The sequence below is a fragment of the Vicugna pacos genome, chromosome 5, assembly GCF_048564905.1.
Source record: "Vicugna pacos chromosome 5, VicPac4, whole genome shotgun sequence".
Lineage (NCBI taxonomy): Eukaryota > Metazoa > Chordata > Mammalia > Artiodactyla > Camelidae > Vicugna > Vicugna pacos.
This window is the reverse complement of record NC_132991.1, coordinates 10,926,657-10,998,745: the sequence shown is the minus strand read 5'-3', so window position 1 is coordinate 10,998,745 and position 72,089 is coordinate 10,926,657. Positions and strand designations below refer to the sequence as shown.

The window sequence follows — 72,089 nt, the reverse complement described above, 5'->3', positions numbered from 1 at the left end:
TCAAGACTCGTATAGTAGATAAATTCCCAAACTTATAAAACATGTATAATTAATTCTTTAGGCAACGGAGGATGCTACTGCTGATGGCAAATATGATGGCAGAAATAATAATAGTGACTGTCACCATTTCATTAATGCTTAGCAACAACTTGATGAAGGGCATTATTATTCCCATTTTACAGATAACAGTTTTAGAGAAGTCAACCATATAAGGTACTTAAAGGGGAGTGAGAGGATAAATGTGCTCCAGGAAGAGCCTTTTCACAGCTATGCAGAGGAGGGCTAGGAGTAAAGAGACCCATCAGAGGATGAGAGGCAAACAGAGGAGGAGAGGAAGGATTGGAGCGGTTGCCTTGGAACTTCAGCGCAGCGCACGTCAGAGTCACCAGGAAGGCGTGTGAAACCACAGGTTACTCGGCTCTAATCCCAGAGCTTCTTGATTCAGCAGGTCTGGCTGGGGCGCAAGAATTTGCAACTCCAACAAGCTCTGAGTTGATGATGCTGCTACTGGTGCAGGGATCACATTTTAAATGGAATGGATTAAATGGATTTCAATTAAATAGATTAAAGAACTGTTTCTCAAACCTCAGTGATATATGGACCACTTTTAGTGAAATACATTATTGAGACCACCAACACCTCCCCTCCATTTTTATTACAATATTACTTAAAATATACAGATGTGAAATTAACTACAAACTCCTTATGCATATAGCTCATATACAGCAAAAAACCATAAACCATGTTTAAATTAAATACAAACAAAAGCATGAAATTAATAAAATTTAAATTAAAACATTAACTTTAATGTGACATATTGTTCTCTTGAAATTAAAGCACCACTGTTGCATTTAAGAAAAAAAAGCATATAACCTCAAAACCAATTTTATTTTTAATCTCTTTTTGTAATGCTCGTGTAAGGAATGACTATTTGCATAAGCGTATTCTACAAAATGGTATTAATAACTTCCAGGCTCTGTTTGCAACCTTATACTTATTCAAAGCTCTGCCAGCGATCTCTACTATAGTGGCAGCTTCAATAAGATGTTTCCTAGTAGCTCTGTGAAGCGAGTTTCCTGCGCATTCTGAGAGAATTGTGGCATTATTGGAATCCGGATTAAACAGTCACTTACTGCGTTATTGCTGAGCTTGGGAACATAAAAATTTCTCAGTACATATTTACCGCTATACTTGCTGCTCATGATCTGTTACAAGGTGATGTGTGTTGTGGCCTGATCCATCCAAATCTTTAATTCACACACAGATGTGCCACAAATGGCGAGACACATGTGTCTTTAGCCCTTTTAGTTCAGCATTTCTTACTACCATATGCTGCGTGATGATTTGATTCTGCTTTTGCAATTCTCTTCTCAAACGAATGCAAAACTTTTATCGTGTATTGTATAGCATCTGACTCCATTGGGATTCTCCAGGAGTAGTCCCTAATACAAGGATTCTAATGATTGGAATTTATTAGGAAGCACCGTCAGGAAAGACCAGTAGGGGAAATGAGAGCAGCACAGAAGGAAGACAAGTGAGGGCCTGATGCCAAGGGCAGTCCTTGCAGGGGATAACTTTGACTTAGTCCTGAAGGGGAGCTCTGCAAACAGGCCAGGTCACACCCAGAGTTCTCCTGACCAGGGACAAGGGAGCCTAAGTATTTATGCTTATGCACCCATCGCACCCATCACTCACTGGGTAAAGAGTATCCCAGGGGAGACCCAAACTACCAAGCACTTCTGCAGGTTCTGGAAACCTGAGGGCAACCCTCTACAGATAGACAGGTGCTGACCGTTGAGTTTAAAAGCAGTGCATGAAAACCCTAAAGGGATTGAAAGGATGTGGATGGAGCACTGAGAGACTGTTCCTTGAGCCTGGAAGTGGCACGGCTTGCTCATTCGTTTTCTTCATGTCCTTGCTCAAATGTCACCTTCCCAGTGAGATCTTCCCTGTCAACTCTATTGAAATAACACCTTCTCCATAATTCTCTGTCCCCTTACGTTAATACATGTTGCATTTTCCCACATAGCAGCAATAATACACATACTGTTTATACATGTGTATGCTTTGTGTATGTAGCCAATATAAATAAAAGCTCCATCAAAACAAGGAGTTTTGTTTGCTATTACATGCCCAGCAGTAAGAATAGTTTCCTGATATGTAGTAGACACTCAATAAATACTGATTGGATGAGTGCATGGATGAGTTAATTAAGTTGGAGAATTAGGCAAGGACCAGATCAGAGAAGGCCTTGTAGTCCAAGATAACGATTATCCTATAAGTAACTCGTTTTTAAGCAGGCAAGCTGACACAACAGACTCATCTGTTACGAGGTCATTCTGGTCAGAGGAGGAACTATGGGACATAGAGCAATAAGCTAAAAGGTGATGATGAAAATCATGGTGAGAGATGATCCTGGTTTGGACTTGGATCATGACAGTGAAGATAAAGATGTGGATACTCCTGAGAGATACTTAAGAGATGAAATCAATTGTGGAATGTTAGATAGTGATGCATCCATCAGTATGAGGGAAAGGAGCATGTCAGATACAACCACAAAACAGGATAGATAAGAAACGTTGGAAGTAATCATATGTTGCATGGAAAGTCATGAGATCATTCCAGACATGTAGAGTTTTAAACTGAGATGTCAAGAAGGCAGATGGGCATTAATGTCTGGAGCTCAGAGAAGAAACCTGAGCTGATGATATGTTTATAAGTCCCCTACCTATAGATTATTATTAAAACCTTGGGCATAGATGAAATTGTTTGGGGAGAGAATAGAGGATAAAGAGAAAGGATGTCTGGTACTGACTGAGCCTCAAAGAATGAAAATAGTAATACTTAGACAAAGGATTGGGGTTCCCTCCAAAGAGACAGGGAGAGGAGTCATTACAGAAGCAGGGTAAAACTAAGAGATTCCTGTATCACAAAAATCAAGGAGGAGAGATTGTTTCAAGAATGAGAATACCAAATTCTACACTGAATAAAACCCACTGGACTGAACAATACAGAAGTCTCAAGAGACCTGGGGGAAAGATTTGTTAGGTCAATGAGGCTGAACATTGCTTGGAGGGAGTCAAGGAGTGAGAAGAAAGGAAACAAAATCAGCAACTAGAGTGAACCTTTTCAAGAGGTTTGTCTTTTATCTATTTTTGTATGTAGTGATTACCATTTGCAAATCTCAAACTCCCAAATTTATCCCTTCCCACCCTCTTCCCCCAGTTAACCATATCCCACTCCTGGGCATATAGCCGGAGGGAAATCTAATTCAGAAAGATGCATGCACCCCAATGTTCATAGCAGCACTGTTTACAATAGCCAGGACATGGAAGCAACCTAAATGTCCACTGACAGATGACTGGATAAAGAAATTGTGGTATATTCATACAATGGAATACTACTCAGCCATAAAAAAGAGTGAAATAATGCCATTTGCAGCAACAAGGATGGACCTGGAGATCATCATTCTAAGTGAAGTAAGGCAGAAAGAGAAAGAAAAATACCATATGATATCACTCATATGTGGAATCTTAAAAAAGAAAAAAGAAAAAAAAAGATGTTAATGAGCTCATATACAAAACAGAAACAGACTTGTAGACATAGTAAACAATCTGACCGTTAACTCTAATCAAGGCCATTTCTTACACTCCCAAAAGGCATAGACTTTTCCTAGAGACCCAAAGCACCTGGGAGACCATATCTCATAGTCATGGAATGGCACACACTGGAGTCAGACTGCTTAGATTACAATCCTGACTCAAACTTTTAGCAGCTACCCATCAGCCCAGGGAACATGACTTAATGATTTTGACCTTCAGTTTGCACAGTTTATTACAGTGTGTATAATATTTACCTGTTGGGTGGGTTGTCGTGAAGATAAAATTGGAAAATTCATGCATTCAGCAGACATTTAATGATGGTCAACTATGTTCTTAATGCTCTTTTGATCTCTGGATAGTGATTCACAAAGAAGATAGAGCCTATTTTCCCCTGGGTCTGCTACACAGTAAGCACCCACTCATTCTGAAGCCAAAAGAGACTTCCTCTAGCAATTTATCACTCCCTTCTCTTACTATCCCATTTTAAGATACTTCCAGGAAGCAGCATGGAACAGAGTGGTGAGGAGAATCAGCATGTTCCTGGGTGGGAGCAGAAGGTGTCCTCCACACCTGCACCCCAATGTTCATAGTGGCACTATTTACAATAGCCAGGACATAGAAACAGCCTAAATGTCCACCAACAGATGATTGGATAAAGAAGAAGTGGTATATTTATACAATGGAATACTACTCAGCCATAAGAACAGACAACATAACGCCATTTGCAGCAACGTGGATGCTCCTGGAGAATGTCATTCTAAGTGAAGTAAGCTAGAAAGAGAAAGAAAAATACCATATGATATCGCTCATATGTGGAATCTAAAAAAAAAAAACACAAACAAAGCATGAATACAAGACAGAAATACACTCATAGACATAGAATACAAACCTGTGGTTGCCAAGGGGGCGGAAGGTACACTGGAATTTGACACAACATTGTAAAATGATTATAAATCAAGAAAAAATGTTAAAAAAAAAAAAGGGTGTCCTCCAGAGCCGCCCAAGGCAACATAACCTTGAAGAAGAGCCAGAATCACTATTAAGGGAGACTCAAAGCCTCAGTCATACAACAGGCTGGCATCAGGTCTAAGGAAATGGTGAGGATGGGAATGAGGGTAACTAGGTTGGTAACTGGTAAAGCAAAGAAAGGCTAGTGACTGGGAACCAAGGCAACTGATGCTTTTCAGATTATGCTCAGCAGTGAGTATAGTAGATTAAAGGAAAACCTACAGAAAAATTTAAACACCTTGCAGTCAGGGACTTTGTTTCATTTACTTTTGTAAAACTACCAAGTACAAAAAAAAAAGCATCATTAAAGCAACAAATAGTAATACTCATAATGTCAGCTGCCTTTCATTGGGAGTCTATAGTGTTCTAAGCCCTGTAAGAAACACCTCACTAGTCTCAATTGATCTTTACCATGACCTATTATTTTCACACTCATTTGTTTCATTAAGAAAAGGAGATACAGACGCTTACACATTTGAAATCACTCACACAAAGTCGCTGAGCTAATTAATAGTGAAGGTCAGATTCAAACTCAGGTCCATGATCCTGCACAGAACTGCCTCTCTAAGGAGTGTAGGTGAGCCTGCTTTGGTTACTAACCATCTGAACCTCTCTAGATCTTAGTTTACTCATGTATAAAATGGATCTAAATTGAATCTACCTCATGAGACCACTCTGAATATTCAATGAGCTAATTCATACATAGCACTTACTACGGTGACACATAATATGTATAACAAGCAATACCTAGTACTACCATTAGGCATATAATTCTGGCTTCCAGAAGTCTGCTGTTTAGATGACATACACATCTTTGTCATACAGTGTTGATACTCGCTTGATTCGGACAATAAAAACACAGCAAAAAAGAATTACAGCTGGATCGTGATGGTAGAAACTCTCAGAGTGTGTTTTTACCTTGAAGAGAATTAATCAAGTTAAATTTAGTTGTATAAGAAACCACTGATCAAAACTACGAACAGATTTAAACGAATCAATTGTATACCTCTATGTATGAATTAGCTTCTTGATCAACATAAAAACCCACTCAGACCTGTCTACTGCCTTACACTTTTAGAAAGTGCTTCACGGGCATCTTCTTATTTGATCCCGACCACCATCCTAGGAGTCAGTACTGTCTCATTTTTCGCAAAGGAACCTGAGCCCCCAGAAAGAGAATAAGCTTGCTGCATGTGGTATGTCAAACTCAGAGATGATCTGAGGTTAACTCCAGATATACTAGCTCCCCATCTACTCTTTAAAGCAGATCACAGCTCTGAAATTGAAAAGGACAACGCTGTCCTAGTTTCAACCAATAAAAGCAAGGAGATGGCAAAATGAAACTCTTGTTATATGAGGAAAATTAAAGGTGGTTAAAGTTATCCAGGTCAACTGAGTTACAAATGTTTAAATGTGCTAGCAATACCCTTGCCCCTGACTTGTGTCTTGTACTCCCCCTGGAGGTGGTTGTCCAGACCACCCACGGCAGAGTCAAGAAGAATGAATGGAAAGCAAGAGATATAATGATTCTGGACCCAATACTACATGCCACAACCAAGGAGAGTTTCCTGCTCTGCAAAAGACAAGGTAACTCTTGCCTTTTAAAATAATAATGACATCCCCTTCCAGTTCCCATCTATTTTTGCATAGCACTTATCAATTGTCAACACAAAGGCGCTCAGTTTGGTTAAGCTAAAATTAAACCTTGCATGGATGAAAGCACCCTCAAGGCACTCAGTAAGATGAGGGTGATGAAATGATGACAAAGCAGATGATTAGTAAGAGTTCATGCTTTTCACATTTGGAGAAAAGTTCTACTTATATTCAGAAAAATGATTATTTGCTAAAGAATATGTTAACCTCAAGTATTATAATCAGATTATAATTGGGTTAGTGTGGCTATTCATAAGAGCACAATGACCAAAAGAGAGAAAAGATCAATTGAAAAATTACTCTTCTTAAGAATTCAATTTAAATGAATGTTTTCATTTATTTTAGCTCCCACTTCAACTCCTGCCCCCAGATGTTCCAAAACAACGTATAAGCATATATGTCAGTGCATTAGTATGTTTCCTTGAAAAATGCAAAATGCTGTCTTTTATGCAATGGATTTCATTCGGTTTCCTATTTTTGTTGTTCAATATTGCTTTTCAGTGTATTTATGTTATCATCTGAGTGTCTAGTTCACAAAATATTCTTGCAAAAGTAATCTATCATTTGTATTTCATCGTATTTTACCGAACCATGCCCCCAGTAATGGACACCTGGGGTGCCTCCAACACCCTGCTGCCAACAGGAGTGCTGTCATCAACACCTTCAAACATATCCCTCCAGGGACCTGTGCGGGTTTCTCTGAAGTGGGATTTCTGGGTCATAGACTATTATCTACTTACATCCCCTTCTTGCTGTCATTTTGGACTCTGTGGTTACTATATCATTACACCCTCTCGCTAGCTGTGTGTGAGGGATCCTGCTGCTTCCTCACATTCTCACAGTATTTGGAATTAGCCACATTGCTGACGTTTACCAATCTGATGAAGGTAAAGTGGTATTTTGTTTTTTATTTTGATTGCATTTCTTTAATCACCACTGTGCCTGAGCATCCATTTGTTTTCATGAGTATCATTTCAGTGTTCTCCCTCATTCATTCACTGACTCATATCCTATGCTTATTTTTTTCTAGTGCATTTTCCATCTTTTTCTTGTTAATTTTCAGCCATTCTTTGTAATTTCTGGGTTTCGCTATGTATTGTTTTCAGATCATGCAAATGTCTTCTCCCAGTCTGTCACCCTTCTGTTAAGTGTCTGGAGTGCCTTTTATTAAACAGAAGTGCTTAAGATTGATATTGACAAATCTATAAATCTTTCACTTTGTGGTTTGTGTGCTTTGGGGATCACTCCAATATCATGGGGAAAAAAGTTTAAAAAGCCTTACTCTTTTTTTTCAGTTTTATAGTCTTACATTTCAAAAGTGGGCTTTAATCTCTGTGTAGTTCATCTTTGTATATGCGGTGAATATTTTTCTATGTAGTGTGAGCCTTTTTTTTTTTCCAGCCCAACTGTTTATTTTTGATGTTCTGATCAGCAATTTCAATGTGCGGAGGAGGGAATTCCCCACACCAACAAGCAATCATTTGGACACCAGTAGAATATCCAGGAGCTCAATCAATTCTGATTCTACTACCTGAAGGTAGTGTCAGATTTCACAGGTTAAGAGTTGGGTCCTACAGGACTGCCCCCCAACAACTTCAGATGCCAGTTCACAAGCCCAGTGGTTAACCTGGGCATCTGACCTGGCTACAGCACGACCTGCTCCTTGCAGTTCAAACACCAGTTCCAAGTCCAGGTTGTTACCTCTACTTCTCTGACCAACTAGATAGAAACCAGAACTTCCCACAACCTCCTCTTCTGGTTGGAATAATTTGCTAGAGTGGCTCACAGAACTCAGAGAAACATCTCACTTCCTAGGTCAAAAGTTTATTAAAAAAGGCTACAGCTCAGGTGGAAGAGATGCATGGGGCAAGGTGTGGGGAAGGGTACAGAGATCCCATGCTCTCTCTAAGCACACCGCTGTCCCCACTCCCCACGTCCACCAACCTGGAAGCTCTCTGAATCCAGTCCTTTTCGGTTTTTATGAAGGTTTCATTGGCATAGTTGATTAAAACATTGACCTTTGATTTTTTTTCTCTAATTCTTGTTTTTTTATTGATGTGTAGTCAATTTACAATGTTAGTTTCAGGTGTACAGCAAAGTGATTCAGTTATATATATATATACATTTTTTTTCAGATTCTTTTCCATTGCAGCTCTTTAAAAGAAATGGAATATAGTTACCTGTGCTGCAGAGTAGGTCCTTCTTGTTTATCTATTTTATATATAGTAATGTGTATCTGTTAATCCTAAACTCTTAATCCATCCCTCCCGCCTCTCTTTCCCTCTTGGTAACCACAGTTTTTTTGCTATGTCCGTGAGTCTATTTCTGGTTTTTAAATAAAATTTGTACTTTTTTGTGTGTATATATATATATATATATATATATTAATATTCCATTGTATATATATATACATATACATATACATTGTATATATATATATACATATACACTGTATGACAAAGATGTATATATATATATATACAATGGAATATTAATCAACCATAGAAAAGAATGAAATAATGCCTTTTGCAGCAACATGGATGGACCTAGAGATTATCATATTAAGTGAAGTAAGTCAGACAGAGAAAGATAAATAAGACAGACATTATATGATGTCGCTTATATGTGGAATCTTAAAAGAAAAGGCCATTAGTGATTGATGCAAACTCCAGCTCTTCTTCCCCTCTCAGAGGTCAGGAGGTGAGGCTCAGAGTTCCAACCTCTAATTTCCTGGTTGGTTCTCTTGGCAACCAGCCCCAGGCTCAGGCACATTCTTAAAGTCACCTCATTAACATAACAAAAGACACTTTCATCACTCTCAATACTTAGGAAATTCTAAGGGTTTGCGGAGCAGTGAGCCAGGAACCATAGTTGAAGACCCAAGGTACTTGAGACACACATAAATCACAATATCATACCAGCCTACTCCTGATTTTTGATGCCACATTTATCACACATGAAGCTCCCCATGTACATGTGAGTCTTGTTCTCTCTGTTTTCCCTGTTGATGCATTTTTCTGCCTCTGCACTAGTACCATACTGTTTTGAATCGTAATAACTTATAGTTTGCCCTCATACCTGGAATAGCAAGATCGATTTTTCACTCTTCTCTTCCAAAATTGACCTTAGCTATTTGTGAACACTTATCCTCACCTAGATATAAGTTGAGCATATTTGTTGTTACTTAGAAATTCCTCTTGGAATTTTTACTGGAATTACGTTGAATTTGTAAATTACAAAAGACAAATTCCTCTTGGAATTTTTCCTGGAATTACATTGAATTTGTAAATTAATTCCCAAAGACATTTTTATAGGATTAGTTCTTTCCATCATAAATCCAGTATAAATCTTTATTTTTTCAAGCCTTACTAAACACGCATTTTTTCTCTTCAAAGAAAAATGATGAGTCCATAAGTTACGGCTGCTTTTGTTCTCCAGTGAGAATGTTATTTTATGGATGTTAGTGTGTGAAGATGATTTCAGGGCTGGAGGAATGCCATTGATTATTCTTAATATATCTTGGATCTAGCGACCTTTCAAGATGCTCTGATTTGTTCTCTGTTCTGTCTGTAGAATCTATTGAGTTATCTATGTAGATATATATATCATCTTTAGGGAGCAAATTTTGCCTCTCTCCTTTCAATTTCTTACTTTTCATTTTTTTCACCTCTCATTTATTTATCCAGGACTTTTAATGCTATGGTAGATAATCCTAGTGATAAGAGGCATTCTTGTCTTATTTTTGATCTGGTCATTAAAGCAATATATTGTTTCTCCATTATGTAAGATTTTTATACGTGGACTTTGTCAAGTTAAGGAAATTGCCTTCTGGTCATAGTTTTCTAAGTGTGTTTTTTTTTTTATTACTAATAAGTGTTGAATTTTACCAACCGCTCTTGTTTTCTATCTGTTGAGATAATCACTTTTGTCTTCTTTAGTCCATTAATGTAATGAATTATATTGATAGATTCTCCTAAAGTTAAAGCTCTCTTACATTCCTGAAATCAACCTAATATCTTTTTTTTTTATTATGCTGTTGAATGTAGTTAGCTAAGATTTCATTTTGGACTCAGACAGTTTCTAAGACAGCATTTTCTGATGTACTCAAGGCAAAAAGTAAACACAAAATTCATGTGAGCATGTACGCTTTAGAAGTTGACCAGACCATGAGAGAGGCACCAGAGCACACACTCCTTTCCTTGGTTTCCTTTCTTCCGTGGGGCAGGTTCTGCCACCTACTCTGTACCCGGGGGAGACTTGCTCTTAAACATTTAAATAGCGATCGTTGAAAAGAGAATCACATCAGCATTGGCAAGAGAAATAAATAAATAAATAAATGTGTCTAAGCATTGACCCCCTACCCTAGAAGTTAGGGGGAAAAAAATCTCAGACTTCGAGCACATTTGAACCAATGCTTGATGTTTGCAGGCAATCCTGTCAGAAACCCCAAAGCTGGGCTGCTTCCACCCCTGAAGATCTATCAGCCGCAGGATTGCGGTACACAGCATACAAATTAAAAAAGGAGTCTGTTAGGAGCCTTTTCAGCCCTGCATTTACCACTACCCTCCTCAACAAGAGACTTGAATTGTTTTTGCAAAAGTCTGCCTCTGCAAATAAAAGCAGTATCATCAGTCACTGGAGAACAAAACTAAACATATGTCCGTTGAATGACTGCTGCGTATAGAACCCAGCATGCAGGGGCTGTTTATGCCATAAAAAGGTACCTGGTGGGGAACTTCCGTATGGGTTGCTGTTGCAATTACGGGTGGTGTTTGAGCAGAAAGCAAGAATCCAGGGCCTCAGGGCCCAGGAAATCCTCATTTCCTTTGAGACAGCTTCTTGTAATATACTGAGATATAGATCAGTGTGGAAGGAAAACTCCAAGCAGGAATTAATTAATGGCTTAATCAGCTCACCCATATTTATTGAGCTCCTGCTAAGGCCTAATCGCTGACTCTACAAAGATGATGACACACAGTTTCTAAGTCCCTACTCTTAAGAATGCAGAAGGAGAGAGACCCACAGTAAACAAATAAAAATAAGCACCAGGAAGATAACGCAATGTGATGTGCTAGGAATACACGGGGTGCTGTGGGGGCAGAAGAGCTTCGCAGCCTGGACAAGGAGGCGGTCCAGTAGTCTGCTCAGAGGAGAAAATGCTTGAGCTGATTCCCGAAGAAGTAAAAGTTAGCTAGGTGCGGAGAGAGCATGTGTGTGTGTATATATGAGTGGGTATGTGCACGTGCATCTTGGTGTGGAAATAATGATGGGGAGGCAGAATGTTCCAGACAGAAGGAAAAACATATGTAAAATTCCAAGAGAAAGAGAGCTTACACGTGATTGGCCAACTGCCAATAAATCCTGAGACTCAAGAATTTTAAAAGTGCCTGTATATCAGGCCAAGGTAATTGGTATTTTACTAAAGGCTAACAGAAGCCACTGGAGAAGGTTAAGGCAAAGAATGACATTAGCCTTGAGAAAATGCCCACTGTAGCACTGGGTGTCTCCTTCCTACCATTACCCTAAAAACCTCCCTGCCGACTCCCTCTCTTTCCAGGAAATAGCAGGTCACAGAAAAAGCCTGCAGGAAAAAAAAAAAAAAAGAAAATCCTCCACTTATACTAATGACCCACCCTTCATCTTTCAAAATGTCCCCAGAGTGTTTGCTTGTACCTATGCAGCCATGTCTGCCAAAGACACTGAAGGGCAATCAGAAAATCGTCCCCAAACTCCCAACGTAGGAGAATCCTTGCCAGTCAGAGACTGTCTCCATGCTTCCTCTTTTTACTCTAGAAAACTGACTGTCCTTTCTACACCTTTGAAACTCTGCTGAAACAAAAGTGACAGCCGACGGCTCCCTCTCCGAAAGTTTCTGATACCCAGCCTGTGTCTTGGACTTAGCTGTGTCTCTGACATCAGAGATGCTGCAGAATAGAAAGGAGGCTGAGGAGGAGGGAGTGGTTAGATTAAAGGCAAGAAAACAAATGAGGATGCTGATGCTGTGTTCCTGGAGAGGAAGGGAGGAAGGGAGGGAGGAAGGGAGATGGGGGGGAGGAGCTTAACCAAGGTGTGGCAATAGAGAGCAAAAGAAACAGATGGATTCAGCATGCACTAAGGAAGAAGGATCAAATGAAGTTTCTGACTTCCAGTTGGGAAGGTTAACATTCTCTGAGTGAATGTGTTAAACAGAACACCGCCTGGCCCTAACTAATCAAATTAAGGTTTTTAGAGGGGTGGCAGGATAAATTGGATGTTCGGGATTTGCAGATACACACTATTATTTATAAAATAGATAAACAAGAAGATTCTGCTCTATAGCACAGGGAGCTATATTCAATATCTTGTAATAACCTATCATGAAATATATATATATACATATATATATATACATATATATATATCTGAATCACTTTGCTGTATGGTTGAAATTAACACACTGTAAACCAACTATACTTCAAAAAAATAATTAAAATGCAAAAAAATAAGCTTTTAAAACAATAATCGGAGGGAGGATTACAAACCACTTTCAAGAATAGAAATACCATGAACTAAAATGGATACAAAGTAAACCCGCAAGATTTTTAAAGTAGGCCCTCCGATGTGAGAACAAAAGTGAAAAAGGTGCAGGATTCCTGCGCCTAGGTCCTCACATGCAGGGAGGGCTGTCAGCTCATCACCTCCAGGCACAGACGGGAGGCCCCGGGAGCAGACGGCTCTGCGGGGAAGTGTGACTCCTCCCCCAGCACCTCCAGCGTCCGGGGCAGATTTCGTTTACCAGCTGACACATCGCTGACTCCTCCTGACAAGTCAGAAGTGATAACACTGGGGCTTTAGCTATTGTCTCTCCTCCGTCTCAGGGGTCCCCTCACAACTGCACCCACATGACTAGTCCACCTTTCCTTTTTCCTCCTCAGCGGGTCGTTTTTTCACTCATAGGTGGTGAGCTCCCTAGAGGCAGAGCACGGAATTTGGATTTTTCTCCATCTCTGTCTCCCTTTCCACTCCTCTTTTTCTATTTCTCCATTTCTCTCTGTCACTCTCTCCCTCTTTGCTTCTTCTTTTCTGCCTCCATTTCTGTCTCTACAGAGACATAGAAATCATCCTTTTGGTTCCTCCTACCAGTTTTCCTAGAATGTAAATGAAACCATGACTGAAAATGACTTCTTTTTGTTCTCATCTCCCCCCAGAGGACAAGCATATTTGTACAGTCCAGCTTAGGCTCTCTTTTTGAACTTCAGGTACACAAGTGCACACATACACATACAATTTGTGACCTTCTATTTACTTTTCTAGCTCTTTAAGCAGAACCTTACAGACACAGACAAGAACCATGTGATTATATTTGTATCCCTAGCACTCAGCATAGTGCCGGATACCTAGGAGGTACTTACCCAGTACTTGTCATATGAATGTTTCATAAATGTTTAATAAATGCAGAAAACCTAAGCTAATGAAGACTGTGAGTCAGGCATCCTTGGAAGAGGTGGAATAATTCAGTATTAAACTGTGAAAATGATTAAAGGAGGTGTGAACAAATCGATGGGCCACAAATTGTACATCACAATGAACATGTGTAACCAGGGCAGCTCCTGGTTTGAGCTGGGGAGAGGGGAGGCCACTAGAGACAGTCTGACTCCCTGCATACGAAGCATCATTCCCACATAAAAATATGTCAGCTCAGTCAAAAAACAGTTAGCTAATTACAGTACACACAGAGATTAAGACAGATGAAGTCCACATTCACCACCATTAATCCTGACTGGTTAAGCTCTCTGAGTCACAGAGAATGGACTCCTGTCTATTACAATAGTAATACAAGTGGTCACTGCTTGTGTGGGCCCCTCTGCAAGATTCGGGCTCCTTACAGAAGCAGAAATGGACTTCCTCCCCCATCCATAAAATATTCAAGCTTTTCCCAACCATCCCAGTCTAGGGAAGATTTGATAGACATATGGTAGAGCCTCCCTCAAAATTCATTCCCTGAAGAGATGAGCTCTTTGAACAATATGAGAACATGGTACAGAAGGGAAAGGAGGTTGACGGGTGGATATGTAAATATGAAAGTTTAATGAGGGCTCTTCCTTCTCACCTAAAAGGAGATGGTAAATATTTCATGCAGTGCTCAGCAGGGCATCAAGCATCAGGTACCATTAGTGAGATAACCCTCATCTTCTCCAAAAAGCTAACACTGGTTTGTGATATTTCATAATACCCAAGCCTAGCCCACCTCCCCAACTCCACACTATGGACACCCAAACTTCCAGGGTCAAAAAGATCACTTAATCGTCTCAATAATGCTGCATTTTATTTCTTCCTTTGGTCTAGTATTTTGATTTTCTTTTTCTTTCTTTTTTTTAATTGAGTTATAGTCAGTTTACAATGTTGTGTCAGTTTCCAATGTAGAGCACCTTTTTCAGTTATACATGAACATACATCTATTCATTGTCGCATGCTTTTTCACTGTGAGCTACCACAAGAACTTGTATATATTTCCCTGTGCTATCCAGTATAATCTTGTTTATCTATTCTATATATACCTGTCAGTATCTACAAATTTTGAACTCCCAGTCTGTCTCTTCCCATCTCTCTCCCCACTGGCAACCACAAGTTTGTATTCTATGTCTATGAGTCTGTTTCTGTTTTGTATTTTTGTTTTTTGTTTTGTTTTTTGTTTTTAGATTCTGCATATGAGCGATCTCATATGGTATTTTTCATTTCTCTTTCTGGCTTATTTCACTTAGAATGACATTCTCTAGGAGCATCCATGTTGCTGCAAATGGTGTTATGTTGTCATTTTATGGCTGAATAGTATTCCATTATATAAATAGACCACATCTTCTTTACCCAGTCATCTGTCGATGGACATTTAGGCTGCTTCCATGTCTTGGCTGTTGTAAATAGTGCTGCTATGAACATTGGGGTGCAGGTGTCTTTCTGAAATAGGGTTCCTTCTGGATGTATGCCCAGGAGTGGGGTTACTTGGTTATATCAGTATTTTGAACATATTAGGACAAAGCTCCAGTTGATTGCAATGTGCAGAGAACGGAAGGCAACTTTTGATGAACTAGATTGTGAGTTAGTTGAAGTTTTTATTTCATCCAATGTTCTTGGAAGTCTATTTTCCTTGCAATGAGCTACTTTGATGGTAGTGACTCTTCTAAGCCCAGGGCTGGCATTGTTGTAAGAAAGAAGGGGATACAGCATGAGACAAGCATAGAAACAGAAGGAAAATCTCGGGAAATTGCAAGAGTCAACAGGGAGGGGGTAAACCTTTCACAGAGTCAAAACCAGGATCTAGAATGACAGAAACCTCGAAACAGCCATGTCAGGAAGGTGGCTTTGGAGAAGAAAAGCAAAACCAGTAGGAGTGCTAAACACCAAGTCAAGTCACCCAAAAAATTTCATTCTTCAAGGCAGGAGCAAAGAGAGTTAGGGCCCAGGGTGGGGAAATATAGAGTGAAGAGGAATAAAATGACAATAGATCTCGTTCAACTGACTGGTGTAAAGCAAGATTCAATCCCGTACACCAGCAGCCTTGAGGGGATCAACAAATCCCCGGAAACCTAAGAAACTCAAGGAAAAGAGCTCCGTGATGCTCCTAAGAACCTAAGGGCCATGTCATTGACTCCAGGGGCAGTTAGTCAAGTTGATAAGCCCACGATTTCTGGTCTCTAGCTGTGTGATCTTGTGGAAATTAGTTTGCCATTCTAAACCTCGGTTACGGGATTTCATAGTACCTGCCCCATGTGCTTTTAGTCTGACTACCTCTCTAAAGTCATTCAAGGTGTTTGATACCTGATTTTTGTTTCCAAACCATTTGTAATGTTAGCCCTCCACCTTGTAATTCTCCTTCATACACACACACACACACACACACCAGTAACAATTTTTGAAATGACTGCTTCTACTTACAAGTGTAAGAAATATCTACCTAGACCATTATCTGACTGATTCTTGCCAGAGAAATGAAAGCCAATAGACACCTGGATATTTAAAGAAAAGCTGAGAGCAAATTAGAAAATAATTGAGGGCTGAGTCAGCCTCCTTTCTGCAACTTCCTCCAATCCCCCTCTAGGGGGCGCCCTGTCCACTTCTGGGTATCCCCTGCTTTGTATCCAACTTCCTTCCTCCTCAGCAAAACTGAAAAAAAGACCTCGTAAAGGTCATTTTTAGGAGAGTGTGCAAGTCTAGGGTTCCTTCTTTCACATCAGGCTTGAGTTCTAAGTTTTTTTTTTATCTCAGATGAGGAATAAAAGTCTCTCCGACTAGTTAAAGGGACATTAAACATTTAAGAAATTAAAAAGGAGATATATTACTAGAACCATGGAAGTCACAGCCAGTCGCCAAAGACTTTTCTGCCCATTGCTAAAGCTGGTCCCAACGCAACCTATGGAGAATAATTGTCTTCCTTTAATAAATCAGAATCATTCACAGCCTCAAAATTACCACTCGGGACTTTAGAGATTACTGTTAAAGGAAAATGAAGACTGTACCTTAATCCTAAATCACAGGCTAGAACTTCCTCTTTGGAGACAAATCACACTTTTAAACTGCAACAGTTTCATCTGACCTTTTTCTCCGAAAACTGAAAACAAAGCCATTTAGTCAACTGAAGAATCCAGTTAAGTGGTGTTTTCCTTAGTTTGGGCCTTTCCTGTGACCCACACTAAAGGGGTCTCTGTCTATTTCTTATTTACGAAACTCACTACCCAACAAAGCTAAAGGAGCCTCCCCGTGCCAGCTGACCTGAAAACCTTCCTGACTTTAGCTTGATAAGAAACATTGAATTAATTAAAGGCAAGCACAGTGTCCTGAACTGAGACAAAGACTCTCTCAGTGAGAACTGCACACACAAACCCCAGAAGCCTTTTATGGCCGGTACATGAGCAGTTCAGCCCCTCTGCTGCCTTTCAATTAGTTGGGAAGGTGGAGGCCGCCTGCTAGCTGGGCTTTGGAATGTGCTGAGTCTCCTCTGGTGGATGTGGCATGTAATTAGCAGGCACACTGGCGAGGAGTTGGTCCTGCAGCACACAGCCGTGGGAATCAAAACCACAGAGTTCCCACCCCCCCATCGCTCTTCCTCAGTTTGCTGCATGGAAAGCAATTCCAGGCGGCACGGGGAAAATGCATAATGAAAGATGGAGAGTGTGCCCGCCTGCCTTTAGTCTGGGGTTTTGTAAAGGGGTTCTTTTATGAGGAAGCCAAGGTAACAGAGAGCCACAGAGAGGCCAAGCAAGTGGATGCCAGAGCCCTGGGGCCAGAAGGGTCCCCTTCATCGGCGATCCAGCCTTTGCAGATGACAGCCCTTCTCATTTTCTACCCCAGGAGCAGCAGGTGATGGATCAAAAGGGTAGCAAGTGATAAGTTGCTGTAAGAATAGTAGTTCAAAGTTGGAGCATTTGAGCCAGGCTGCCAGTCGTGGGGGAGTTGGAGAGACAGGCTGAATGTCAATGTATGTGGCACTTAGCCCGCAGCTGGTATAGATACCCTCAACTCTGTTGTAGTAAAATTGTAGTAAAAAAAAATTACAATATTAGCACCAAGTATATTAAGCATCTATTATGTGCTAGGCCTTTAAAAGTCATTTAGTTGTGACTCACGCATTTTATTGGATAAGGAAAGAAGGGTTCAGAGAGGGTGAAACAGTTGGCTCAAGATCACATGGGGAGCAAGGGCTGAAGGTGGCCCTCGGACCCAGGCCTGCCTGCCTGTGCCCTTTTGTACCAGAGCCAATCATTGTCATTTTCAGGGGCTTTCTGAGGCCAAGTCGGCCCAGTGTTCTTGCCAACTCAGACTTCTAGAAGGTTCACTTTTAGGACATGTGCTTGTCAAAATGAAGACCAAAAATAAATAGATGATGGCAGTTAACGAAGCTACACTCTCTTTGGGGCCAAAGTGCAATAAGCCTGTAAACTCACCCTCAAATTATGGTGCATTTAGCACTGGAATTAAATTCATTAATTTTTGTGCAGCTACCACTGAAACCTTACAGCACGTCCATTCTCTGAATAAAATACTTTAAAAATAATAACATACTTATTTCTGCTTACTAACAATTTAATAGCTATGTGTTAAGCATTTTTGATTCAATGAAAAAGAAAAAGTTTGGATGGAAAATTAGAAGATAATCAAATGAGCAGCACCCTCAACTGAAAAGCAATACAATCAAGACCTCCGGGGAGAGCTGTCTTCTGTCTTCCTCCCACCGTGCTGCCCCTACAATCAGTTTGGTAAACCAGATGCAGAACGATTAGACTTGGGGGAGAGTCAAGCAGAGAAGACACCATGGAGAGTCTTGCATCGATGAATGTTAATAAATCTGGACCTCGCCATTTGCAGCAACATGGATGCTCGTGGAGAATGCCATTCGAAGTGAAGTAAGCCAGAAAGAGAAAGAAAAATACCATATGAGATCACTCATATGTGGAATCTAAAAAAACAAAACAAAAACAAACAAAGCATAAATACAAAACAGAAACAGACTCATAGACATAGAATACAAACTTGTGGTTGCCAAGGGGGCTGAGGGTGGGAAGGGATAGATGGGATTTCAAAATTGTAGAATAGATAAACAAGATTATACTGTATAGCACAGGGAAATATACACAAGATCTTATGGTAGCTCACAGAGAAAAAAATGTGACAATGAATATATATATGTTCATGTATAACTGAAAAATTGTGCTCTACACTGGAATTTGACACAACATTGTAAAATGATTATAAATCAATAAAAATGTTTAAAAAACTAAAAAAGAAACAAACAAACAAAAAACCAAAAAATAAATAAATATGGGCCTTGTCTCATCAGACAGCATTTTTCCATCATCGTGCCTGCCAACCAGGAGACAAATTGGCATTTCACAACCAGGTGTGCAATAGTTCATAAGTGAGGTATTACTAACAAAAATTTAAATAACTAAGATTTTTACATGATCATTTTTATAAATTCAAAGTTAGTCCTATAATGATATTCATATTCACATTTTGATATGTTTTCTTGAGTTGGAGAGAAAAAGAGGATGTTATACAAAGTTTTCCCAAAAAAGGTCATAACCAGACCAAGGTGTCTCTTGGGAAGTCTCCCACGTGAACAGCATCTGTCAAGTGACTCTCTGTGAAGAAAAGGCCGATGGTGTCTATGGTAGGGGTGGGATGTCCCTGAGGAACTGTTAGCTGAGTTTTACTACCATGCTTTCCTTGGCAAACTTGTGATCGTCTGGGTATGCCACCTCCCCCGGCATAGAACTTCCTCTCCTCTCCTTGACAACTCTCATCATCAACCCTGTTCAAGGGTCAATCTCAGCATCGAGAACAAGACTTAAGACTAGGAGGTGCTCAGTATATCTTGGCTGTTGAATTAATCAAACAGGGATTCCTTGTACCAGTCATCTGTCTTCTGGTGATTTGCTTGTTATGCAGCACTATATATTTGCAATAGATAACTGATACAAAGGTTGACACCAAATGTGGGTTCTGATATAACAATAACCTAATGTATATGGAATTGGTTTTGGAAACAGTTAACAGACATCAAGGAAATTGTCATAGGAGATGTTATGGACTGGATATTTGTGCCTCACCAAAATTCATACATCAAAATCCTAACCCACAGGTGATGGCATTAGTAGGTGGGGCCTCTGAGGTAATCAGGTAATCAGGGTGGAGCCCTCATGAAAGGGATTAGTGCTCTTACAAGAGAAAACCCAAAGAACTCTCCTGTTCTTCCACCATATGCAGACACACTGAGAAGACAGCCATCTCTGAACCAGGAAGCAAGGCTTCACCAGACACTGGATCTTGACCTTGGCCTTCCAGCCTCCAGAGCTATGAGAAATTTCTGCTGTTTATAAGGCACCCAGCCTATGGTATTTTGTCATAGCAGCTCAAGCTGACTAAAACAGGACACTAGAAAATACTGAGAAAACGGGTTTAGAATGCTAGAAAAATCATGAGAAACGATTACACAAGTCTGGAAAAATGGCAAGAAATAAGCTAGAGGAAGCTAGATAAATCATTCATGTTATGGTGCAGGGCAACATTTGGTAACTTCACCCCCTTGGCTAAACCATTACATTTATAAATCCAACCACAGAGACAGCATCAGTCCTAGAAGCAGATATCTACATGAAACTCTCACCTGTCTTGGATGGTTGACTAGTGTAACAAGGTCAAAGTTCTTATGAACTTTCTGACATGGTATGTTTCATAGAGTAAACTCTGAGACAAGAGTTCATCAAAAACAACAACAACTTACCTTACCACTGAATTTATAAACCAAGACTTACCACCAACTTTATAAACCAAGACTTACCACCTGACTTCTCTGTGCCTCAGTTACTTCATCTGTAACATGGGTGCTAGGAAGAGAGTGGACAAGGAAAGATGGGCAAAATGCACTTGAATCTCTTTTCCAGATAAGTACAAAGAGCACTCCATAGTCAGGAAAGAAAAGCCAACCAAATTTGCCAGGCTGAGAAGAAGAAAGATTGAGTGTGATTGAGAAATAGTTGTTTTTTGTTTTTAGACAGATCAAGGCATGTTTTATAGAATGAGTGATCTATGTAATTGTCAAGGCAACAATGTACAGACAGGAGGGGAAGAGCTTTACTTCTTGGTCTGTTCGTCCTTGGACAGAGTCTTGATAGTTTCCTCTTTCTTGGCCTAGAGCGTTCTTCACGGTGCTCGTTGCTTCCTAGGTCTTAGACCTGGGGGCCTCCGCCTGGTCCTCCAGAAGCGTCTTCTGAGCCTTGTCTGCCTTCAGCTGGTGGATGTGTTCCATGAGGACCCACTGGTGTTTGAACACGTTACCCTTCACTTTCAGGTACAGGCTGCGATGCATATGGCGGTCAGTCTTAGATCCACAGTGTCTTCTGAACAGTGGCACAGAATCCTCATCCTCCTCATCCGGGTTACCTTCTTGGGCAGTGGAGCATTAGCAGGGCCCTTCCGCTTACCTCTGCTCATATGCCTGCCCTTCCAGTGGGCCACGGTGCTTTTCCAGGAATGGACAGTCAGGATCTGCTGATGGAAGTTGGCATTGGTGATTTCATTGATCTCATTGGGGTCCAGCCAGATTTTTTTTTTTTTTTTTTTTTGCCACAGCAAAGGACGCTGGAAGCAAACTTCTTCTGAAGCCCGAGCATACTCAAGGCTGAGGCTACAGCAGCAAAAGGAAAAGTGAGGAAGAATTGTTCTGAATGGGATAAAACACCAACAAACAAAAGTTCCATTGAGCAGAAAAAAATTACCTGCAGGCAAAGGAAAAAGATATTTTGTTTACATCCACATTGAATCTAGCAAAAATTTTGAGACTAATGCAGGAAAGAAACAAGTCAAACAAAAACATTTCTCTGGAAGATAAAGACTATCTTAGGCAACTGACTGCTTTGAACTTCCAGAGAAATTAAAAAGAATGGAGACTTTATTTGACAATAAAAAAAAAAGATCAAATATAAGAGGCAATAGAATGGGCGAAAAGGAGTGCGAGGTGCTAAGGAAGAAAACAGGAGGAAAATAATATCACTGCAGAAATTTAAGCTAAATTAGAAGTAAAGATGTACCACATGCAATGCTAAAGGAAATGGTAAGGAAATTTTAGAAGATACAGGAAAAAAAAAACAAAATAAGAAATACACAGTACAGGCAACTGGCGTTTCCTGAAAAGCTAATAAAATAAGATGAAATAAAATAAACTTCAAAAATACATTTGAATCATAACTATTTATGTATCTATAGTTAGAATAAAATGCAAAAAAAAGCTAATTTTTATTAATGTTTTTATCACTGGGTAGTGGAATTTCATGTGATTTTCATTAGTTTTCTCCTGTTGTATATTTTATAGATTTTCTACCAGAAAACGTATTTCTTTGTGGTTATCAAAAGCAATGAGAGCTCTTACTTGAGGCCGCAGCATGTTACTCTGAGGTGTCCTGGGGGCTCAATCAAAGGCAAACTGGAGCATTGTTAACATGACGTGACTTCAGTGAAAGCAGTCTTTGTTCACCTCCGAGATAGCTTTCATGGTTCAGCCACACTATTTCCTCTTTAAAATCAGACAGTATTTGAAAGATTATCACCAAGTTCTGTTTTTTCTTCCAAAACAGATGCACTTTATGGGCTTTAACTACCATCAAAGAAAAAACTCCAACATTTCTAGAACCCGGATAAGGTTAGCATTTAGCACACATCGCTCCTTCGTTTCATCTGTTTCTTCTGTCTAGAAGCAGAGACGAAAGCTTCAGAGCAAAGAGACAATGTTGTAAACCTCTCTTGCCTTTCTCATAGAGCCTCGCATAATTTAAGAAACAGAGACAGTTCTTTAAATCTTTCTGAAATAGATCCCACGTCAGTTGGAGAAGCAAATGCCACTATCAAACCAGTTACAGGTGTCTCCATTTCAAATCCGGACCTAGAAACCAGATGCAGGACAACACAGCTCTCTTTCCTCCTAGATGGAAATAAAACGTTCGCTTTAGTTAAATCTCCAAAAAGTCAGCAGCCTCGCTTTTTCACCAGTCCAAAAGAGAGCAATAATATAGGACACAGGAATATTCCACGTTCGCACTTGGCTCCTTTGTGACCTCTTAACTGGTAACGATCAATGAAAATAGAACAGGCTTGCTCTGCAAACCATCTGCTGGAATATACTGACGTTAGGAGAAATGGTCATTGAGTTTCACACACGCAGAAGGTCCATCTCTGTGATCCTTCCCAAAAGGAGTTCAGGGGTAATCTGACACCCTTTCTTTTTCAGTTTCAGATAGATAGGAGTTGGTGGGCTTCACTTGTCAGGGAAAGCATCATATGTCAGTTTAGAGAAGAGGACAATTTCTTGGCTCAAGAGAAAGCCCCACAAGAAATGTACCCAACTGTCCAAGGTCAAGGTGGAGGTTCTCAACCAAATAGCAGGAATGACAGTGGAATAACGTGACACAAAGAAAAACTACAGGTTAGCGGCAAGTCTTAAGCATGTGACCCCAAACAGGGGTTTAAAACATAATAAAGTAATATAAACATAATTTGTAGGATGGCTTCCTCTCATGCATCCTCCTCCACCCAAAGTAGTCAAGGAGATTAAGAAGTGCCCATCCAGGAAAGTGAATGCATTTCCTTGAGTAAGAAAAACGGATCTGTTATGGTCTCCGAGAATTTACTGAAGAACTATCTTGTGCAGTTTTTTCATTTAGTTGTGAATCTAGTAGACCCCCGTGCCTAGCACTGGAAGGAAATCTTTAGTATTTCTTGAATGATGAAAGGAATAACCATATAAACTCAGCCTATTTTTCCTTCTAACCTAGCATGCCCTTCTCAAATAAGCCACATTGTTAGTCTCATTTAAAATGTAACGCAAGTGGAGATGCCTCAGGAGATAGCCCACATTCTTATTTCCTTTTCCTCCCTTCTGTAGCCCCTCCAATCCTTCAGACACTTGTAAACATGAGGAATAAGTTGTTATGACATTTTGCATTATCTATAATGATTTAAAGCAAGAATACGAGGAAATTTAGAATCCCCAATTCTATTTACACTTACATTTGGGAAGATAATAATTTGCGATACAAAGTACAAAGGGCAGAACGTGAAAAAAGTGACTCAATATGAGTCTTCATCAGGAAATGCAGGATGAGATGGTTATATCAACTTAGGAAAAATGCAAACTTTGTTTTCACTTACCTGTAGACACTAGTACCTTTCATAAAAGCATAAGGGCTTAAAACAATTCATCAGTATCCAAAGACATATTTGCTTAACATTTACCTAGTTCACTTGTGTTTATTTCTTAATACCTGTCTTCTTTTTTTTTAAATAGAGGTCCTGGGGATTGAACCCAGGACCTTGTACATGCTAAGCACATGCTCTACCACTGAGCTATACCCTCCCCCACTCCAATACCTGTCTTATTTAATATTCTGTGCTAAGTGTTGAAAGAATGCAAAGATAAATAAGATCCAGTCTTGGAACTCACAATGTAAGTTAAATGGTTACAGTTCAACATAGAAATAACTCACTTGGTAAATGTGGTTTATCACGGCACTGTGACTTATCAGGCACTATGCCAAGTACTGGGATGATGTGACAAGCATGTGAAGCACCCCCTGAACTCAGGGAGTTTGCTGACCAGCCTAGGACTACTAATAGGTACACAGAGAGACTCAGAGTCCAGTCGGGCTGAGCTGGGGCTGTTGGGGCGGGTGGTGCTTGGGGGAGATCAGAGAAGCCTCATTAAAGAGGTTATGATAATACTCTAACAACGAAACAGTGTAAAACAACCTTCATCACAAATTGGACACTTGCTTTCCTTTCTGCCGACATGAGCCAATTTCCAGTCTTCAGCAGTGATGACTGTATCTTTGTTAGCTACACGTTTATTCTTCAGTATGCCTGCCTGGCCTATTTCCTGCATCAGTCTGTAAGCTCCCATGGTCATATCCGCTGAAATATTTATCAAAGTCTTTTTATAAGCAGAGGTCCTACTGGGAGATTTTCAGTATCAGTAGAGTGAGCAGATTATCAATTAAAATTAGGGTTTGCAAATACATATTTGGCAGAGTTGCAGACCACATAATCTGAAGAACTATTATACTAAAACAAGTATACCCCATACAAAATATTCTTTTTAATATATGGCTAAGCCTCCAAGAAGAAATGGAAATCTCCAAGGTCCTTACCCTCCCATCAAAGCTGAAAATGTGTCTGGTAGTAGTCAGCACATTAGAGGTAAGGTTTCCTTAAGAGCAAACGTGAAAGCAATACTGGTATCTAGAGACCATTTCTGGGAACAGCAGGAAAGTGGAGGTACTGAATCTGAAACAGAACCAAGCAAGAGACCATCAAAGGAACACAGTATAACCCCAAACTGTGAGAATCCCCCAACAGAAGCCAACACATCCCTTCTCTGAAAGAAGTCATCTGTAATATAGGTGTACGGGAGTACCGAAAATCAAAATCAAACAAATTCAATACAATCGAAGGTCACAAAACAGACCAAACAAACCATCAGGAGTGAGACTCAACAGAAATAACAAACAATGGGCGTCGAGCTCTAAGGACTTAGAATTCTGAAATCATCAAATATAGACCACGATACAATTATGAATGTAACACAGAAAGAAATACAAACTGGAGTCATAAAAATAAGGAGAATTAAGAAAATATTTAAAGTGACCAGGCACGTTTGTCATCGCTTCTAGAAATAAAAAAGTTATTTAAAAAATTAACATTTGAGTTAAATATCAGATGATCCATAAGGAAGAGTGAAACAGTAAAACAGATGATCCATAAGGAAGAGTAAAAGAGTAAAAAGAACTGGCCAAGAAGACAATGCAAAGAGACGGGAAGTAGTGACAAGGAGTTAAGAGAGATGGAAAACAGAATGAGCCTGTCTGACAGTCATCTCATCAGAGTCCCAAAAAGCAGAGACTAGAGAAAATGGGTCAGAGGTAATACTTGAAGAGATAACTGTTGATTAACGTGAAACATAATGTGTCCTAAGCAGGGTAAATAAAGAAACCTATACCTAGGTATATTTTAGCGAAAACACAGACTATGGAGCCAAAAGAGAAGACATTTAAGAGAAAAAGAAAGATCCTACAAAGCTGGCAGCTAGCTTCTCATCCAGAAAACAGTGGGATAATATCTTCAAAGAAAAATCACTAAACCTAGAATTGCCTACCTAGACTTCCAAAAAAAAAAAAAACTACTAAATAAAGAAATAGAAGTGATCATAGAGATAAGAAAATTGAACAATTTATTTAAATTGTTAATGTGTATAAATCTAACCCAAAGTTATCTTATAAGATATTAAAAATAGCAATAATATCAAATGTGGGGGCTTCAAAGGGCAGAAATAAAATGCTGGACAGAAATTGCAACTTGGGAGTACCTGGGTGATCAGAGTTAAAATATTCTGAAGTTCTTGTATCAGAGGAGTTTTTAAAAAAGAGACGGATGGAGAAAACAAAGAATTAGTGTTGGTTATGTTCTAGAACTTAAGCTAGATGGTGCATTATTGTTATGCTCCTCATTTGCATATATGTTACATACCTTCTTTGGAAGTCATCGAAAACTAATTCTGAAAAAAGAGATTTGCTAAAGAAGCATTCTGCTTCCTGGTACACAACACAGAGAACAAACCAACCTTTTGATGTCCTCATTCTCCTTCAAGACTCCTCTAAACTTCTCCACTTAATCTATTTATTTAGAAACATGGACTAACCTTATGAATGAAAAATGGAGGAGACTCATTTAGTTATGCTTTTTTCCCCTCTTCTTACCTGATAACAGCATCCTCTAGATTAATAGGGATCAAGTGAGATTTGTGCTTGCAAAATAGAAAATTAGCTACACGAAGTGCATTAACAAGATCAGCAGCTTCTAGGCAGAGAAGACGACGTCACAGACATGGGAATTAAAAACCCTGTTATGTCAGTGTATGGGGGAGGGAAATGTTTTTCTGCTGTGTGGATTAATCATTGAATATGTTGCATGCAAGGGTGGTCGTGCGTGTGTGTGGGAATTGCTGAGGTATATATTCCAAGGTCTGCAACTCAGCATTAACCGGTGGAAGTAAGGGACGTTAGGAATTAGGTGTGATAGTGAATATGTTTAAATTATGGGTGTGTTGTGGAGGCGTGTGCATCTGTGTGTCTGTGTGTAGGTATGTCTGTTTTCACATGAGGCTGATAGAATATTATACTAGAGATATATTTGTTGGGTAAAATTGTGTGTTGTAAAGGATGACAGGTGGGAGTTTATTTGTATGGGAAGATATTAGAGAGAGAGAGAGTGTGTGTGTGTGTGTGTGTTTAAGTATCGTAATATTTTGTATCTTCACCTAGTTTCTTGTTCTAAATGACCAAATTATGTTTTACCAGGAATTTTACTGAAGGCAGCCAACTGTTAATATCTTTATTTCTCTAAATATGAAGGAAATAAAGGTCCTTATTGGACCAATAAGCATGTTGAACCTGTCCCCAGTTGTTAATGAGAACATTAGTTCACTTAATATTCTGGATAACTGCCCTGTCTCAGATAAATAATTTCTACAAGCTGCCAAATCCTCTTGTGTTTTTTTTTTGTTGTTGTTCTTGTTGTTGTTTGTTTATTTGCCCCTGCACTTGGGCAAAGGGAAGCATCCAAAGGCCAGTTGCTTGCCCAGGAAAGCCTGACATGTTAATGTCTTTTCTATCACAAATTTGCCTTGAACTTGTATGTAATAACGGAGCAAAAGTTCTGTTACTTGTCAGAGCAGAGAATGGATAATTAAATATTTTGGTTTAACACTTACAATCCATATACCATTGTATCAAAGCAATTTCAAAAATATTACATTTAATCTTAATGGTAAAATTATAAGCAATTAATCTTTATTAACAGTTCAAAGGAAATTATGTAATGAAAGGAAGTTGAAACTCACAAGGTGAGTCGGAATTCCCACCCTACTACTCATTAGCAATATGACAGTGCAAGTCATTGGAAATAGATAACTCAGATTGCTCTAAAACTAAGAAGATAATCCCACCTAACTCACAAGGTTTTCTGAGGGTCAAAAAAAATACAATACATATAGCACTGGGAAACTCCAGAGGTCAGTATGGATGTCAACAACTTTTATTAATTATAGTTGCTATACTTAGTTTGTAGATGCACAAAGATGTCAACAATTCTGGTAAATTGTATTTCAATGATCCAATCTCTGTTGTGCATAGGTATTTCACTACTGTGAATGCCTGGTTTTGACTAATGTCTAGTATAATAGCAAGGTTGCTGAACCAGAAAATCTGTGTATTCTGAAAGGCAGTCTCATTATCTATTGTGCAAGACATAGAGATGGCTTTTCCCAGCGTAACTCCTTCCCACACGTGGACAACATTTAAGAAGCACATTTCATGACTACTGTAGAAAACTTGTTGCAACATGGTTTTATAAAGTCTTCAGTAGGAAAATCTCAATAGAAGAACTAGAATATTACCTGAAAATAGATAACCCATTTGCTGTGAAATTAAATATCACACTTTTCATACTGCAGAGCAACAAACTGAGATCTTCTCCCATTGGTAATGAGAAAAATAGAAGAGTTTGAGATTAACTGTACTTTTAAATTTTCAGTAAAATATGTAACACATGATAAATTCTAGCAAAAGTAGCCTTTTAATCCAAGTGGTTGTAAAAGGGTCATATCTTTGTTTTCAGAGGTGTCTTGCTCATGGTCTTGTGTAACGAATGCATAAAATCAATCCCTGATTTTCTTCTCAGTCACTATGACTTTTTTATTATTATTATGTCTGTCCTTTTGACCCATATGTCTCCTTCTTTCTCTGACCACTCTAAACATTTAGACACTTAAACCATCACTTGTTCCTATTAATTTTAGCCCTTAAATATCTCTTTTTTATTGAAATACCATCAGTTACAATGTGTCCATTTCTGGTGTACAGCACAGTGTCCCAGTCATGCATTTATATACATATATTCGTTTTCATATTAACCCTTAAATACCTCTTAAGAGAAACCACCCACTCCTCTCCATCACCATGAGCACCCAAGTCCAGGCCACCAGAACCCCTGCCTGGATGCAGGCACAGCCTTCCCTTGCTCTGATCAAGCTTCCACACTGAAAGCACGGAAATGTTTTCCAAATTCAAGACTGATCTGTCCCCAGATTCATGTCTCTGATGTCAAAACAGTTCATCTAAAACTTAAAAGTACCCCAATTTCTTAAATGACCTACAAGACACTGTCTGACCTTTCCTGTTTCTGCAGACATTCACCCCTCACTCTCCACGCCCAAACCCCTGGGTTTCTCCCCATTCCTCCCCTGCCTCATGTTCACTATTCTTGCCCCTCACCTCTTCGTCCTGCAGATCTCAACTGATATCACTTCCTGAAGGAAGTCTTTCCTGAGACCCTATTGGCTGAATCCCCTTCATGCACCTGCACTCAGTAACCCAGACCTCTCTTTCCTAGCATTTATCACAGCTCAGTTAAACTCTAAGAAAGCAGGAATTTTGTTCTTTTTTTTCTTTTTTATTGCAGTATCCTTACCACCTAGCACCTTGCTCACATATAATAGGTGTTCAGTAATTGTGTAGTTTCATGAATGATCACAAGGATTACAATTGATGAAATAAAAAAAGACACAGACACAAAAGTACGGTACTTTAATGCACATGAAAGATAAAATACTTTAACATCACCAAGACAGCCACATGGAGCTAGGCACACAGGGTACCCTGTGCATAATGAGCCTGTATTGTTCAAAACTTCACCACTTTCAGCATCGCTCAGAATGGCTTCATGAAGGAAAATTTCCTGGGAGATGGGAACCCTATGTGGTACTCATTCTGCCACTATTCCACTGTGTAATTTTTGATGCAATATTTTATCTGTCTGGCTCTTGATCCTCATTTCTGTTTAAAAAAAAAAAAAGCTGACCAAAATGGCCTCTATGTCCTCTTTCAGGTCAGAGTCCAACAGCACCCAGTGTCACTGACAAACAGGCTGCATAAGCAGAAGAGCACTGAAGGAGAGACCTTTGAGTCCCAGACAAGGTGGGCTCTGAGCTGGACCATGAAGGGAAGAGTCAGAGGAGGTAAGGGCAGAAAAGGACTTTCTAGAAGAAGCACAGGGTTGAGAACACATGTGGTATTGGGGTAATAAGCAATAACACACCAAGCTTGGAAAAGAACCTCTCCCCGTCGCTCCCCTCTCCTCCTTCCTTGCAGAAGCTGTTCTGGGATGCCCAGACGCGCGTCAGTCCCTCCAGCTGGGAGCAGCGCCTGGAGACTCTCGCCTCAAAGCCTCAGTTCCAGCTACTTGCAGGGCCCCACAACCGTTCCCCTGCTGGGGACCTCTGGAAAGGTGGGGAGGCCTGGGATGCATATGAGTCATACATGTGTCAGTGATATCCACCCACAGCCGAGCTGGGCAAGGGCACAGATAACGGAGCAACTCGTCTCCAGGGTCTGGTCAAAAATGCCAGGGATTCTATTACCTTCCCCACAGCAGGGAAATCAGCCTGGACCTGGAGGCTCCACAGAGGCTGTTTAATACAGCATTTGCTTACCTCCTTCCTGCCACCTCTGACAATATAATCCTTTCTGATTCCTTCCATGATTTGACTCTAAATGAAAAAGTATCATCTCACAGTTGGGGGGCGACAAGCCTGCGACACCACTGGTAATCCACCGATGCTCCTGCATTTGATCTGCGAGATGGAATAGAGACAAAAAAAAAAAAAAAAGCATGTTTCTGGCAAAAATAACTTCCTCCCATGTGGGACAGATTGCAGCCTTCTGGAGACAGTCAGGGGAGCAGGGAGTCACTCTTGCTCATTTTGCCTTAAAATGAAACCTAAAAGCCCACTTTCATAAATGACTGCCTCCATTGGGCTTAAGATAATTTTAAAGCATCTACATCATAAAGATCTCAGGGAACTGAGTATATGTATGAAATTGGAGGGCAAGTGCAAGATCAAGGTGGGCAAGGATACTACGTGGGAAGCTGGGGGTGCGGAGGGGGGACATAATGAGCGGAAAGAAACATTGTCTTCCTAGAAGTTTGCTCACTTTGTTCTTATGTCCCTAACTCCCTCTGTGTCTCTCAGAGTTGGGAAATAGAGGGATGTTGCAGAGCTGGGAGCCACACCCCCCACCCCACCCTTCACTCTTTGGAACTTTGTAGGTGCAGGGTCTTTGCTTGACCAAACTCCACTTACTTCATTCCACCTTCCAGCCCACTATGCCCCCGTGCTGGGGAGAACTGGAGGGAGGAAGGTGGGGAGGTCAGAAGTCTGCCTATCAGTTTTATTTACCATGTGGCTTCAGCATTCTCTTTTTTTTTTTTTAATTGAAGTATAGTCGATTTACAATGTTGTGTTAATTTCTAATGTACAGCATAGTCATTCAATTTTACATCTATGTATTCTTTTTCATTATAGGTTATTACAAGGTATTGAATATAGTTCCCTGTGCTATAAGTAAGACCTTGTTGTCTATTTTATAGATAGTAGTTAGGATCTGCAAATCTCAAATTTCCAATTTATCCCTCCCGGCCCCCTGACTATTCTAATTATGAGGGACACAACGATCAACAAAACAAAGATCCCAGTCCACGTGGACCTTATATTGGGGGAGGAGATGGAGTCAGACAATCAGTGAGAGAGAAACACTAAACAAGTAAATGACATGGTAAGTTAGAAGGTGTGAAGGAGTCTGGATTACACAGTCTGGGAGAAGAAGTGGAGCAATTGGAGCAAAGAAACAACAGTGTTTGACTTACATCAAGGAAGGATTGTTCTGTCTGCTGTTGTGGAGCCCCTGTGAAAGGAAATATTCCAGGGAGGAGAAGGTTAACTGTTTGGACCTCTGGATAGGGTCACCAGATACTTTATCCTCCAAACCGGGATCCTTGAGGGTGAAAGGAAGCACTATTAATAATTATACAGAAACAGCAATTATGAACTGCAATGGTCCTGAGCAAATGGGACTGCAGGGTCACATGAGCTGTGGGCAAAGGAAAAGCAGCACAATGAGGAGGGTCTGCACAGACATGGAAAACAAACTTACAGTTACCAGGGGGAAATGGGGAGGGAGGGGTAAATTGGGAGTTTGAGATTTGTAGATACTAACTACTGCATATAAAATAGATGAACAGCAAGGTCCTACTGCACAGCATAGAGAACTACATTTAATCCCTTGTAATGGCCTATAATGGAAAAGAATATGAAAAGGAATATATATATATATATATGTGTGTGTATATATATAATATATAATATACATCTGAATATATATATATATTATATATATATATATCTGAATCACTATGCTATACACCAGAAATTAACACAACATTGCAAATCAACTATACTTCAAGAAAAAAATGATGCTTTCATAAAATTAAGAAAAAAAGAATGAGGAGAGTCTGAAATATGGGTGAAAGGAAATCTTCAGCTATTTTTAAAAGTGGTCAGGGTAGACCTCATGGAGGAGGAGGCGCCTCACTTTTCTGAGGCCCTGTTTCCTCATCTGTAAAAGAAGATGTTTCGCCTGACATCATTGCTAAGGACGCCCACAGTTCCGACACTCCACCATTGATAGACCAGGACTGGGGGCTACTCCTCCCAGGTCAGCTGTAAGAACGGGAAGAGGAGGGTGCCTGGGATTGTGGAGGGCGTCCATCAGAGAGACCCATTATTGTGTCTGCAGGCTGCATACTGCAATCCTCAGCCCTCTTTTCAACCATCAACTGTACATTCTCAAAGCTGCACAGGCAAAATTTGTCCTCTGCTGCTGGCCGCCTTGTTCTGACTCACAAACTCATGCAATGGCCACCATTCCTGAGGGGCAGAGCGATACTTACTCTCTCTCAGTGATCATCATTCCTCAAATTGACCTCTTTATCCTTATCCTGATCTGGTGTTTTCCATTGGGGGAAGGAGGGTGAGGAATAGCAGGAAGGCTGACAAAAAAATGTTTAAGAACTTTGGAGGTAGTTCTGGTTTTGAGAACTGAGGCAGTTCTCAGAGGAGAATATTTGGTTTTGAACAAATAAGCCAGAAATTACAGAAAACCAGCCAGGTGAAAATGTCTAGTGACAGTATGTGGGTGCTCAGGAGTGTGTAGAAAGGAGTCGATTCAGCCCAAGGATGAAGAGCAGTGCCTTCAAAGTCAGGCAAAATGAGGTTCTGATTAGCCACAGTTACTAAACTTCTGTGAGCCTCAGTTTGCATCATTTGCAAATGATGTTGATACTCTCACAGGGAGGGATGCTTTAAATGGACATGAAGTACGTAGCTTATCCAGCACAAGCTAGTGCTCAGTGTTTGGGAGACATGGCAGTTGCAACAATGTAGAAAGACAACTTGAAACTGTGCTGCTTCAGAGGACATGGCTGTTATCCTCAAATGCTGCAGACAGAAGGAACGCAGCTGAAGATCACCATTGCTATGGAAAATAGGTGGGCAGTGGAAAAGCTTAATGGTTGGTCTGGGCTAAAGGGAGCTAAGGAAAGCTATTTTGAAGAGTAAATTAGATCAGTAGATGCATTTGCTCAAGAAGAATGCAGATCAAAGGGAAAAAAAGATACTGGCTGTGGTTTGATATGTAATATATGTGGAGTTTAAAGTAGGAGAGACTAAATGGACCAGAGGAAGAAGAGTTAATTTTAAGAAGAATCTAGAAGACACTGGAAGGGATGCCCTCTTGGGCCTCAGTGGAGAATTTACAATCGCCTTGGACCTTTCCTTGCCTGCTTTGCTCACTGCTAAAATCTAGAAATAGGATGGTGTCCACCTTGATTCCAGAGCAAACTCTGGGAACCTGGTAATCCTAGGGGATGTTTGTTGAATGAATAAATGAATGTAACAGAATTCATATTCCTTCTTCAGGAGACTTTGCCCCTTCCCTTCTCCTGTAGACCCAGCTCTCAGGGTCCTTCTTTGGAATCCGCTTGGATAGATTAATCCCCTAAGCCTGCCTCTGGCCTTTCCCCGGATTTGGACACTTCACTCTGACCAGGCTAGTCTTTCAGATCACGAGCTTACCATAAGCTTGCCCATTCCATATCTCTGCCCAGATCAGCCTCCTGACTGGGATGCCTTGTTGATCCTGTGCCGAACAGAATCCTTTCCAACTTAGCGTGAATCTTGAAGCCCCCAAGGGCCCCAGCCTAAGGCCATCTCACCTCCTGTGAATCTGCCCTTGTAATGCATCCTCTTACGTTGTCAGTGATATTCTCCTGTGTGCTAGCCTAAACCACATGCTGCTAGGGGACTCCTGGGGTCATACAAAGACAGTCATTTCTGGATGCTCATGAGAGGATAAAAAAATTGAGTGGCCTCCTTGGCTTATTTAAGACTCTGTGCCTGAGTCTGCCTGAGGGAGAAACCATGATGTAGATTCAGATCTCAAAGTCTTTGATTCCGAAATGTCTGCTGCACTAATTACTACTTCAGCAATTACTGTGGCTTGGCGATAATAAATTACCCACAAATTCAGTGGCTTAAAACTGACAACATTTATTTTGCTCACAAACCTATAAATTGGGCAGGATTCAGCAGAGAAAATATGTCCCATTCTTCTCTGTAGCAAGTGGGGCATTTTCAAGGTGGGAGCTAGAATCATCTTCTGAAAACTCACTTAACCCATGTGTCTGGGCTGAGGAGACTCACATAGCTGGGGGCTGGACAGCCGGAGATTTCCTAGAATTTCTATCTCTGTGTACTCTCCCCATGAGCTCTCTCTCTCTCCAGCAAGGCAGCTTCAGTGTAGTCAGACTTCTCAGAGCTCAGGGCTCCCAAGGTGCATGTTCCAAAGAATGAATGAGCCTGGGTTCAAGGGGAAGAAAATAGACCCTATCTGTCAATGGTGAAGTTCAACATTATATTGTATGAAAAGGAAGTGGGGTGGAACAGATAGAGTGTGGCCATGATTAGGAAATAGAACCGGCCACACCTGCCTTTTTCCTTTGGTCAGTCTTTTGACTCCTCCTCTTCTGGTTCCATCTCCATTTTGATGGCGTTCTGATCACTCCCATGTCTTGACCTTTGCTTCAGTGTCCTGTTAATAGATTTAAAGTGTAACAGCTTGAATTTGGGGTCAGACTAAAGCAAAAGCTATCCTTGTCTAGCTCCTTGTATAACCGTAGGGAAATAATTTCATCTTTCTGACCCTTAGGTCTTACCTGGACAAAAATGAGGATGAAACTAACACCCTACATCGGGGTTCTTGATAAGTGATACTGTCTTTCTAATCCCAGTTGTTCCTGACCCTGGTCCCATGCAGATTGGAGACCTCCCTCCCGTGTCTGCCCTTGTGGACAGCTCCTCACCCACCCTCTCCAGATCTTGTGAGAAAAATAGAACAAAAAATCAAATAAATACAAACAAGGTCATGCACTCCACAAGTACTGCCTCATATGCGACACTACTTCATCATTGCTAATGATGAACAGTCGACTTTCCCGGTGCCAGATGTTGGAAGCTGAGGGCGCCCTCTGTGCCCCAGTGTTAATTACTTCCTTGACTAACTCCGAGAGACACTTATTAATTTTGAAACTCTCTGCTTCTAAAGGGGCACACACCGATATAGCTGATGGCTCTTTCACTTTCTGAATTAAGGAACAAAAATGCCAGGCAGGGAGGAAAGGAAGAGTCTTGCTGAGGCAGAGAGAAAACAGGTGGAAATACAATCAGTTAAGACCCATCACCCAGGGACCAGTGGGGAACCATGGAAAAAGACAGACGCAGCACTGCCTGACACCAAGTGACAAACAGACCTGGATTCTAATGAGTCTGCGCTTTGGCACTTGAGGGTCTTGTGGTCTTAGGCTACTTTCATAGCCTCCGTGAGCCTCAGTTTCATCTACAAAATGGGACTGTGACACCTACCTTGTAGAGTTGCTGTTAGTAATAGCGATCATCTTACAACATGGCGCCTGATCCACAACGCGCCAGCAATACACACAAGACACCACACCTAACACAACTTTTACCGCTGCTACTCCTCCTCCAGTCAAATCCAGGCTGATCATCACAGGTTCCTGGAGACTTCTATAGGAATACATGGATGGGTCCTAACACAGATCGACTGAATCAACATATACAGGACTGGAGTCCTGGGACCTACATTTTTTTTTTAAAGATCCGTATATGATTCTAATGCTCAGTCACATTCAAGAACCACTCATTTGATTCTTGCCATCACTCTTGTACAACCTCAGGCAAATAATTTCATCTTTCTGATCTTTAGCTTCATGCTCACTTTGGATGAAATAATCCATTTTATAGATGAGGAAAGTGAGGATGGGTGAGGTGCGACCGAATGACAAACCAGTGAGTGGTAGAGACAGGTCTAAAATGGTTTCTTGACTCCTAGTTCATTCCTGCTGGGAGCCAGCTGTGTGACTGTGGAAAACTCACTTAGACTCTCTGGGCTTTCATTTCCTATATAAAATCGAGCTAGAACCCCAGTTTCCTTACCCCTGGAGACATATGGGGAAAATTAACATGAGCGAAGTGTGGGAACATAATTGTACACTTCTAGTAGAAGTAGGAGATGCTGTCCTGATTTAAATCCAAGACCTAGAACCTCTCTAGAAGTTAGCCTCCCAGCTCTCTATCCAGATTACTGGACAGAGTCCTTATCTATTTCTATCTGCTGGACCAGAGGGAGGACTTGATCCAGAGTCCCTTCCCAGAGGAGGCTGGAATTGGGGTGAAGAGCAGTTTATAGTTCCTTGAGGTGACGAGAACTTGGAATATGGCTACTAAGGTGGCTACCATCCCCCTGCCTTGTGGCCTGAGGCTCTGAGAAAGGCAGTCTGCTGAAAAGAAGGAACACTCATGCAGAGAGAAGAGAAGAGGACAGGGGCCAAATAAAAGCCCTCCCTGCCGCCCCCACGTTCTGGTGCCGTCCATCCCTGGGGACTCTGACGTTCCTTGAAGCACTTCACTGTCCCTAGGATAGAGCCCCACTTTGTGAGCTAGTTTACATGAGCTCCTGCTCCTGAAATCCAAAAAACATACAGGTACCCGCTCACTTGAATAAATGCTTTTGCTGACGATGGAGACAAGGCACAAAACAGAGGCCACATCCCTCTGCTCGCAGGAGGCCAGGGTCCTCTTGCTCCATCCGGTTACATTCCTTGGGGGGTTTCCCAGCCCCTCAGAGGCAGAGAGCGCGGAGTGTTCTGCTGTCTTTATTCATAGTAGTGAACACCTTGCCATCTGCAGTGACAAGGACCATCATGTTCTGGAATCTTCTTTCAAAAACACCCAAGATGGCTTCTTGGCACCCTGCAGCAGTTTGTCCAACCCAAAAGCAGGGACGAGAACTAGGAAATAACTGTGGACTTTACGTGAAAGGCAAGCCTATTCGGACTTCTGTTTGGGGCCTAAAAGCCGTTATTTTCCAAATCCCTGACAAGAAAGCTTCGCACTAACTATCTGGTGGTTCTGCAGTGAGCGCACTGTACTGTGTAGTTGCTTTTTTTGCATTGGTCTCACTCCTGGATCCATTTTATGTCCCCAACCTTGCTTTGCCTTTTTCTTTTCCTTCTTATTTTCAATATATGTTATTTTGCTACATTTTAAGCCTTCTTAAATCCTTTCTGGAACAAGAAGCCATATAACAAAGTAAAAACAGATTTCCGCTTTGTTACCAGAAAAACTCTTTCCCTTTTATGTTACACACAGGCACGTAAAATGATGGATAGTCAGAAATAAAATATTTAGACTCAATGTTCCATCAATCACCACAAGGCATTTATTGTGCCTTCTTATGTACAAAGACCTGTAAGGACTACAGATAAGTGTAACAAACCCCAGGAAGCTTCCAGGGCAGCCTAGAGACAGGGGACCTTCACACAGGAAAGAAGAAACATCCAGAAATACAGCCATCAGAGGAGGGGATCCCTGTGGGCTGAGGCGTGTGGAGAAAACTCCGTGAGAGAGGAATATTTGAATTGCACTTGGAGGAATATAGAAAATCCTCATATGTGGGGAAAAGATAAAGATAACAGGGCACAGGAAGGAGAGAAGTACATTCCGGGAGAATGGCATAAACTTGGGGCTGTCAAATTTGAGCATTAGCAGCCCGCAGAGGGCTTGTTAAGGCACAAGCAGCTGGGTCCACCCCCAGAGTCTCTGACACAGCGGGCTTGGGGAGGGGCGGGAGAAACTGCACTCCTGACAAGTTCCCTGGTACTTCCTTACTATGGACTGGGGACTCACACCCTGAAGAACACTGACCTACCCAAGAGCGCTTCACTAAAATTGTCCAGTGATTAACTTGGGAGCCATGCAGACCTGGGCTTATGTCCACTCAGCGTCTCACCACTAACTACCTGAGTGTTTTTAGAAAACCACTTGCCATCTCAGCCTCCGTTTCCCCATCTTGCAAAGAAGATGAAATGATAGCATCCTTACTGTGAGAACTGGGGATCAATCATGGGGTCTGATCTAGCATGTGCCCAATAAGTGGAAGCAAGTTCCGTGACATTTCCATTTGTCAAGACCATGTCTTCATTATCTAACAAGTGTGTGTTAACTGCCCTCTCTGTGCCACGTGCCAAGTATATATTTCAGTTGAGAAGAGAAGATATATGTGCAAATGAATGCGATATGAGACACCATCAAGGGGGCGCCATGGGCACAGAGGGCACCCTCAGCCTTCATCTCGTCTTTCTCACCTTCTTTGTCTCTTTTGACCATTTTTAGCTTAAAACCTATTTTGTCTGATATAAGTGTAGCTACTCTTGCTTTCTTTTGGTTGCCATTTTTTTGCAATATATTTTTTTTCATATTTTCACTTTCAGCCTATGTTTGTTCTTAAAGCTAAACTGAGTCTCTTGTAGGCAGCATGTTGTTGGATCTTTTTAAATTTCACCAGCCATTCTATGTCTTTTGATTAGAGACTGTAATCCACTTACATTTAGAGTAATTATTGATAGGTCAGACTTTACGACTGCCATTCTGTTAGCTGTTTTCTGACTGTTTTCCAGATCCTTCTTCGTTCCTTGCTTCCTCTCTTGCTGTTTTCCTTTGTTAGTGGTAATCTTTGTGGTCGCATGCTGTGACTTCTTCATCATCATCTCATGGGTCAACCACAGATTTTTTCTTTTTGATTACCATGAGGTTTACATAAAATATCTTGTAGGTATAATACCCTGTTTTAAGTTGATCAGAACTTACCTTTGATAGCATACAGGAATTTATACTACTACTTGTCTCTGCCCCTTACATTTTAGGTTATTAATGTTACAGTTTATATTGTTTTTAATATTGTATAGCTGATAACAAATTATAGTAGTTATAGTTATTTTTAATACTTTGTTTTTTTTCAATTTTTGAACTAAAGTTGTAAGTGATTTATAAACCATATCACAGTATTAGAGAATCTGACTTTGACTATATATTTACCTTTATTATTGAGTCTTACGTAGACTTGTGTTTTTATGTTGTTAATTAGCATCCTTTTGGTTCTGACTGAAGAATGTCTTAGAGGGTCGTCTTTTGTAAGCCTGAGCGTGTGGTCATTAGCTCCCTCAGCTTTTATTTGTTCTGTTGTTCTCTCTCTCTCATTTCTAAAGGACAGCTTTGCTTGCTGGATTCTTGGTTGATAGTTTTTTTCTTTCGATATATTGAATACATCCTCCCACTCTCTCCTGGCCTGCAAAGTTTCTACTGAGAAACCCACTTACAGTCTCATGGGGGCTCCCTTGTACACGATGAGTGGCCTTTCTTGAAGCTTTCAAAATTCTCCTTGTCTTTGACTTTTGACAACTTAATTGTTATGTGTCTCAGTGTAGCCCTTTCCAGATTCAACCTATTTGGGAATCCTTTGCCCTCATGAATCTGGATGTCCATTTCTCTCCCCAGGTTTGAAAGATTTTAGCCAATACTGCTTTAAATAGACTTTTTGTCCCATTATCTTTCTCTTCTCCATCTGAGATTCCAATAATGCATACATTGTTTCTTTTAATAATATTCCAGAAGTTCTGTAGGCTTTCTTTACTCTTTTTCAATCTTTTCATTTGTTCATTTTTTTTTCTCTTCTGACTGAGTAATTTCAAATGACCTATTATCAAGTTCACTGACTCTTCTGCTCGGTTTAGTCTGTTGTGAAGCTCTCTGTTGGATTCATTAGTTCAGTCATTGTATTCTTCAGCTCCTAGACTTCTGTTTGGTGTTTTATTTCGATTTTTTGATGGTTTTTATTTCTTTCTTGAGGTCTCCTTTTGTTCGTGTATTATTTTCCTACTTCATTTAGTTGTCTATGTGTTCTTGTAGTTCACTGAACTTCTTTTAGAGAATTATTCTGAATTATTTATCAGAAAGTTTATAGATCTCTATTTCTTTAGGGTCAGTTTTTAGAACTTTATTAGTTTCCTGTGGTGGTGTTATTTTTCCCTGATTCTTTGTGACTCTTCATTTGTTCCATTGGTGTCTATGCATGTAAGTAAGCCGTCTCTTCTTCGAGATTTCACAGGCTCAGATTATCAGGAACAGTCCATCGGTCAGCTCAGATTGCGGTACTTGACAAGTTATCTAGTAGCATCCATGAGCAGGTGGGGCTTCCTATTAGGGTCTCTAGCTGGAAAAGACCAGTGCCCCTGCCCTGAGGTGGGGGAGGTGCTGCTGACTGGGCTCCGTGGCTGTGATGACCTACTGGCTGCACTTCATAGTTCAATGGAAGCACTAGCTGGACCCTACAAATACCTCCGGTCAGATGAGGTCACTGGTTGTGTTCAGTGATCAGACAAGGGCACAGGCTGACGTCCAAATTTTCAGGGTCACTACTCAGGGTCCCTGGTTATGTGATGCCATAGGCAATGCTCAACAGTTGAGCCAGGCTGCAGGCTTGAATCTATGCCCAAATAGAGCTGTAGCGTGGGGTCCTTGGCTGTCCAGTCACTCCGGTGAGGGAGAACTGGTGACTATTTTTGGCTGTAAATTGGCTTCCCTCCCCAAGCAAGGCTGTAGAACAGGCTCCATGGCTGTTATAGCCATTGGCAGAACTGCCAGACAAAGTTCCCTGGATAGTTGGGGCCACCGGCTTAACTCTGCAGATGGACAGAGCCACTGTCTAGGAGTTCTTCTCAGGTACCACTGAAAGCAAGAATTTGATTTGCCAGGATCTGGGCACTGGTCATTGTAAGCCCTGGCCCCCTTCATCTCTGTCTGATCCCCAGTAGATTTCCCCACTGACCCTCACGAGGCAAGACCCAAGCGGGTCTCCTGGGAAGTATCCCACAATGCGGGGGACACTGCATGGTACACGCTGGGCTCTCTTTCCACTGGAGAAGTGATAGGCCCATTGGGCCATCTCGGTGCTGTGCTGTGCCAACCTGGGAAAAGAGTGACATGGTCAAAGTGAAACTGCTCTTCTTACCCTTCTAATGCAGTCCTTCTCCATCTCTGTGGTCCAGGGGGTTGCTTCAGCCTCACTCTCGGATTCTGGGATTACTACATGGTGTCTTGTTTATGGAGAGTTGCTAGTTGTGAGCAGGACTGAAGTTAGGAACAACCCACGTTGCCATATTCTCACCTGCCCTTGAAAGAGGGTATAAATGAGGATTCAAATCTCAACATTGAATTTAAATGTAAATCTCAATGATAACGTTGCAGTTTGCCTTGTGTTTAATAAAACAATTGGGAGAAAGCTAGGAAAGTAATCTTAATGTCTTGCCTCCAGAAAAGAAGGCAGTATAATAGGACCACTAATGAGAGTAACCAATGGGATGCTGTAAGAAGAGTACAGTATTTGACCATGAATGGCATGTGTTGTCCACAGTAGACAGGGCATGGCTTTAAAGCTCCACAAGCTATCTAATCACAGTCTCAACTTTCTTAGCTGTGTGAGCTTCAGCCAGTCATGTAACCTCTCTGAATCTCAAATTCCTTGACTGCAAAATAGTACCTATCCTCTAGATTCTCTGGGAATATTAATCAACATAAAATGTGCAAAGAGATCAGCCTGGTTCCTACCTCCGATCTGGGCATCTGGAGCCTCGCCAGTCTTGAAATGCTTCTTCCACACTGTAACATCTGCTTATCCATAACAGACTCTCAAGAAACGCCAGGAACTTTTAAATCACCTACTGTGCATGCATATGTGGCCAGCACCGCCAGTGGGCAAGTGGTGAATTTACAGATGAATGGATTGTCCCAGTATTTCTTTCTCATCCCTTCACTTCTTGATCTGATATTTCTGCTTAATAGGGAAAGCTAATGAAACAGCTAATTGTCACATGCATAAAAATTGGCAAATATCATTTCTGATGTTCAACTGCCAAGGAGAAAAAAAAAATATTTTAGGCATATTCGGATTTTCCCCTGAGTAAATCACTGAACAAACTCACTGTGGCTGATACTGGAGTGTCAGTTGCCCTGGGAGTGCATGCTAATTTAAAATGGAGAGAAGCAGAGAGGGGCAAGTGGTGTGCAACTGTCAGACTTTTGGATCTGGGAAAGCAGTGCCAATCTGACTGCACGGTAAACCCTTTGGGCAGGAATGATGTCGTTTTGAATCTATACAGACCCAAGGATACTGTTGTTGCTCCATAAAGATGAAATAAAATAGTAATAATCATAGTTTCCTATGGACATTTGTCAAACCTCCTGAGTCTGATCCATCCCGTTGGGATTACTCCTTGCAGCTACCTAGAAACTAATTTCTAAGAAGATGACAGAAATTTCTTTCTTTCCAGAGCTTGTTGTTTTAATCATCCTCTAAGAATAAAGAAATCACTTGTCATCCAGAAAGCCTTCCTGAATTGGTCAGAGAAACTGTTAATACCCTCAATTCTACTTCTTCTGACCATGTATCTCCATTGGTTGCTCTTCTACATATCCACCCACTTCTTCTGACCATATATCTATCTCCCCTGAATGCTCTTCCAGATATCCACCCAAATTAAAACTTTACACTTTTCCCTCATTCCCATAAATAAAAATTAGCAAAAGTAACTTATGTTATTATAGGGTGCAATTAAGCTAATATGCAATATCCAATTACTAGATAATGTGTAACCTTAATCAAACTACCCTGATTCAAATCCCAGTTCTTTCATTTATGACTTGTATGACTTTGGGAAAATCATCTAACCCTCTGTGCCTCATTTCTTTATGCATAAAATTGGGATGATAATGTTACCTACTTCACATAGTGGTTAGCAAGGAAGAGTAAATGAGTTAACGTATATAAAATATTTAGAATAGTGTCTGGCACACAGTAAGAACTAGATAAGTATTGGCTATTTTTATATAAGCTACAAAAGGCTGGCTAATGTTCAGTGCAAAGCAGGACACCTAATGCCCATTTGTAACAGAAATGGTTTAGTTAACCCCATCAGTCGCAGAAAACCCACCAATGCAGTGCTTCCATTCGACCTCCTCATCTGCCAAGACTAAAAGCAGTTGAAGCGACTGCTATCTAAAACAAACCCAGGGATGAGCGTTGACTCTGACATAGAAATTGTCCATTCAGAAACCTGCCTTACTCTGTTTCGAAAGAACTGAACATGAGCAGTTAAGTTTTTTGGGGGAAAAGAAAGGAACGTGTGAGGTCAGTCTCCTTTGGTGAAATACAGTGAGGCGCTCAAAGCATCCTACAGAAGGGATGTCACGGAAACACCACCTCCCCCACCTCACTCTCAACCTTGTTCTTCAGTCAAATCTGACTACTCATTATCCCCTAACACTCCTGGTGTTTTGTGTCTGTGGCCCTCGTGAGTCATGCTCCATCCACCTCAAATATTTCCATCTCTCCCCACCACCCTTTCCTCACAGTAAATGCCATTCAGCTGGACTCGGCCAACTTCTCCCTGAAGCAAATTTGACAGCTCTCCATGCTACACTCCACACAGACTAAACACTTGACTTTCTTTCTCACAGCTTACCCATTGGTCTCTTGTTCTATTGAATGCTGAGAATCTTGAACCAAGGATTGTCTCTGATGTTTCTCTATACCACTAACCTCCAGAAAAATGAAACATATGTAACAGAAGAGCAGTAATTGCTTAATAATTTAATTAACTCAAATATTGGTGAGAAGGGGGAGCCAGGAAAAATAAGGAAATTAGAAGCACTTCCTTATGCATAAAACAGAGATCACTGCTTAACAGTTTCCTGAAGTTTAACCCTGACAAGAGATCTCCCCAAATCCCCAAATTATTTTGTGAACAAAAAAGATAAAAAGGAAACTCTTAAAAAGTTAGAGTCTTGGAATCTCAATATGTTGAAATTTTTCCTGGTTCTAACTTAGGAATTCCTCTCAGAAAATCAGGGATGTCCATTAAACACTGTTTTGATTCTCTCATGAGTGTCCTGATGAGGAAGGCATGTTGCCTGGAAGTGAACCCCTGCACACAGAAGGTCTCACAAGATCAGAGCTTCCAGTTGGCGTGGGTTGACAGTGGGAAGTGAAGACAAAGAAGCAAGAAAGCATTAGCTTCTCCAAACTGCTAATCTAGGAGTTTTGAGGCAAAGTCTAAGGAATAATTCCTACATTTTAGTCCACTCTGCACTTGTAGTCATTGTCCCAAGTGATTTCTTTGCCCCAAAAGAATAGAACACTCAATTAGTTGAATTAGTTGTTCTAATTGTGCCAGGAAATCAGACTTAAGTATTATGCTTATATGAAAAAAAATTGTGGGTATATACACACACACACACACACACACACACACACACACACACATATATATAACAAGAGTTAGTCAAGAATGCTATATAAAACCCGTCCTGGAAGCTCTGTCTCAGATTCACGTCTGTCAGCTTATTTCAGCAGTGCATCTCAACAGTGACATCTACAGATGCAGGAAGAAATGTGTTTGTCATCTTACTGGCAGAGAAGTCAGCTAAGTGACTACTTTTCAATTCCAAAGAAAGTACTCCTTTGTACTTTCATTATTTAAAGTATTTATTTATCATTCATTTGCCCTTATTTAATCTGGCTGAGTTTGGGGGTTTTTTCCCTTCTCTGAAGCTGAAGTTTAAAGTATCCCAGAAAGTCAAAAGCACACAATGCATTTACATCTGGGTCAAACTTATTTTCATAAATAAAGCAAATAGCAGGAAGTGAATCATGGTTTGTCCATTTTAGCACAGGAAGGATAGAACATCTGACCAAAGTTAATCTGCCTTAAGATAAACACAGTAAAGAAAATTGAGGATGAAGAGAATTAATCAACTGTGAGGTACTAGTGAAAGCAGAAGATACCTGACATGTATCCTCACCAAAGTCAAAGTCTTTAATAAGGATAAAGCAAGGTGAAGATTGCCATCTAAACTGCTTACACTTTGTCACTCAAACCACAAGGATTTATTCAATTGAATTCCAAAATAGAAAATTGATTAATTTTGTGTTAGTCCTCTTCTCAGGTGCTCCAAAAACAAAACCTGGGGACCTTAAGTTCTCTGAACGAATTTGATTATGTTTATCCCTCCTGTTCAGAGCTCCTTTGTGACCTGGAGTAGATGGCATTCACCTCCCACATCACCCAAGTGTTACCTCCAACCCGACAGTACAAATGGGATCAGAGTTTTGCACATAAACGGTGTCCACACAATAGCGCAATCAGTTGAAAATGGAAAGTTCAAACAGCAGTTTCAATGAAAGGACACAGAACTATGGTTTTGGATAATTTTTCTCTTCACTGAGCTGATTGAAATAAGCCTCTGTTTTCTTAAAAACAAACACAAAAACCCAGTCTTCATTCAAAGCAATCAAAATCAAAGCTAAAAAAGAAAGAAACTACTACCAAGTGCTGCCCCCAAGGGAAAAGAAAGAAAAAGGAATTCATTTTCTAGGGCTAACCACTCACGTTCATGCATGAGCATACGAAAGCATGAAAGTCTACAAAGGCTGGAATAAACATGCTGAAAACTAATCACTGTAGTTTCTGGCAGGCAAAGAAGCATTAACAATAATAAACCAGTAATAGCGTGGTGTGATGGTGAGCGACACTAACTAGAAATCTGAAGACTTGGGTTGTGGTTCATTTCCGTCTGCGGTGGATGACCTTGAGAAGAGAAGTACATTTGAGTAAACATCTAAACTGTTATTTCCTTATGTGTGAAATAGAGCTCATAGCTGGCCCCACTTGACTTTGCAGGAATCAGCAGCCCTATAAAGTCATTATCACCAATATTTTCATCACACCCACCGTCACCGCCACCACCGCTCCTAGAGAAACCTGTTCCACAGTCTCATTAACTGTTACTTAGTTGAACACAAATTTCAAAGATAGAAGGCCTATTTTCATCTTTTTAAAAATAGCCAGTGAAAAAATAAACAATACTAAACATTTTTGATGACTTGAGATAGACTTATAAGAGCAGACACATTGAATTGCCCAGCTGACCTCTGTATCAAATTTATATAAATAAGGTTTATTTTTTTTCTGACGACTAAAGTGGTAGGACATGTTTATTTTTAGAAAATTTGGAAACTTTTGAAAAATATAAAGAATAAAATTAATCTCCACCCCAACTGGTAGCACTGCCCTGAAAAAAAGTGCTATTAGCAAATTGGTGTTTTTACTTACAGATTTTACTTTATTTTTGTGCAGCTTGAGGTTTTTAGGTTTTGTTTCTGGGTTTTTGGGGGGTTTTTTTGGTAAGAATTATCTATGTTTTTGAAGAGCTAGTTTTTGATTGACCCATTCTATTATTATTTTATATTTCATTCAATTGTACTCATATGGCTATAAAAAATAAATGGCCTGAAGTGTCAATAAATAATGCAGAGTGTATTCTTTAACAATGCAGATTATATTCATTTCAAAATAAAAGGAAGTAAAGAAGCAAAGAATTCCAACTGGCTGAACCTAACTCCATCTATCGTTTTAGTAACAAGAAGAAAAAAACACTAGGTAGAGTTAATCAAGAGATCTGCGAGAAGTGAGAGAAGAGCATGGTAAGACCTAGCTAGTCTATCAGATCTGTTTTCATGAAGGCCCTCCAAGCAAAGGGACACTAAATATTAAAGATGGTCTCTTTTTATTTGTATTTGTTGATAAAATGCACCATCTCCCATCAGCAGAGAAAGTCATAAAAAGTTTGAACATCAAGCCTCCACAGGATGTGAGCAGGAACCAAAACAGGAAGAAGTGCTTTGGCAGCCAATCAAAAACACCCAAGCAGAAGCTTTAGGAAGCCTGGGGCAGACTGAGACCTCGGAGTTGTCATGGCCCCGGACTCGTCTGTGAAGCCGTCTCGGATTGTCACATCAAGGGGACACCCTCTTTGCTCCCTGTGCTGCCTTCCACTCAAGTGCCTGCAGCACTATGTGTGTGTTTGGATGGTCCCAGAACGTGACTGTGAACCCTTGAGCAGTGTTCTGGGACAAGACGGTGGGCTGGTGTGAAGGCAGTAAAAGAATTTACCAAAGACCTTGAGGAGCTAAGAACAAAGGGAAAGTTTAATAGATATGTTGTCGGTGAGAAGGTTCTTGTCTTATCGCAGAAAGAATTCAGCAACAAGACATGGAGGTCAAGAAAGCAAAGCAAGGATTTATTAAGGAATGGATAGTATGCTCACAAGGAAAGAGCAGGCAGACCCAGGTAGGTGGCTGCCCTGAGTTTCTCTGGCACGCTGGTTATATGGGTGTAAAAATGAATGGGCAGAATTTTCACTGGCAGGGAGGGGTTTGGAGTCATCTTTCCTGATCTTCATACCAGCTCCACCTTCTTGGGGGTGGGGGGGAGTGGGGAGGAGGGATTTCTTGTCCTTATTTAGTCTAGATCAGGAAATCTGATGAGATCATAAAGATCAAAAGGTTACATTCAGATGGTGGGGATTCCTGTCTTGTCCCACCCTTCTTTGCCTCCAGGACACTTGTCAACGCAGAATGTATGCTTTCTTATCAGTCCGGAGGATCCTGTTTCTCTTGGTTTGTCCAAGGACCCCCATTGTTCATGAGACATATGATTTTCTGCCATTTGGGCCCTGTCCATTTGGCCCCTGTCCCCCTTTGTCTGTTCATATCTAGCTACCTGCCTGCTCTAAGAGATATGCAGCTGCAGGCAACAGGGGGCCAGACAGACAAGAGGTACCTGTGTGAGCACCGAGGGAGAGCCTGCAGGGTCTCTTTTAGGGGGCTAGGGGCTATGCACACAACGAGTAGGGGGGCTGCATGATCAGTCCATGCACAGGTACCTGACTGGTTGACTTGAGTAATGAGATTTCCCACTCTGCTAAGGGCAGGATGTGAGGCTGGTCCTCCCAGGGCACTGTGAGATTAGCTATTTCCTGGGGGGCAGTTAGTTTTGTTATGGTAAATACACATCAAGGGAAGATGGTTTTTATCTTTATTATTGTATTATTTAATTATTTTATTTTGGGGGCGGGGAGGTAATTAGGTTTATTTATTTTTAGAGGAGGTGCTGGGGATTGAACCCAGGACCTCGTGCATGTTAAGCATGCACTCTACCACTTGAGCTATACCCTCCCCTCCAAAGATATTTTTTATCTTAAAGAAATGCAGGCATCGGAGGGAGTGGGGCGTGAGGGTTAAAGGAGCTAGTCCGCTCCAGGCCAGGCACAGGGAGAGCACTGGAGTGGGGACTTTATGACTTTAGGGCAGCGCCAGACTCCACAAGCAGGGGGCTCTCTACGCATCCTCTCTATGTCTCTAATAGACATTAGCACTCAAGGAAATTTAGTAATCAAATTAATGAGCAAATGCAGTGTGGCCATTTCCAGAGTACAACACAGCCGTTCACAAAAATCTCAGTTCTACATCCAAAAAATTATCGAAAAGCACTTCAGATCTTCAAAGAAGACCCTTGAGGAGATGACGAGGGTGACTGCATAGCCGAGCTCACCACTTGCCTGACCTCCCCATGGCACAGCTGTCTCCGTAGCCCCTCTCAATCCCCTTTCTTTTTCTCTCCCCTGGCCTCTCCTTTGCTCTCTCAAAATTCCTGTTTGGGCACTGCAGGAGTGGCCCCTATTTCTTCCCAACGGAAATCAGTTTAACTCTGCCCGGCCCCAATCCAAAATTGCACTGATTACTCAGAGCAGCACAACAAAACTCCAAGCTTGGCAGCCTCCTGGGACCAAAGTATCCTTTCTCCTCAGAAGCAGGCTTGAGGGAAGGCCATATAAATACTTAGGCATCAATGATGTGATTATCCTTGTGACAAAAAAAAAAAAAAAAAAGAGACAGAGAGAATTAATGATTTCCTGGCTCCTCTCTAGGGATGACCTCAATGCCTCCATCCCTTGATCCGTTCGTCTTACTACCATTTCCTCCCTAAAGTCTTCCCTTCTTAGAGTCAGGAACTGTCATCTCTAAGTAATGGGCCATGTACACAGATCCAATTCCTGCGATGAACGGGGACTATTTCCACTGCCACCCCCACGTCTCCACAGGGTGCTCAATGCCTGTGTGTCATCCCTGAGCAATTTTCATCAACTCGCTCAGAACTTGCCTGAGGAGAAGGGGGGCTGGAGCGGAACCGTCTCTTTAATGGGATTTTAATGTGATCTTCAGCAAACTAATCTTATTTAGATATCATAGGAAGCCATGTAATCTCATCTGGGCACTCTTATTTCCTACAGAAAAGGGAAAGCTTTGTAATTCATTTTCAGCAACAGGAACACTTTAATAAGATCTGCTTCCGAAGGTTAAATGATCAGACAAACAGCTGCAGCCCCGAGACCTTATATCCATCTCATTGATTGGGGCAACCATTACAGCAAAATGACCACTACAAAGGTTGTTTTTTAAAAATAATGTATGCTGAGAGCTTATGTCACTGTCGCATGCCTCAATTTTTTGCCAGTGTTTTAGAGTTGTGTACTTAACTGCTGAGGGTGGGTATGATAAAATGAGCTGGGATCTGAAAGTCCCTAGCATGGTTCTGTCTGCCACTTACACACCAGTTGTAAACTTGACTTTCTAAGCCTCAGTTTCTTTACTAAAAATGATGATGCAATGGCTGGATTAAAACAGGCTCATGAATAGGTGCTCCTTAAAGTGAATTTTCTTAATGTTTGTCCAAGGCATGATGAGAGGAGGGGCTGGAGACCACCGAGAAGCAGAAGCGCAGAAAAGGAGGACTAGGGTAGCAATGCTCACACTCTCCATCATCAACTCCAGCAACAGCTCTGGCCCCAAGCATGTGAAACTCACTCGCCCCAGGAGAAGTTCCAGGAAGTGCAGTCTTCTCCATCCCACCCAGGGATGTTTTAATTCCTCACAGATGGACTCCCTGGAAACCCATCTAAATACTACGCCTTTAATTCAGCCCCACCTACTTCAAAAAAAAATCATCGGAAGACCTAGAGCATTGCCATCAAGTTGTACAAGATGCCATAGACTGAATGTCTGTGTCTCCCCCAAAGTCACATGCTGAAGTCTAATCTCTCATGCAATGGTTTTGGAGGCAGAGTCAGTCAGAGCGGGGTGATTAGGTTATGAAGGTGGAGCCTCGGGAGTGGGAGTAGCGTCCTTGTAAAGGAGACCCCAGAGAGCTCTCTTCTCTCTTCTGCTGTGTGAGCACAGTGCAAGAAGACAGTTGTCTATGAAACGGCGAGTGGGATGTCACCAGACATTGAATCTGCTGCTGCCCCTGATTTTGGACTTCCCAGCCTCCAGAACTGTGAGAAATAAATTGTTGTTTGTAAGTCATTCAGTCTATGACATTCTATGACAGCGGCCCTAACGGGCCAAGACAATCTTTACTGCAGCTCTGTCATCTGTATGTATACGCCCCCTACCCTAACGTGTGAACTCCTACAAAACAGGACCTGCGCTTGTCCATTTGTCTACCCCAAGCACCTGACATAGGGCCTGGCGCAAGATACATGTTTGTTGCTTAATGAAGATTTGTGCTGAATAGATGTTGAGCAAAAGGATGAGTCCATGTGTCATGCTTAAAGGCTACAGAACTAGAGATTCTGTAAACATGATCTTCTTTAATTCTCACAACAACAACAACAACAAAACCATGATGTAAGTATTATTTCCTTTTTAGAGATTAACAAAACCAAAGGCCGGAAAAGATCTTTGTATAAGACATATTTTGTAAATGGCCACTTGGAACTTAAATCCTGGCTTCTCTGATTCCAACATCAAGTTCTTTTCATGTTATCATGATTTCTCACCAACTTATATGGAAACTAGGAGTTAGAATTAATATTAATTGATTCAAAGCATGTCATTAATTTTGTTAAAATAAACATAATTCTTACACCCTTTCAAGTTGATTAGTGACACAAAGTAAACATAATAGTCATCAAGACAGTGTCCATTTGCTGAGTCGAATCTACTGAGGTGTCTTCTCTCCTAGAACTCCATCTCCATTCTTCCAAGAAAAATGTCTTCTTAAGGAAGAGCCAACCCTGTGTAAGGCAATGAGGAGCCACCACCTACATATATGGTGAGATTTGAAGGAAAATTCTACTTGTTCTCAAAATACTCCTGTCACTCTGCCTTAGCTCCAGTCCCAGGAAACAGATTTTGAGGTAAAGATTTGCATGGAGGAGTTTTGTGGGGAGTATATTCAAGAATAATAGATGCAAGGGAGTAAGATGTTAGGGATAAAGGGAGGAGCTGAACCACAGTGCAATTCTGAGAGAGGTCTCTGCTGATTTTACAGGAAGCTATGGAGCTGTGTAGCCCTTCAGAGTTGCCCCCAGTTGAACTAAGGAAGCTGGACCTTTATGCCCCAGCATCAGCCAATATTAGATGCAGACAGCCCCCTGCAAGGGCCATGAACTTGGCTGAGTCAGCTTAAAAGACAATGCCAGGAGACGGATGCAGCTTAGAGTCATTAACACCCGATATTCTCAGTAGCTGAGGGATGAGTGTGTCCATCACAAGCAGAGGGTGGAGTGGGGTGAGGTGGGGAGGTGGTGCCAGCGTAGTGTAGCTTCCACTGCATCACTATTTCTGGATCTGCTTGCTTCATCTCATAGCCATTCCCACTCAGGCTCCCACTTAGGCATAGCTCCAGGACCCATGGTGGCCTTGCTTCCTGGGTGAACTTCAGGTGGAAGGTCTGTGGGATGAACAGTATCTCCTGCTGCTATACGTGTTCTCCAGACCACAAGTGATACTCATTGCCTCTCTTTTCTACTACTCACCCTAGATTTCCATCCCCATCAGTTTGGATGGCTTACATAGTGGAATGACTGAGACCCTCATCCTGAGAGGTCACAACACCCTCCTCAAGCTCTGCACGTGACCATTTATGTCATGTTGGGTGAGAGATTATCAAGAGGACCCCCCACACACAGTGGCACCGTGGATCACCCGGGTGACAAACTATTTCCCTGTCCCTGTCATAAAGCAACAGGATCAATGCTTCCTGCCAGCTAGTGACTCCTCCTGCCGGCCTCTTGACATGAGCTGCCCAAAGTAGGTTGGTAGCAACAGCAGACCAAACATTAATGGACTCTTTTTGTATCCCCTGATAGAGGCATTCTTTCTCTCAGAATAAAGTCCTCTAGACTTACAGAATAAAGTGAGGAGCCAGGAAGCACAAATTCCCCAAATGGGTCACCACTCTTACTTCTTTCTACCCCTTGTTTCTCAGACACTTGTAATATATCTAACCAACAGTTGCTGATTTAGAGTGTATACTGCATCCACCAAGCTGATGTGACAGCTGCACCTTCCAAAAGCCATTTCATCATTCCATCAGGCAGCGTCTGGGTGGTGTTCTACAAGATACGGCCAGAGGATCTCATGATCACATGCCCACTGCCTCACCTCCCTTACTGTGGGTCCCTTCATTTTGGATATTACACAAAATTCCTTGTCAATGAATTACACCCTGTAAATCCTTGGATACTAGTGCTGGCTGAGGCACTGGGTACAGGGAAGGAAAAATCATATCTGGAATATTCGTTGACCTCACCCAGGACAAATCACGGCCCTTCAAATGTGGAAGGACTCCAGAGTAATCAATATACCACAAAATGGCTGGCTGTTCTCCTCAAGGGATGGTGTCACTGCAGGGGCTCTGGACTTGTCTCTGTTACAGGAAGTTTGAACACTTTGCTGCAGCACAATTATATCAGCCTTGGTAAGAGGAAACCCACGCTGCTGGCCTTATGCGTGACTTCCATCCCTACCATCGGGGCACTCATTTGTGAGCCCACTGCACCTACATTTGAGTGGTTGATGACCGAGACTGGCTGACGTAACTGGCCAAGACTGTCTCTCTCTTTGACTATTTAGTGCTTTCCCCATGGTGGATGCCCACCGATGGGCGTTAACTTGGCTTTAAAAGCTCACCCTCTGTGCCCACTCCTCTATGTCCATTTACACAATTCCATGCTCCAAATCTTTTAATATTTCTCATTCCAGACCCCTTACCAATCAGCCAAGACATTCACCAATATCTGTGAGTTTATGTATGTTCTTACCTAGGGCCAATTCTATTTCCAAACAAAGTGGATAATTGATTACAGCACCCAAATCTTTGCCCCTGAAAAGTTTTCCCACTGCTGTGGTCTTATAAGGAAAGCCTTGAAGGGGGCAGAAATGTAGCATTAGTTCATCTTCAGCTTATACTTCTTGCCCCTACGGACACCATGCTCTATTGACTATCTCTAGAACTTTCTGTGGGTTGTGCCCCAGGTTGCTATTCCACCTTGCCACTCACCACAATTTTACCCATTTTTGCTTCTGATTGTCACCGCCCAGCCTCTGTTATTTCAGGATCTGGCCATCTCCATCGCAATCAGGGAGCATGGTTCTATAACAGCACCTCCTACCGTCAGCCCTGGACTAACCTCGGTACTGCTGGGTCCCCTCTCACCAGGGCATCCCTAATTGCTTTGGTAAATGAAGTGGCCTGCAGGCTTTCCTGAAGAACAGTCAGCTTTCTTCGTTTTCACAGCATATCCACACTAACACGCTCTTTTTTTCTGAGACTTTTGAGCCTTTCTTCTATTGTCTGCCACAGCAGCTGTGGTGTTTCTACTTCCCATTGCTTTCTCTAAGCTTCCAAGAGTCATTCCAGCAGCTTGTTAGCACAGTCCCCCAGGGTCCTTTTCTGTATCATGGGAGAGTTAAATCCTGTATCACTGGAGAGTGCTCCCATTTTCATCAATTCTCCCTTATCCAACTTTTTGTTGCGTCACCCGTTGATTCAGCACCCTCAGGAGCAATCCGACGAATGCTATCCCAGCTCTGCAGGTATGCAATGGCGAGGTCCTGCAGTGCCTTTGGCACAGAGTCTGTTTTTCCCCTGAACAGACCCAGCACCTCACTGGCCAAGTCATGTCACGATTTGACAATATTTAAGGGTATGGCGGCCAAGAGGGGGGAGTAAAATTTCATCAGAAGCTCAATGCATGGCATCTTGCAGGCAGAGGTCTCAGCATTGTCTTCGAGCATGGCAGAAGAGACCAGATTTTCAAAGGAAGCAGTGTGCAGGGAGAGGGACAGGTTCAAATTTCTTGAAGGCACTGACACAGATGTCATCGTCTCAAGACTTAGCGGTCCCATTAGATCCAAACCAGGGCCCTGATTTTGGTATAGAAGATTTCACGAGGCTTAGAATTTAACCTTCTCTCAACTTCCCGACCCTGAGTCTGATCCTCCACTTTCTCTGCTCTCCAGCTGTGAAAGACTTAGCGCTTCCTTTATGCCACCAAAGAGGTTTTCTCACTGACACTGATGACTCCAAGAATCATGGGGCTACCTTACCCAAATGTGCACACCATCCAACATCATCAGTTTTTCCTAAATTGGTAATTAATCACCTTCATTCTGTTTTGTGTGTCTTTCTCCAATGCCCTGATAGTACTTAGCAACAACTATCTGATTCCATATTCTTTCCATTCACTACCTCCCCTCTACCTTCCAAGCATGTGAATAGTACACCAGCTAGTGCATTCCCTTCCACCGACATCCCATCCCAGTTTTGATGATGGTACCTACTACTGACCATGGGGTCCTCCTTGCTAGACAGTTCCAAAATCTCATTTGAGAGACCACTTCCTTGGATCACTTCTCGTATCAAGAGTCTCAGATCGAAGATGTGCAGAGAACAGTTTCCTGGAGAAGGGCAGCTCAGCCACAAAACCTTCAAGGAAGTGAAGGAAGCCAGTTGAGCAGAGGAGCTGAGCTACGGTGCGTCAGTAACACCCAGCTCATCCAAGCCCACAGGGAGCTGCACAGCTGGGAGTACCTTTCAGGGTTGTCCCCAAAGGTGACAAGGGGAACTGGCCTTTGTACTCCTGCATCACTGGTCACTGAATATGGTTGGTGTGCACATTTGGGCAAGGTAACCCTGTGACTCTTAGAGCAGGATGCCCTGTAAGTCATCAGCAGCCAACACTGAGCAGCCAGGGGAGGGAGGGTCTCTGTGCAGAAGAGGGGATCTGGGTTTTGCTCCACAGCCTCCACCACACCTTCCTTTGCATTAAGGCATCAGGGATATTTTCCATGTGCAGGAGATAACAAAATAGAGAGACTTTCTAATTGATAGTGATTACCATGGTCAATTACAGTAGTTTATGGGATTAAACCCAGCAAAGAGCAAGGGAATCTGAGGTAGGAGATAAATCTGGCAAATATTGATGAGACAAGAGATAAGCACATGATGGGCCTTGCAGGTTTGTCTTTTGGGTACTCCAGCTTAGACAGCCCCATAGCCAGGGGACAGTAGAAGAGCTCAAGGATTCCAAAAAGGAAAAGGCAAGGAGGAATGAGAGAGAAAGGAACAGAGAAAGGAAGGTAAGCTGCTCAGCATGGCATGCTTTGTAACAGACTTAAGTCTTTTATCGTATGTGACCTATTCTCATTTGTGGAAAAAAAATAATCAAGATGAATATCCATAAATTCAATCCTCTCCCTCGGGGGAGTCAAAGAAAAGAAAGTACATGTTTCTTGCAGACAAATGTACTTCTATGACTTACCCCCTCATTTTCTGGGTCCAAAGTTATTTAAGATAAATAATTCTTTATTTTTAATATTCTTAGGCAGTTCCTTCATTCTTTCCATCTGTCCTTAAATCAGTTTTGAGACTCCAGGACGTGCCAGGTTTGCTACTGGCACTGGGGATGGAGGGACAGAGTCACTGGCCCTCAAAGGAAAGACTATGTGTGAACAAATAAATTAAAGCGCGGTGTGGCAGGTGCTCTAGTTGGGGAGCACACAGGACACTTTGGGAGCAGAGAGGAGGAGCAGCCTGGATATCCGCAAAGGGGGCTTAGAGAATGTCACTGAGCTACCTTGAACATGTTGACTGAACCATAAAGTTCATAAAGAGCTTTATCATCTCATCTTCTGTTTTATTTTCCACTCTGTCACTTTGAGCCACTTCAAGGACAGTGCCTTGCTTCAAATGACGTCTCTGAATCTTCCCTCTCAATATGGGAACAAGAACTTCTGAAAAGTATGATAACCCTTGCCAAATACAAGTACCCTTCACATGGAAGTCTAATATAAGTGGCTTACCTCTGTGTGTATTTCTACGATGACAATAATAATTTTAAGTTAGTTACTTAGTTCAACTCAAACCACAGATATCGCAAGACAAGAAAATAAGAGAGAGAACCCTAGAATTGTGAAATGAAAATTGAGGAAGGTAAAATGGATAGCATGCTAGAGCAGACCATTTTTATGTTATAGCCTTGGAAGAATTGGAAGAAATTGAACCATAGAGTTTCACGTTTACACTCTTTAGATTGGCTGGAGTTAAAATGCATATTAGTACCTAATAGAGCCAGGCCCACGTGTTCTACCACATTCTAATGCATTCTGGAATGAAACTTGAGAAGAGTGCTATGGAAATTTATAAATATGTTATTCAGAGGATAAGATTTCAGCATTACTAAGGAAGCCAATAGTCTGCAAGTCATTGGACAACACTGATTCCAACAAAAAAGGATTCCTTTTCCTCTTAGCACGTGGGTCTAAGATGACTGCTGCAGACACTGCCATCGGTCCTCACTCACAGCAGGGGAGAAGAGCACAGGGCTGTATTAGCCAACACATTCCTATTTTCAGAAAAGCAGATGGTTCCCCAGAAATGCCCTCAGCAGAATTCTATGTAAGCTCATGGCCAGAACTGGGTCCTACAGTGATCTATAGCTGCAAAAAAAAAAAAAAAAAAGAAGTCTTAGATAAAAGAATTTTTCAATGATCAGCCTCTGTATTGCAAAATACTATGAGAGAGAATGGGGTGGGGGGTGGGGGTGGCGAGGAGCCAATTAACAGTATTAGCCACAGTTTTCATGAGTGAGGTTAAGCCACATACCATTAGAGGAAAATTTTGAGAAACATCTGTTCAATCAGGACAGCTAAGATATTTAAATAAGGGTTATAGTGCATTTTCTATCTCAAATATTCAAGTTATTGAACATCCCTGGGAACACAGTGGGGAGTATGGAATTTGTAGGAAGGATTATACTTAAGGGAAAAAATTACCCATTTAATGGATCTATATATTATCTTAAAACAAAAATTCAGTAGCTTGATGCTGAAATTTCCAAAGAGGAAGGTCCTAAAAAGTTTCTAGAGAAATATGGAAAGCAAACAGAATTAATTGTACATAATCAAATAATGCCACTTGTACAGGACTTTCTCTCTGGTCATTAGACTCTAGCCTAATGTAACTGATGTCTGTAAGTATTAAGTTTAAGCCTTATAAGATAAACTGATTCTTGTGTTGCAGTTAAAATGTAGCTTCAGATACAATGTTTTAATTATAAGGAGGATGATTGGCTTTTAGCAATAGACACCGAAAAGACTGATGAGTTAAAATGTGCCTAGGCTGCCCAATGCCTATCTGCTGCTCTTGCTGAGAGCCACGACCACACTCAAGTTGCCCCATCAAAGTGAAGCTCCCTCCAGGATGCTCCAAGAAGTTTTCCCCCATGATGCTCTTCAGACCAGCCTTAAATGGCAAGAGGCATGCTCAGGTCTATGCAGTTGCTGTCACACCTGCTAGAATCTGCAGCCAGAACTACTCTCCTTCTCTGGTTGAATGGGGCAGACTGACCACAGCAACTCCAGGTCTCATGGATGCCTCGGTAATGCCGATCCATTTCCCTCCATCATCAGGATTTGCCATACATCGTCTGTATTTATGAGAGCTAAAACCTTTGCCCTTCCCTCCACCAGGGGGCCCCATTTTCTTCCCTTCACCTCTAGGGAAGTGGAAAGCAACATTAAACTCAGTAATGCCCCCACTTGTTTAGAGGCATGCTTCCCATATTCCTTGTGGATATAGATGGATTTTTTTTTTCGCTTGTTTCAAATCCACCTTGGACTGATACATAATCTTACTAAACAGACACAGGACACAAAGGAACTCATCAATATCCACCAAACTAGTGTATCTCCTGTTCAGTAGGAAAAGTCCCCTGGTCATGCACGTGGCTGTCACAGCAGTAGCAGGTCTCTGTGCCAGTTTCTAAATAATCTCAATTTCTGTACTCATCTCACTTGAATGAAAATTTATACCAGGGCCCAAGGACACATTTAGAGTAGCAGTGGTTTAGAGAAGAGGAATCTGCTGTTAGATTCTCTTTGGAACCAGCATTTAGTCTTTAACCTTGTAACAGCAAAAAGACTATTGACAATCTCAATTTTGTCTGCTGAGTTCATTCTTTCACTATGAACACTAAAATATTTATGAAGCTCTTTCTCCTGAAATTCCCAAGGTTTCCATCTTCTAATTCTCTTACTCAAGTATAACCCTTGAAGGTGACGAAAGAATCTTCTAGCTCTGTCTACACAGAGAATATTCTGGGATCACCATTAACCACCAGTCTCCTGGGGCTTTCTGTTAGCTAACTGCTTCCCAAGGGGAAAGAGTCCTTACTTTAGACAACTTGTTGATACAAGCCAAAGGCTGATTGAACATTATGGGCACATAAATCATTTCATACAGCTGTAAAAAGTATTCTGATGCATATTCTGTGGATAATTTGCAATTGAAAATCCATTAACAGCATAAATGGAGATGAATAATGCTAAGACGTACTGACCAGGTGTGCCAAAATAAATACGTGAAATGCATCCTAAAAGCGAGGTAGGATACTTCCTGTAAAGCTGCCCAAATTTTTTCCTCCCCTCTATTAAAAAAAAAAATGAAGATGATTTAGATTGTTCTGGGACAAATCTGTTGACAGGGACACTAATAAGATGAATGAAAGTAAAGAAAGAAGTATTTGGCATAACAACAGAAGCTTAAAAAAAGAAGTGTGAATTTGCAGGCTGCAAACAAACATCCAATACAATTCAGAGGCGATTTCAATCAGGACTCAAAAATTAGTAGAAACAAAATGAAATGCTGATGTTTCAAAAACCAGCTAAGCAAGAGGAATGGACAAGAATAATAGTGTCACATTACCAGAATTAGAATTCATTCAGAATGATACTGAGCTAAATTTGTTTTCTTTCCAAAGCGCCTTATGTAATTACAATGAGGGCATGTTTTCCATGTCTGTAAGCGTGATTGTTCTCTAGTGATCCAATCTAGGAGAAAAAAAGATGCTGGATAGAACTGCAATATTATGCATCAGGGAAGTGACATTCATACTACTATTTTCATTTCCATTCATTCTGTAAGACTTACCATTCCGGGGATCCATTTTTCACATCATAATATGAATATTCAAAATGCTACTTTACGTAGCACATATGGTTTGGATTTGAGTGATTTTTTTCCCCCCAGACTGGAGGGATTTCTCTCAAGCAAATCTGGGTGTGTTCTTTCACATATTCTTACTTTTTTAAAAAAGTTTAGACAGTAACCCAAGAAAAACATTTCTCCACTCTCTCAGATTTTTAAAATAACCAATCTAATGTTTTCCAAACTTTGGACACTAATTCACTTCAATTCCAAAACCATTAGAAGAAAAATAAAACTTGGATGTTGAATTAACTTTTGGAGAAAGAAGTATCACAGAAAAGAAAATAAAAGTGTAAATGATAAAAGCCATTAATACAAAGCCTATGGGCAAAATACAATGGGTTATTGAAATAATGCTAAATATTCACTTCATTAACTGGAATGCTCAGAGCTTGAGAGATTCCAGTTAACTTAAATTTTCTAGATAATTGAAACTTTCCTCAAACGTCTTTTCCCTTTTTTTATACCCATCTCTTAGAGTACCTTGAAATCATAACTGAATGTTAACTCAAATTGTACAGAAATAGAAAAGTAAAAGATCTGGGTTGAATATGATGCTTTTCCATAGGGTCATACCTGTGTGTGTTTAAATCTATCCACATTATGTGCATGAAGTTATAGCAGGAAGGTCAGGAAAGGAAGAATCTACCACTTACTTGGTGATTGTGATGTGCTGAGTATCCTGACAGATGCTTTCATGCTTTAACTCATTTATCATCCCAGACAGTCTTGAGAGAGAAATTACCCCATTTCACAAATAAGAAAGTCAAAGCTCAGATGGGTTAATAAATTTTCCCCCAAACCACACAGTCAATAATTGGAAAACTGAGATTCTAACTCAGGACTGTCTGGCTCCAAAGCCATTCTCTTTCTGTCATACCTCTGTGACCCACCGAGATCTACACTGAGCTCCACCATGATTGGGCTGTAACACATGAGAACATATAGTTCACTTCTATTGGCCTTAGTTTATGAATCTATAAAATTAGTGTTCTTATTTGTAGCAGAAACTATTAGTTATCCTTCATTTTTTAAAAATGTATTAGAACTCCAAATTTTGGCTAGGCACATGGCAAGGACATTGTATTTCCCATGTTCCCTTGCAGCTAGACACAGCCATGTGACTAAGACATATGACTAATTACCAATGGGATGTGACCAGAAGTGACAGGTACAACTTTTAGTCACATTCTTAAAGGAACAAGTCATGTCCTTCTTGGTCCCTTTACTCATTCTTGAGAGCTACAATGCAGAGATGATGGCAAGAAATGATGGACTTCACAGACATGCACAACACTCTAGAGTTGATGGAGCAGTAAAAGAGGAGAAACCCTGTGCCTGAAAGCACAGAACGCCAAAGCTGTCCGTAATGCTTATCTTGAGAACAACATGTAAGAGAGAAACACCTCTGGCTTGTTTAAGCTATTGTTTTGTTTTTTATTACATCTGAAGCTAATCCTAATCATTACATCCTCTCCACCTCTAGATCCTATAATTGTAAGTTTTTGATAGCATTCTTTTTATAAACAGGAAATATGATACTGTTTGAAAGTGAATAAGTGAACAAAAATTATTTCTGTTGGGGGTGGAGGTCATTTGATTCCTCCCTTCCAAGTGGCAAATAGAAATAAAATTTTGTGGTTTACTTTCACTTAATCAAAAAAAATTTTTTTGTTGTTAGTGGAGGTACAGGGGATTGAACTCAGGACATTGGGCATGCTAAGCACATGCCCTACCACACAGTTATACACCTCCCTCCTTTGCTTAATCAAAATTTTACTCTACTACTTTATACAATTTTCTGCAAAGTAAGAATGATCAATTTTCTCTGATCTATAATGGGTGCTTTTAAAAAGTATTAAGTAATCTAATTACTAAACTCTTTCTTATGGGTAATTTATTAAAAGGCCCAGAAAGGGCAAGGGTTTTAGATACCGTCAGTCCAGAACCAAGATGAGCATGTAAATCAAACATTTTCAACTGCATCTGATGTTTTTATTTCAAACATTTTATGTCTAAGTGCAAAAAAATCCCTGTTCTAGCTATTCTATGTATGTGAATTTAAGACACACACCAACACATACATGATGAGGAAATAAAACATTTCATAACCAGAACTCCAGAGCCATGGACTTAAGGATCTAACTGGAAAGCAAAGCAAATCAATCTTCCATAATGGAGCTGAGAGAATAAGGAGAACAGGATGCAGTGGGGGGAGGATAGTTAAATTACAAGTGCAGCCTTTGATTTGACCAAGATGAGATTTGGAACGGTTGGTTGTATGGTTGCAATTGAGTTCTCAAAGACAGAGAAGATTGAGTTGGAAATCATGCCAAGAAGAAATGATTGTCTTCCTTCTGTTGGCAGAAGAAACTCCAGGGGGGAATGAATTTCCCACAAAGCAAAACTTGAACCAAACCATCAGTCAAGGTAAACGCAGAGGAAAATCCCAACTCATCAGCTCTATTGAAGCAGACCGGCTCTGCTGCCCTGTTTGGCTATAAGCTACAGATCCAAGAACTGGGGAAGCATTTTGTATTAAAGGTGGAACAGATTGATAGCCCACTTCTCTGTAGGGAAGTTAAACTCTCACATTTTCATAACACCATTGCCAAGATGGTTATTCATTCATTAATTCAGGAAGTATTTACTGAGTATCTACCCTATGCCATTTGCTGTTCTGAAAGCTGGAGACGCAGCGGGAAATAAAACAGACGTGATCAATGTTCTCGTGAAACTTACATTATTTGGGAGGAGGGGGAGGCAGATAATAAACAAAGAGTATGTCAGGGGCCAATAAGTAAGATTAAGAGAATTAAGCAGAGAAGAAATACAAGAACGTTATTGAGAAGGCGTGGTGTGGTTTCATTTAAGGTAGTCAGAGAAGACTTCCCTAAAAGACGATATTGAAGCAGTAACTGCATAAAGATATTTGGAGAAATGATGCACTGGTAAAAGGAAAGACATAGTTCCAAGACCTTAAAGCTGCAGCATGCCTGGTGTGTTCAAGGAAAAGCAGGATGACCAGAGCACCTGAAGGTGAGTGAAGAAGGTAGACAGGGAGGAGAGGTAAGAAATGAAGCCGGGTAATAAGGAACATTGTAGGCTTAGGGTAAGGACTCGGACACCACTCTGATAGGAAGACACTGGGTGGCTTTGAACAGAGAAATAAACACGATCCCCTTTATCTTCTAGAAGGATTATTCTGGCTGTTGAGTGGAGAATAAAGTAGATTGACAAGGGTGAAAATCAATTAGGAGCTACCACCACAATCCAGGTGGGAGGTGACAACAAATGAAATGGTGGGAATAGGAGCTGAGGAGGTGAGCAGTAGTTGGATTGGACATCTCATAGAGACATAAAGCAGATAACCAAATATTCAATTTTGAAGTTCAGAGGAAAGATTAAGACTGGAGAAATAATGAGTGTCCCTGGAGAATGTCATTCTAAGTGAAGTAAGCCAGAAAGAGAAAGAAAAAATACCGTATGAGACTGCTCATATGTGAAATATATAAAAAAAAAGAACATAAATACAAAACAGAAACAGACTCATAGACATAGAATACAAACTTGTGGTTGCCAAGGGGGTGGAGGGTGAGAAGGGACAGGCTGGGATTTCAAAATTTGTAGATACTGACAGGCATATGCAGAATAGATAAACAAGATTATACTGGATAGCACAGGGAAATATATACAAGATCTTGCGGTAGCTCACAGTCAAAAAATGTGACAATGAATATATGTATGTTCATGTGTAACTGAAAAATTGTGTTCTACACTGGAAACTGACACAACATTGTAAAATGACTATAACTCAATAAAAAATGTAAAAAATAAAAAAGACTGGAGAGATACTTTGGGGAGGTAGGATTTTATATCTGGTGGATGAGAACACCTGAGGAGCTAGTATAGACAGAGAAGAAACACAGTTTGAAGACTTAAGTTTTAGAGGTCACAATAATGATGAATGGGCAAAGACTTCTAGTTGCCTTTCTAATGCCACTTTACCCTTCTTCCTAATAAGAGAACCTTGATATTATTGAAAAACAGAGATGTTCCACGATAAAAAAAAAAAAAAACTACATTTCCCAGATTTCCTTGTAGAAAAGTACAGTGTATTAAGGGAACTTTGCAAAGGAAGTTGACTCAACTTGAAAGTGTGCCCTTTTGTACTTCCTCTTTCCTTTTCTTTCCCACCAGAAGTGGCTATGATGATCAGCACTGCAATAGCCATTTTAATTCTATGAGGAAATGTGGAGACTAGGAGCCATGTGCTAGGGAAAATGAAGCAGATGGAAGGAAGCTGGGATACTGATAATACATGAGCCACCTTACCAGGCTGGACTGTTTACCTTTAGGACTCAAGTTACATGAGAGAGAGAAACAAACATCTCATTTACGCCACTATTTTTCTGAACTCTCTTATTAGCAGCCAAACATAAACCCCAAGGATGAACCAGCAAAGGAAGTTGAGGATTGGCCAGGGTAGCAGTATGGAAAGAAAGTGGGGTCCTAGAAACTTAGTGTTTTCAAGAGGGAAACTGGTTCAAATCTTGATAATAGGATGAGTGCAAGGAAGACTAAGAAATAGACATTGGATTCTGTGACACAGAGGCCATTGGTATATTTGCAAGAATGATCTTATTGAGAAGTGATAGCAAAAGTCTAAACAGAGTAGATTGAAGAAAAAATAACAGTGGAGGAAGTGGGCATAGACAACTCTTGGGTTTGGCCATCAAGGAAGGAAAGAAATAAGATGTTACCTGGAGGAGGGGTGTGGGATTCAGAGAAGGTTAATTTTAAGATTACAGTGTTTTGGATAATGATGGTACAAAGTGCCAAGAGGTGATGCAGGAAGGGAGCAAGGACAACTGTAGATGAGCGTCCTGGATGAGGTAAGAAATGTGAACCCATAGTCCAAGTCCATGCTTGGAGATGAGGGACACCCACTCTTCTCCCTCCACTTCAATTGTTTAAGTTGAATACCTCTGATATACAGGCCAAGCACACACTCACCAGACTTCTTCAGAACATGCATTGTGCCAACAATTACACCCTCAGGAAAGAAAGTTTAGCAGACAAAGTAATATGGAGAAAAATGTCAAGAGTCTGGAGTCAGACAGACCTGGGTTTGAATCCCTGCTCTACCAGTAAGTGGCTGCATCACAAGATGCGTTCTCAACTTCCCCAAACCTTCTCGCCTGTATAACTCTGCCCACTGAGGTTGCTGAGAGAAAGAGATGATGCATGTGCAAAAGCACACAGTAAGTTGTCCTACAAGGTTAGCTGCTATAATCATCAATTACTCTTTTTCACATACATTTTTAACTAGGTATCTTCTAGGCACAGTGAACAATGAGGCAAGAGCAAAAGTGGGAAAGAGCATTACTGCCTGTGAACACGTGAAGTTTCCATGTACCAAAGAGACTTTTTTATGACTTCATGATTTTTTCAAGTGATGTGGTCAGACAAAAAATAACTCTGGTTCTTTCCCTATATGATTTTAGAGAAAGCTAGAACAGGGACTTTGCCCTTTTAAATGTTTCACTAAGCACAATGACTGCCTGCCCTACACCCCCTCTGTAATAACTGTCAAGGCGCTAGTGATGGGGGAAGAGTCTTCCCCACCTGAGCACACTTGAGTCTATGTCCAGGGCGAAGACCTGCCTGATACATTCATCACCCAAACCTGTGACAATCAATGTTCTCTGCCTATACGGTGTCACCTCCCAGCCCTGCACCACCATATGGTCTATTATGTGGAAATGATTAAACAGATTTTCTACCATAGGAAAAAAATATATTTCCCACTAGATACAGCAAAGGCCCTGTAACTTTCTCCCAGGAGAGTGAGCCTAGAATTCTAAGTGACTCAGTGGGACAGGTAGAAGAGAAAGCCACTATGTTTATGAGTTCATAATTTGTGGTTTCTGTTAGCATAAAGAAAAATATATTCAGTGTGCTATTTCTCCTGGGCAAAATGGAGGTCAGAGGACTGCATTCAGAAATAATCTTAGACATCAGAGGCTTTGATGAACATTCGATGCACAGAGCATTCTATACAAAAGCAACAGAATATATTCTTCTCAAGTACACATGGACCAAGGTAAATCATATGTTAGGTCATAAAAATGCATCTCAGCAGATTTCAAAAGCCTGAAATTATAACAAGTATCTTTTCCAAACAAAATAGTATGAAACCAGAAATCATAACAGAAAGAAAACTGGAAAACTCACAAATACATGAAAATTAAACAACACACTCCTGAGCAAACAATTTGTCAGAGAAGTAACAAAGAAAATCAAAAAATATATTGAAACAAACATAACTGGAAACACGACATACCAAAACTTATGGGATACAGCAAAAGCAGCACTTAGAGGGAAGTTCATAGGGATAAATACCTATAATAACAGAAAAGAAAAATCTCAAGTAAGCAACCTAACTTTATATCTTAAAGAATCTAAAAGAATTAGAAAAACAAGAGCAGACTAAACACAACATTAGCAGAAGAAAGGAGATAACAAAAATCAGACAAGAAATGAATGAAATAGAGATAAGAGAAACAAGAGAAAAGATCAAAAAACTAATAGTTGGGGTTTTTTTTTTAAGATAAGTAAAATTGACAAACTGCTAGCTAGACTTAGCAAAGGGAAAAAAGAAATACCTCAATTAAATAAAATTATAAACTAAAGAGGAAGCATTACAATTGATACCACAGAAATACAAAGGATTATGAGAGACTACTATGAACAATTTTAAGTCAACAAATTAGCCCAGAAGAAACAAGTAAATTCCTAGAAATATATAATTTATCAAGTCTGATTTACAAAGAAATAGAAACTCTAAACAGATCAATAACAAGTAAGGATATTGAGTCAGTAATCAAAAATCTACCAACAAAGACAAGCCGAGGACAAGAAGGCATCACTTGTGAATTCTGCCAAATATTTGAAGAAGAGTTAATGCCAATTCACCTCAAACTCTTCTAGAAAACTGAAGAGGAGACAGCACTCCCAAACTAATTTTACAAGGCACCATCACCCTGATACTGAAGCCAGGTAAGGACACTCTAAGAAAACTACAAGCCAGTATCCTTGATGAATAAAGATGCAAAAACTGTAAACAAAATACTAGTAAACTGAATTCAACAACACATTAAAAGGATCATACACTATGATTAAATGGGATTTATCCCTGGGATGCAAGGATGGTTCAACATATACAAATCAATAAATATGATAAAAAAAAATTAACAAAATGAAAGACAAAACTCAATCCTCTCAATAGAGACAGAAAAAACATCTGACAAAATTCAACACCCTTTCTTGATAAAAGCTTTCAACAAATTGGGTATAGAAGGAACATACCTCAAAATAGTAAACGCCATATATGACAAACTCACAGCTATCATCATATTCACAAGTGAAAGGTTGAAAGCTTTCCCTCTAAGATGAGGAACAATATAAGGGTGCCCCCTCTCACCACTCCCATTCAATATAGTACGCATGCTGCTGGAAGTCCTAGTCAGAGTAATTAGGCAAGAAAAAGAAATAAAAGGCATCTGATGAGGAAAGGAAGAAGTAAAACTGTCTCTGTTTGCTGATGACATGACCTGGTATACAGAAAACTCTGCGGACTCCATCAAAAAACTGTTATACCTAATAAATGAATTCTATAAAGTTTCAGGATAAAAAATCAACATACAAAAATCAGTTGAACGTCTGTACACTAAAATGACCTATCTGAAAAAGAAAGAAAACAATCTTATTAACAGTAAAAACATTTATTATTTAAGAATAAATTTAACCAAGGATGTAAAACATCTATATCCTGAAACTGTAACATTGATGAAAGAAACTGAAAAAGACACAAATAAATGGGAAAATATCCCATGTTATTGATCAGAAATTAACATTGTTAAAATGTCCATACCACCCAAATCTATCTATAGATTCAAATCAATCTTTATCAAGATTCCAATGGCATTTTTCACAGAAATAGAAAAGCAATCCTAGAAGCAGTCTCGAGAAAGCACAAAGCTGGAAGCATCACACCTCCTGATTCCAAACTAAATTAAAAATCTATAGTAATTAAAACAATATAGTACTGGCATAAAAACAGACACAGAACAATGGAACAGAACTGAGAGTGAGGAAATGAATCCTCGCATATATGGTCAACTAATACTCGACAGGGGAGCCAGTAATGCTCAATAAGGAAAGGATAGTCTCTTCAATAAATGGTGTTGGGAAAACTAGATATCCACATGCAAAGAATGAATTTAAACGTATATATTACACGACTCACAAAAATTAAGTCATAATGGACTAAGGGACATAAACATAAGCCTGAAAGTGTAAAAGTCCTAGTGGAAAACACAAGGGAAAAACCCTTGACAGCAGTCTTAGCAATGAGTGTTTTGGGTATGATACCAAAAGCACAAGTAGCAAAAGCAAAGATAAATCAGTGGAGCTACATAATACGGCACAGTAAACGAGACAAATCGACCAAATGAAAAGGCAACCTGCAGAATGGGAGAAAACATTTGCAAACCATGTATCTGATAAGGGGTTAATATCCAAAAGGCATTAAAAAACTCATACAGCAACTCAATAGCAAAAAATAATAATCCAATTAAAAAGTAAACAGGATTTGAACCTACACCTTTCCAAAGAAGAATACAAATGGCCAATGAGTGCATGGAATGCTGCTCAGCATCACTTACCATCAGGGAAATGCAAATCAAAACAAAATGAGATGTCTCATACTTTTTTAGAGGGACTATTATAAACAAACAAACAAACAAACAAACAGGAATGTACCAGGAAACCTTGGTGCAAATTGGTGGAAATTTAAATTGGTATAGCTACTATGGAAAACAGTATGGAAGTTCCTCCAAAAATTAAAAATAGAACTGCAATATGATCCAGCAATTCCACTCCTAAGTGTATATCGAAAGATGAAATTACTGCCTTAAAGAGATACATGCACTCCCACGTTCATTGCAGCATTATTCACAGTAGCCAAGACACGGGAACAACCCACATGTCCATTACTAATGAATAGACATATATATATGTCTATATATATATATATATATGTGTGTGTATATATATATATATATATATATATATATATATATATATATATGCAATGGAATATTATTCAGCCATAAAAAAGTAGGAAACCCCTGACATTTGCAACAGCACAGGTGGGCCAGAACTGGCCCATGCACTGCCAGTTTTCAACCTCCAATTTAATCTGTATCTAGTTGGAGAGATTTAGATGAAACTAAACATTCAATGACTAAGCTGGACCAGATTGACTGAAAATGTTCCATTTCAGGGAGTTTCCTTGGCTCCCTGGTCAACTTGTGTTTACTCCACTTTCTCTGAGACTTTCTTGGACTCCACACACAGGAGCAATACGAGGCACTGTATATTCTGTCTTAGGAAGGGACTGAGGCATTCACTGCACCAAATCTTCCTGGTACCCATAGGAATCCATAATCCTTTGGGAATGTCATCCTTCATATTTAGGCAAGGGTTTTCAAATTAGTTATACTTTGGAGTCACCCGAAGAGCTTTTTAAAAAAATTACTATTTCCCCAGGCCCCTTCAGGACCAATTTAATGAGACTATCTGATGATGAGGACCCCAGGCTCCTGGAGTTTGTTAAAGCTCTACAGCTAATTCTCATGTGCAGCCACAGTCTATCAAAGCTGCGTAGTACTAGAAATTCCCTTGCTGAAATGCAAAAAATTTGAGCAAAAGTGAAAAATGAAACAATTACCAGTAATCAGCATCTCTAGAATAAATTCATTTATAAGATGATTTCAAACCTGGCTAGTTAGCTGGGGCGGGCAGAGGACTTCAGAGTGTTAAGGCACTGTCCATAGAAGACCAGGAGTGAGAAGACGAGGGTCTGTAAGAGAAAGGGGTGGCGCTGGGTATCAGGGAGCAGTATGAGGGATTCACAGGAAAAATAGTAGTGTCTAAGCTCACACTTGAGTTAGCTCACCCACAAGCCAGGGGGCACTTACCAGGATGAAGAAGGAATTTACCTGCACATCAACTTTCAACCAGACAGAAATCTGGAATCAAAAGTCAACACCATTGTATAGAAACCCCACCCTGCTGAAGTTGGGAGGAGACACTAGCTTCTAAAGCAGTACAAACAGATACAAAAGAGACCCACAGGTCTGCTCCAAAACAAAGAAAATACTGCCTTACCGGCAATGACACTTCCAGTTCAGTTCTATGCGAAGTCAAAAGGACCGAGAGTTGACACTTGGGTTCCAGCCCTCTTCAGTTTACCAGGTAACTGGATGCTCTTGGGCTAGCCTTTTAATTTCTCTGATTTGTGTTCTGATCTCAAAGTCATCTTCTGGTACTGGCATTCTGTTGTTCTGTGGAAGATAGGTCAAGCTTATGGGAAATGGGGTGGTGTGTTCACCCCTCAGCCCTCCCTTCCTCTGACTGCCTCTTTGGTTGCTTAGCATCGGGCCATCAAGCCAATTCAGCTTCATCCTTCCAGCTGAAAACGCTAGGTCCTGAAACATCACTACTATATCCTTTCACCTCCCTTTGGTCAGAGGTTTCATTTCAGGTGACTTTCAATGTGAAACAGTGATTGGAAAAAAAATTCGAAAGAGAAGAAACCAAGCCTTCCTGAAACAAGACAGAGATGGATAGTAACCAGAGCAAAACCTTCCCCGAGCCTTAACCTACCCTATTCTGCTTTGCTGCTGTGCTCAAACTGTCTGATACCTCTTACCTGGTGCAGAGGCCCAGTGGAGAACTCAGGCGGTGTAGATCTCATACTAGAAAGGGTGGGTGAGGTGGGGAGCAGACAGACCTGTCACTCACAGCTGGATGGGAACCAGCAGGCCACTGCAAGATTATTTTCAGAGGACAGTGTGAGAGTTAGAGATAGGGAAGGAAAGCCAAATGGCCAAATGACTTGTCAGAGTAAGGAGAGCTTCATTCGGGGTATCAGAAGTTGATGAACAGAGTGGAGGGACCGGGGACCCAGGAGGATGAGGGCAGGGATTTATTGGTCCAATAGAGAAGTGAGAGGGTGGTGTGAGCAAGCACAGATGCAAACGGCTAAACTCTGAAGTGCCTGAAATGGCTTGCAATGTGAGTAGGTCACACACAAATGGCCAACACTTCTCAATAAAAACAAGGAAAAAAACTTTCTTGTTCTTTCAAATCTTTGTTAAATCAAATGAAGCCAGGGTCCCATGGCTGTGATTCATTGCACTGGGAAAAGCCAGAACAACCAAATGACACATTTTCTTTTACTCCTGGCAAGTAATTAGCCTCTGTGTTGTTAACGGGTCTGTCAGCAGCCCTGTCAAGGAAAAAGAAAACCCTACTTCTTAGAGGTGCCAAGCTTTTTGCATTATTCACTTTCTCCTTTGCCCTTAAAAACATAGTCCTTCTTTTTTCTGGTCCACTGTCTCAGCGTAAGACAGGAAGAGGAGGACCAGAAGCGGCAGCCACTGACCACAAGGGCATGTCTCCACCCATGGGCAAATTCTGCAAAATAATCACCAATAATACTCTCCATAAATCACCTCTTTAATCCCTGAAGCCGCCCTGAAAGATTAGCTCCAGTTTACAGGGGTAAAAAAATAAAAATAAAACAACATAAGTTTGCAAACATTAATTCACCCAGGGCCAGGCAGATCTTGGAGGGCCAGGACTTGAACCCAGGTCTACCTGCCTCTCCACACCATTCTGGTGCCACAGCACTGTGCCTGAAAGCGGACAAGGGTTAGGTGGCGTCTAACACCATGCCTGGAATGGAATAGATGCTTCATTTATTTTTTCGCTGTCTCCCTCCCTCTCTTCTCAGTGACAACAATTGCTCAAATATCATGTGTATAAAGATTGAATACATCTGGGATGTTCAACCGGGGCAATTCTGTCCCCCAGGGGATACTTGGCAGTGTCTGGAGACGTTTTTGGTTTTCACATCTGGGAGGGGGAGATGCAACCGTCATCTAGAGGGCAGAGGCCAGGGACTCTGCTCACTACTCACCAGTGCACAGGACGGCCCCGCACAACAGATACACATATGATGCCGAGTGCCAGGAGTGCCAAGGGTGAGAAACCCTGGAATAAATAAAGCAAATGTATGGTAGTATAAAATAAAACAAAAGAGTATTCACACTCTTCCTCTCTTATTCCCTGATACAGATGTTTCTCTCACTGTCTAAATGGCAGTGAACTGACTCCCAGAAAGAGTCAGCGGCTGGTGCCAGGATGGCATACTTGAGAATAAGTTAAGTCCATGGAACTTGCATATGCTCACCATGTGTCTTGAGGCCTTTCCCTCCAAATGCTAGGCTCCTACTGAGTTGCTCACTTCTCCCAACCACTGCACCCTAAGCCACCCCTTGATAGGTTAAATTAAAAAAAAAAAAAAACCCATTGTGCCAGGGTTCCTGAGGCACATGTGTGGTATTTGGAAGGCAGAGGGAAGGCATACATTTTCTTCTGGGTACAGAGTCATAGACACGTGGGGCTCTTCTGTAGCCACTCTGCGAGCGGTCATCAGCTCCGTGGCATGGAGAGGCAGTCACGCAGTGGCAGTACCTGGATGGCGGCAGCAATGCTAGTGGCAGCCTCCTGATCCCCCTTCTCTCTCGCTGGGGCAGAGGTGGGTGCACCCTCATCAGGCCAGTGCAGACACCTCAC

The 72,089-nt window shown here is 40.9% G+C and overlaps 1 pseudogene; it reads right to left on the bottom strand.

The window, feature by feature from the left end:
- Window positions 1-20,870: 20,870 nt before the first annotated feature.
- Window positions 20,871-21,418, bottom strand: LOC102535685 (large ribosomal subunit protein eL19-like; annotated as a pseudogene).
- Between the last annotated feature and the right edge of the window lie 50,671 nt (window positions 21,419-72,089).